Raw genomic sequence first — 57889 nt, 5'->3', positions numbered from 1 at the left:
TTTTATAAAAAAACTTATTTTATATAAAATTATAGTTATTATTAAATTTTAATATATGCGTGCCACCAACTTGATTTCTAGCGGCCCAAATTGCAAAAAGACTTATTTTTGAGACCCGGCCCAAGTACCCAAAATCTTCGCAAAACCCTAACAAAAGCGTCCTTTATAAATGAATACCCTCACATTTCCCACTCTCCATCTCTGCTGTTGAAACTTGATCTTCCTATCTATTGATAATGACAATATCATCTGCATCGAAGCTCGTGAATTTCCGTGTGCCAGCACTCCAGAACCTCATCCGCCGCCACTTGTTCCGCCCCTCCGCCGCCTCTACGAACCTTGTTACAGATGCGCATTTCGTCGATCCACCTCGTCTGGTGAAGGAGGACTTCTATCCTCGTTTCCGATCATCATTCGTGACGACGAACTTTGATATCGACGGATCGAATTCCCCGCTATGTTTCAATGCGTCATTTCGTTTCTCTGTAATGCAATCTGAGGCGGCCAGGAATTTGGGCGAGGATGCTGGGAGTGAAACTGGGGCTTTGGCTAATGGTGATGCCTGTTGTCACCCCAGAAGTAGGAGGGCCTCATATGACTCCGACTCCGACTCCAATGATAGTGATGAGGATGCCGACCACCGTGATTCGTATGATAGCGATGCACCCTGCGGCGACTCTTCCGACGACGGTGAATGCTTCAATGAGAACGAAGGTTACACCACCTATGACGAAGATTAGGAGGGTATGCCCCGCAACGGCGCCTACTCCTATGAGCCATATCCTCCTCGTCCTTTATTTTGGAGAGTGAGGCACCATATCTAAAGATGCCACATATATTATTTAATATCCACCTGGTAGCTTGAAATTTCTAGTGTTCCATCCTCCATTTTCGATTTTCCTGGTGTTCTTCTGCACCAATAATTATTGCGTAATTGATACGTAAATTTTTGTATCATTTTGTGAGACGAATCCATACTTAAATAGGAACTTGAATCGGACTGAAAATATTTTTCACAAAATTAATTTATGAGAGAATAGTTTTTTTTTTTGTCTATTGTCTAATATAAGATAGTTGCCATACCAAAAAAAAAAAATGTACGACGACAATCTTTCGAGAGACGTCCAGGATAAAGGTGCGCATATCAAATGGAAAATACTCTATGGATCAACGGGGGATACATATAGAAAAGCAAGGACGTGTCACTTGGTTATAGATTACATACATGCCGAGATGCGTCCACTTTCAATCCAAGTCCAATTATTCGAATCTTGTTTGAAATTCGAAGGGATCTTCGGTTGTATGAAATAATGATATTTTGCAATTATAAAACTGGGTTGCTAAATCTATAATACACTTTTTTTACAATTATAATTTCAGTTTTTGGAAAAAAGAACCACAGAAGAATATGTAGTTTAGGGATTTTTTTAATCTACTGACTTTTATATGATTTTAGCTTTTGATATGCTAAGTTTTAAAATTTGGTTTTGATAGACCTAACTTGTAATTTTGGCTATTATGGATCAACTATGGATGTGACGTCAAACAAGTCCATAATTTTCACATTAGTATTTTCGGAGATAAGTTTACATTCCAAGAATTAAAGTTTTAAAAAAAATTCAAAATTTGTATATTAAAACAAAATTTTGAAAAATTAATTAGCAAACAAATAAAATATTTTTCTCTTAATTTTTTATAAACATAAATCATGTAATTCACTAAACATTAATTATCGATGCAAGTATATTTCGATATTTTCATATTTAACCCAATCTATTTTTTGGACTATGATTGTGATTCCATTTTTTTAATTAGATTTAAAAAATAACATTCTAAATAATTATCAAACTCCAAAAAAAAGTAAAACACAGCAAATCTCACTGAAAATCATAATTAAAAAATGTAAATTATGGCTATAAAGCTCGTGAAAAAGTAACAAGAACCTATACCTGAGTATAGACTATAATGGTCTTCAAAATAAAAAAAAATAAAAAAATAAGAAAGTACTATAATGGGCCTGAAGCCCAAGGAAAACGTGGCTTTTAGCCCAGAGAAAAAATATAAGTGAGCGGCAGAAAGGGGAAATGGAAGATCAGACCTTGTCCTGTCGGTTTCCTGGCCGGCAACCGGCAAACTGCAATGGAAGGGCATAGCATCCTCTATGAAACCCTAAGCCCTCTTGTCGCCACTTCAACGGCGCCTATTCCTACGGAAGATTTAAAATCATACGTCGTATTCCGAAACCTGATTTCTCTCTCCTCTGCCCAATGTGCATCTCCAGAATCCTCCACGGTGGATTACTTCTCTCTCGAGGTTAACGAATTGGAGGAATCTAAAGAGAGTTCAGTTTTAACCGTTCCTCTCCCTCGGACGCCTGCGGAAGCTTCCACGTCGGCGCCAGGTAGGACTCTCGAAGGCAACTGGTTTAGCTCCAAATCTCACTTCAAAAGCCCCATGCTTCGTCTCCACCGAGGTTTTAGTTTTCTCCTCTTTTGCTACATAAACTATGCAATTTAGGTCTGCGGACACTTGAATAAAAGTTTGACTGCGTAATCTAGTAAACTTCACTGCTAATTATAAGATTGTATACGTGCAGAGATACTCGATTTTTGTAATTTTCTCTCGCCAACACCTGTGGAGCAAGGGCACCGAAATGCTGCTGTAGAATCTGTTTTTGATGTTATAAAATATATCTGGCCTAATGCTAAGGTATGTTAGATTTTTGTGCGAATGTGTATTTTGGTTAGCTGTGGACAAATTTTTTTTTTTTTTGGTTAGCTGTGGACAAATGTTTATATGTGTGAAGGTGCGTCTTACAGGCTGAAGTTTTTGGATCATTTAAAACGGGGCTTTATCTTCCATCTAGTGATATCGATGTAAGCTTGAAACTGTTTATTAGTCATTTCAATGATTTGTTTTTACCAATTATTTTCTGAATTAATGACAAATATTCTCAGCTCAACTTGCAAGTTAGAGGTATAATTGTCTGCAAATGTGATATAACTGGCCAAAGTTATCAATTATTTATGAGATGCCATTTTATTAGGGGGCACTAAATGTGAACCATTGAATTCCGTTTTGGAAGGTTTCGTTAAGAGAATGTATAAATGGCTTATTGAATGAACTTTTGCATGTTGAATGTAAATCATGAATCTGGACCTGCGCTATTATGACTTAAGTATTAGCATTTCTTCGCCAAAGGACACCAGGGAAATTATGGTTTGCTACAATCAAAAGCCAAAATTTATGTGGTTATGGATATGGATTGTTCACTAATCACCCTGAGAAGTTGAAAATAAATTTAACACCGAGAGAGATGTCAGAATGTGAGCCGAGGGCAATATTGATATTATTAGCTTTTGGCTGCCATCTTGTATTTCTTTCCAGCATCATGGAATCTTAAGTTTTTTCATCTGTTTGTCCCAAATTTTAAATATATCCCTCTTGGACTGGTTTCTGAAGCTAAGTTACGTAGATGCTAGATTGCCCTTCAACATATTGATACCTGAAAAGAAAGAAATACATATACACGCTGCGATACATCAGGGTCTTATGGCGTGTTATATAAGAAAAACAAGTCGGGAATTATCGTCCTAAGTGTGAGTGGATTTCCCGGTTATAGAAATAACTATTAAAATTTTGATTATTCCAATCCTAAAAGTTGTATCTTCCTGGTTTGATTGTTATCAAATTGATGAAGACCATGGCTGAGCTCTAAATTGATTCCGGCTGGATAGATGTTAAGGTAATTCACATTGATTTGATGGATTTTTTTACCGATTCCGTGGCAGCAGATATCTTGTGATGAGCTATTTTTTTTGTGGATGACCTTTGGAGTATGCAAATTAATATAAAATGTAAGCAATCTGACTTTGCTATGTGGTACTTGGGCAGGTTGTTATCTTGAGTTCATATGTAACTAGTCCCCAAACTGGTTTGTATGCTCTTTCCAGGGCTCTATCTCAAAGTGGGATTGCTAAGCAGATACAGGTATCATTTGTAGTTTGAATTTCACCATTGCTTGGTTTTCCATCGCTTATTCAAAATTTTTAATGTCTTCCTATATCAGGTTATTGCAAAGGCTCGGGTGCCTATTATTAAATTTGTGGAGAAGAAAAGTGGTGTAGCATTTGATATAAGGTTAGGCCACTGTTTAGTTAAGACTTGATAGGACTATTGAATGGTGATAAATTATAATATGTAGGCTGCCTTGGAGGAGAAAGTAGAATGGCATTTGGTATAAGATTTAACTACTAATTTACTGAACTTCAAGGAAATCTTAGATGGGTTGTGAAATATTTCTATATATTGGCTGTCTCACAACAGTTTGTTTGTCGTCATTTTCCTTTTTCCCACAGAAGAATAGCAGTTCATTGCTAAGTATTTGTAATGTGCCTGCGCCTATTTTGTTGATGCATCTACTTCATCGTGTCCGGCATACATGTTAGCACCTCTCTCATTGTCGATAATAAAGATCGTTATATTGCCGTTTGCTAGTTTTAGGTATCATCCTTCATTATGGTGCATTTGTTTCTGGTATTTTTTCAAGTGAAGAAAGAATTGCTCGATCCTGGGAATGTGTTATTTGTTAATACTTTTCTGATTTGTATACTTTCTGTGGTGCATACACATACTCGTTACTTCATTGTGTGACACCAAACAACATGTATTGTACTTGGAAGAATACTGCTTCTTGAAACTTCTTTGTTATGATCTTATTTCCTTGAGTGGGATTGACGTTGTATCTCTTGGTAACAGTTTTGATGCACATACTGGACCGAGAGCTGCTGAGTTTATAAAGGTTTTTGTCCTTTTGATTTATTTCATATTTATTTTCCTGTTGGAATTTTTTTTTTGGTTTGTCTTGATGAAATTATTCGCGGTTTTCTTATTATTCAGAATGCTGTATCTAAATGGCCTCCGCTACGACCATTATGCCTTATATTGAAAGTCTTCCTACAGCAAAGAGAGTTAAATGAGGTGAAATTTCTTACTTTTTATTCTTGTTGACCTGCAAATAAATCTTACATTTCCTTCAACTTGCCATTCTTTCTCTAGGTGTACACTGGTGGAATTGGCTCGTATGCACTCCTTTCCATGCTAATAGCAATGTTGCGGGTAACTACATTGTTTTTCCTCGGTTCAGGGCTATTAGGTCAATGTTGTTTTTTCCCCCCTTAGATGTTTCACTCTCCTTTTCAAAATGCTGAATGTGGAAATATTTTTATGCTGTTTTGTTAGAAATTACTGTAGGTAGGAGTTCATATGTGAAATATAAAAACATTCAATATATGTATTCGTTCTTGTCTTTTTGATGGAATTCCTATTTGTTGGATATTTTTTTTCACTAAAATAATTTTTTTTCCTACCAGAACCGGCATGATCAAGCTTCCCTCGATGATAACCTGGGAGTTTTACTGGTATTATGATGCTATGCTAAAACCTTTCCATTTATTTAAATATTGAGAATCATTTCCCTATAAATGGAATATTCTCAGGGGTACCAAATTATTTGCTGTTATCAAGCACTTAGCTTATCCTTAATTGTAAAGATGAAGCACTACCATATTGGATGATTTAAGTATTAGAATAATGCATCGATAATGTTTACTTCACAGGAGCAATATTGTTGTTTAGTGATATCTATTAATCCACAAACTTGTAATTTATTTACTTTTGACAGCATTCATGCCATTATCGTTGACTTCACCGGATACTGCTTTTTGTCTAGTACCTCATTCAATTTCTTCTTCATTAATTTGCCATTTTATCTTCAATTTTTGAGAAGTTTTTGGAATGCAAACATGTTAGATAAACTGCTGAAGAACATGGGGTCCATCCTTCCATCGATTTGATTTCGCCTTGGAAGTCGTAAATATCTTGATTTTGTTTGAGCTAGTGAAAGATAGCGAAGCAATTTCCAGTGTTTTATGTGGTTCCTCGTGCGTGTAATTTTATGAGCTTAAAGTATTGATTAAATTTAAGTGTTGTTAATAATTCATGTTTTTTATTAGCGGTATGGCAGCATGCTTAATTTAGTCTCTAAACTAAGGATGTGGTAGGTGCACGAGCTTCTGGTGTCATGTACAAAATTTCACGGACTTTCTGGTTTTTGGTGAAATCTAGGTGAACTTTTTTGACTTGTATGGCCGCAAATTGAACACGGTTGATGTTGGTATTTCTTGCAATGGTGTGAGCACAACCTTCTTTCCAAAAAGTAGCAAAGGGTTAGAAGTTTTGCATTATGTTAGGCGGTGTTAATTATTTATTTCTTATTTCTTATTTCTTATAGTGTTGCCTACTATTCAGATTTTCAGTTGAAGGCCGGCCTTCCCTTATCTCAATTGAAGACCCCCAGGTTATCTAATGAATTTTAGTCCGTCTTCCATATGACAACGTGTCTTTCAAACAAATCCCTGAAGTGAAAGGAAAACTGAAAGCTAGCCATTTTCCTGGAATAAGACGATACTCCATTTTATCACTTTTCCACGTATTTTTCTGTAACAGGTTCCAGATAATGATGTAGGGAAGAGCTCCTTTAACTATTATCAGGTAAGAATTTTGCAATAATTTTTAGGATCCTCCGTTCCTTGTCTTCCTTCATTTTGGTTCAAAAACTTAATGTTCCTTTATCACTTGCATTATGGTTCATTTGTAAGTGATTGCCAGAAGTGTGTCGCCATATGTTAGTTTTTGAAAAAACGACCTCTTGCCCATGTGAATAGAAAAACAAGTTACCCTGTCAGAATTTAGTGTTCACGGATGATCAATGCTTGTTACAATCTTTGAACATGCCAACGGGTGTCAGGCTTCTTTCTTGGATTTATGAATTGTGAAGACCGTTGCTTCCCTAGTTTATCGCTACTTCCTTTTTTCCTTTGTACTTTTATTGTCATTGTTGATCTCTAATCCTCTACAGGTCAGATCTGCTTTTTCCATGGCGTACTCTACTCTGACGAACGAGAAGGCCATATTGCGCCTTGGACCCAAGAAAAGCATCCTTGGTGCCCTCATACGACCAGATGCCGTACTATTGGAACGAAAAGGAGGGTTGACTGAGAATGCAACGCTTAATACCTTATTTCCTGGTGCTGGAGAGCCATTGGAACAACTCTTTGACATTCAGCAGGAAATTTATTGCAATTGGAGGTTAAATGATGAAGATGAAGAGCCACTTCCCCGTGGAAACAGAATTCCCGGCCAGCAGGAGATAAAATCTTCCAGGAAAAAAAGGAAGTCGTCGAAGAATAACAATTCTACCAATGAAGTTAATGGATCTGGTATCCAGGGTGTAGACAGATACGAAGAAAATGGTTCTATGACGGGGTCGAGGAAGAAGAAGAGGGAAAAAAATTGTGATTTGAAGAACTCGCGGACAAGAGAAACAAAAGTGGAAACACTATCAAAGTTACAATAGCAGTCGGATCAGTCACTGTGGATCTCGCACTTAAAAGTTGCGTTCAAGCATAGCGTAAAAATTGCGAAACTTTTCTCCTGGCATAGTATGTTGGACTCAGTGGTGTGTATTATTGACGTACTATTCTTTGGTTAAAAAAACACGCGCGCACGCTGTGCTCTCTGATTTTATGATTTACGTGACGTACTATTCTTTGCCACAAATTATTTTATTTGCTTAACGAAGTAATTTTTCGAACGTATTTGAAAATAAAATAGGGAATATTGTCCCATTTTAATTAAATTAAAACACTCCACGAAGATTTCACGTTGTAATCTCTTCTGTATATGCAAGCCTATATTAATTAATACACACACACACATATATAAGTAACACTCACGTACACTCTTGAACTAGAAAAAAATTTACAAACATTCTTGTACCATTTTTTTATAATATTATCTCGTGTAGAGTTTTTATTGAGATGAATTATGTTGTAGTTATAAAATTAGTTGAAATTTGATACACATGACAATCAAATATCTGTGTAATAGAAATGTGAAATTTGATACTTAGGATAATTAATTATTGACGTAATAGAGAATTCGCCCTTAAACTTGAGCTGATCCCAAACCAGCGGAACTATCAACAACTTCCATCTTCCCAGTGTAATGTATACACAATTTTTGAAAACCCCAGTACATAATATTGTTTAGCAACGAATATGATTAATCGGCGGACCTCTGTTATATAATTAATATTTAAATAATTTTTTTAAAGAGAATAAAATATAATTTTTTCCCGGAAAAAGAATACTACTGCATGTGCATCTTTGCACAATCGACGATTCGAAGGCATAAGTCGCTCATCTTTCCTAACAACAATTTCGAATGCCGATCTGCGACTCATCGCCAAGCTCCAGCTCCACTAAGTCTTGGGTTCACTATCTGGCGGGGGCGCTTGGTGCCCCCATGCACAGTATCGCCAATCGGTAACGTTCTGGAGCGGGGTCATCGGAATTATACCTGCTCGATATGTGTTCTCTGGCTTTCGAGGCAAACGCCTCGTTCAAACCCTCGACAAGCTTATGATCCAGGTACTTTTTGGAATGTGTTGCCAATTTCGGTTGCTTTTGTTTCCGGATCAATTTGGTTTACGATTATTTTGCCATTGCTCATTTGATTTCTTTTACTTTTTGCAGAGAACATGGGAAAGAGCAAAACTGGCTGCGACATTGGACCATGTGGGTAAGGATCGATGGGTTTGGCTCAATTCCGTCAGCTCAACCGTGAGAACTTCTAACTTAAGCATTTGGTTTTTGTGATGGGTGATTCGGAGCTTCGTCATTTGAGTAGTTGTGGCGAAGATAGATGATAAGATCGCTGATTGTTCTAGAGGATTTGGTGCTGATGTGGTAATGACCTCGGAATCGTGTCGAAATGGTACAAGATTTTGCATTTACTGTGCTCCCAATAACGCTAGCTCTGCTAAGAGATTTAATTTATGGAGTTCTATTTTGAATTTCATAGGCATCGAACGTTGTGACGAAGCGCTCCAAAAGATTGGAAAGAAGTATGATATTGTTGTCAATATTCAAGGAGACGAACCACTCATAGAACCTGAAATAATAGATGGCATTGTCAAGGCCTTGCAGGTAACGATGTTTTTTCGTCCATGATCTCTCCATAATGGTGAGATGCAAGTTTCCCTAGTAATTTTCAGAGTTAAATCTATTCATGAGAAAACATTTATTTGTAGCAGCTCGCAAGATCAAATTTTGGAGGAATTACTGAAGCGTTATGGAGTTTGGTATTTGTTTTATGGGTAAACTACGAACGTGTGGATTGAACTTAAGAATTTCCAAATGGAATAAGCTTATTGATTTTTTCCAAAAATTTAGATGATGACTTCATTGGTTAGATCTCTTACAAATCAAAATATTTATGTTATGTGCTACCGGTCCAATATCTTTGTGAGTATAGGGCCATGATTAGTTCACACTGTGACTTCTCACCGTCATCCTATCCTTTACTATTATTACTTTTGGAGCTTTCAACGGTTACGTTTTCAAGTTAATAAAGATTTTGTACTTCGAAAAACTATTACTCGGCCCATTTTCATGTGAGTGGTCAGGTCAATGAACGCAACTCAGATAAAATTTGTGGTTCATGAAGGCTGCTCCAGATGCGGTCTTCAGCACCGCAATCACATCTTTAGATCCTGAAGATGCATTTGATCTGAATCGTGTCAAATATGTCGTAGATAACCGTGGCTATGCAATTTATTTCTCACGAGGACTTGTACCATTTAACAAGTTGGTTTTCTAATCCTACATGCATTATCGTATCTCGCAGGCAACATGGCCAAAATGGATTTTGATTAACTCTAATGCACGCAGGTCTGGAAAAGTTACCCCTCAATTTCCATATTTGCTTCATCTGGGGATTCAGGTGTCAAACTGCCATCATTATGTTGCACATGTTTCGCTTGCTTCATGTATCCAATATAAGACTCAGATCATAGTATATGCTATGATATTGATGTTTGTGCAGAGCTTTGATTCTAAATTTCTCAAGATCTATGCCGAGCTGCCACCAACACCGCTCCAACTGGAAGAAGATCTTGAGCAGCTGAAGGTCCATGAAAATGGATACAAAATGAAGGTGCCAGCGAGAACTGTTACCCTTGTTGCTCTTCTATTTTCTTAATTTCCCTCACAACAATTTAATTATTCGGAGGATTATTAGTCACTTTCCGCGATCTGCGGGTGATAACTGATAAAAGTCGACCGTGAGTCCCATGGGATTGATGTACCAGAAGATGTGGAGAAAAATAGAGCATTAAATTCGCGAGAGAAACCTGTCTTAGTTGCATAAACGCCTACAAATTAAACAGCTTCTTTCTTATGTCACAGCCACCTTCTTGTAGCCTTCACATCCTCGTGTTTTTATATTTCTCAAGTGAATGGCTTGAGGATAAGGGTGTGTTAAGATTTCATTTCTGGTGTTTGAGGAGTGGCTTATTTGATAAATCTGAGTTTTTTTAAATAAAAAAATTTATAGTATTTTGTGATTAATGAAATTTAACGTAAAAAATGAATATTTATGTTGAAAGATCTGAAATATGAAAATGAGACGCAAAATGGGATGATGAAACAAACCCAACCAAATCAATAATGATTCATAGTCGTGGAAAACTTTGAATATTTCCAAGTGATGACTTCAGAATTAATTCGTGTGTGTATTTCATGCATCAAGAAAATATTTCATTTTGGGTCAGTAAATAAGGGGATCTAAAAGCGGGGCCCAAATAGGCCCAATCCAATAGCTGAAACGGACATGTGTGGCGCACGTGATCCATTCAACAACAAGGAACCAAAGCAGCAACTCCTCGTCCTCATCCATTCATAGCATCGAACAAACTCCACTCCATCACAAGCGCTCACTCACTTCCCATTTATCCACACCTCTCACGCACTAGCACATTAACTGCGTGAAACAATATTCTCTCCATGGCTGGTGTGCTGGAAACCCTAGCTGTCCCACGCGCCTCCGCTCTCCCCTCGGCTTCCTTGGCTCCAATTGCCGGATCCGCCGCATCTCGCCGCTCCGTGTTCCTATTCTCTGAATTCAGAGGTCTTAAGATACAGTCGACTCGCTCTTCCACGTCGCCGAATTTCATTTCGAAACCTACTGGCCGTGGTGGTCGAGTCGTCTGTGAGGCACAAGACACGGCTGTCGTAGGTTAGGATTCTTCTTCCTCGAGTGTTTCTGGCTGAATACAACGTTTTACTATTGTTGTGGATGATGTTTGATTTTTGGTGTGCGTCGGTTAATTGGATGTCGCTGAACCTCTGTTGCTGTTGTGTGTGATAACGTCAACTGATATGTTGCTTTGGCTGGTTTAACAGGGACACTGTGTTCAGGTCTAGGAGCAAAATTGATATGTAGTTGGCTGATCTTTTATGTCGTTATTTTTATCTGATGGAATAGTTTTAGTATGAAGTGTTTAGACTCGATGCTTGTAGATGTTGGAGCTTGTAGATTCCTATGGCTTGAAGCATGGTGATGAAATGTCGACGATGAGAACTTGATTCTTATATTCATGGCGTGTATTCATTATACCTTGAATTACATTTGATTCTTTCTATTCAATTACACCATTCAGTAATTTCGGTTGCCTTTTTTTTCCTCGCTTGAGTTGTGATGAATGTGTTTTCAGTCAAAGCAATTGTACTTGGTTGAGGATATTGCTCGGATAAGTGACATGCTTGATTTTGATATTTTTCATTATCAATCTCTGTCAGCTCTCATTTCCATTTCCCCTCGGACCGTTTTCATTTTTGCTTCTTTCATAATCATTCTGTGGTCTGCAAAGAACCTATAGTTTAGCCAGTTACAGGCCGATCCTTTTTAACAATAATTTTCTGCATTTCTTGTTAAAGGCGGCTGAATGATGAATTTTTTACCCTCTTATTGGCTCAAAATATCTTTACTGTTAAATAATATAGTACATTCAATTGTGAAAATTATTGTGAATCTTTTTATTGTGCTGTAATAGTTTCGCTTGCTCTAATGTTCATCATTATTTCCTTAAACTATAGTGCCTGCTGTTACTGATGCAACCTGGCAATCTCTGGTGATCGGGTCTGATTTACCTGTTTTGGTTGAATTTTGGGCTCCATGGTGTGGACCCTGCCGCATCATACACCCCGTCATCGACAAACTGGCCAAGGATTATTCCGGAAAACTCAAATGCTACAAGGTTAACACCGATGACAGCCCTTCGATAGCAACTCAATATGGGATCCGAAGCATCCCAACTGTCTTAATCTTCAAGGACGGGGAGAAGAAAGATGCGGTCATTGGTGCAGTTCCAGAGTCGACACTAACTACCTGCATAGAAAGATTCGTGTGAAATGGTAATTCTACAAGTCTGTCTTCAGGGAAGCTCTCTCTCTCACAATTGTCTCTTTCCTTTTACCCACTGCAACCATTGCTCTAATAAACTCGATAAATTTCGTGTATAGTTGATCCACTTTATGTCATGTTTTCTACAATATAATGTTAATTATTAAATTATTTGTATCCTCAGTGTTGCTTTGGCAGATTCTTCCAATCTGATTCTGATCTTGTATATTTTTCTCGAAGATCATCTTTTATTCTCACCAGGCACCATCAATGAAGTTGGATACAGCTTCACCTCATTTTCAAGATTACTTATTTGTAATCTCATTTTCTCCTGATAATAAATGACGGCCCCCGACTCGACTCTTGAGTTTTGGACTGTTTTCAGCTAATATGCAGTAGTAGTATAATGCCTATGCTATGTTCGATCACATGGACCCGCCCACCACTAAACGATCTTGAGTTGGAAGGGCCGAAGCCCAAGTTATTTATTAGCTGGAGGAATTGTTAAGAAAAGGCTTTGCTTTTGTCCGATGACCAGTAAATGAATTCGAGAAGAGGAAATTAAAATAACAAATGGATTTAATTTAATATTTCTGTGCCATGTACACCCCTAAGTTTGAGGTCAATCCCTGTCAGTAAGAAAATGTTTTCTGCACTATCTGATTCACAAGGAAATTTTTATTGCACTCTATGGGCCTATATGTCCTTTGCAATGTAAAAAAATATGCACAAATAATTTAATATATAGTATATGTTTATAAGTTTTTGTACCACTATTTCAAAACTTGTATAAAAACGTGTTCGGAATATAAAAATATTTGACATGTGCTTTACATGTCATTTCTCTAAAATTGAAAGTGTAAATCATCATTTTGTATCCAATTTGAGTTTAATGATACCACAAAATATGAATCAATACGTTGATTTAATATTTTTTATTTAAAATTTTCTTAAATTAGTATTCGAAGATGTACAGTAAGTGTTGATATTAATAAAAAATTTTAATTTATATTCAATGTTTTATTTTTCATACCAGATCCGAACAATTGGTATTAAAATATTATATATCAGTACTATAATTTTAATATCTTGTGTCGATTTTTATTCGTGAAAATACATGTAAGCCTAGAAAGTACTTAAGTTTTTTCGTATAAATTTGGTAGTGTATAAATATTTTTTCCATGTTAAAGACTAACTCCAAAAATAGGAGGATGTGTTAATTCTAGACTTTTAATGACATTTGTGGAGTTTAGAAGTTTACATGTATTGAAATAAAAAAATAAATAAAATTTATTAACTGTAGTTCAAATTTTTTTTTTTATAAAAAAATCATACTTATAAATTGCATATTTCACCGGGTTCAATTAAAAAATTTACAAATATCAATAAAATCTTTCAAAATAAATCTATCAACACAAAAGTCTATTTATTTAAAAAACATCAATAAATATCTACTACGAATATGTTTCATAATATATTTAAAGACCATTTACCCAAAGAAGAAAGTTGTATATATTTATGGCAAAAACTTGTGTGAGACGCTCTCACGCAGAGCCGTACCTGTGATTCACAGGGCCTGAGGCGATATATTTAAAAAAAATGTTGTTGTGATAAATAACCGTAAAGTTTAGTTTGTAAATTAAAAATAACCAAACAATAGATATAAGAAAAATATAATTTACGGGTTATATATTTATATTTTTGCGATTTTTTTCTTCGTGCGGTACAACATCAACATGGCTCTAACGTAATACAGTGTCATATGAACAATTATATTGGAAAAAAGATTGAAATTGGCAAAAATTGTAAAATATGTTGCTAAAATTGAAATTTATCAATATAATCTATCAAAATAACAAAATGATAAATATAATGGATCAATATTGTAAAAATATATGATTTGTTTTAAATAATAAATATAATATTTTATTCAAGAAAATATAAAATAAAGATATGTAAAATAGGTAAGTATCACAATTTTTTGTGTTTTATTTTTTGAAATGGGTTCAACTACATAAATTCAAGAAAAGAAGCCAAATAATCGACATGTAAAGTATAAAAGTTTAACACATGAATTGACACAAGATAAAATAATAAATATATACAAATATTACTATTTTATGCATAAAAAATTTTTAAAAAATTAATTAATGAGCCGTGTAGCTTTATTGTTTGGGTACTACATAATTTGATTAAATCCCAATGAACACAATCATCATATTTAATCATGTTTTCAATAGGTCGTCAATGTCTAATTTTTTTTAAATGTCCATGTACATATTATTTAGGTGTAGGCCTCAACAACATGAGACCAATTATTTTTTTTTGGGCCCCTGTGAGGGCTGGGCCCTGAGGCGATGGCCTCTCTCGCCTCACAAGAGTTATGGCCCTGCTCTCACGGGTCGTATCTTGTGAGACGAATCTCTTATTTGGGTCATCCATAAAAAATATTACTTTTATGCTAAGAGTATTATTTTTTAATGTAAATATCGATAGGGTTGACCCGTCTCGCAAATAAAGATTCGTGAGACCATAAAACAAAAAACCTACTATTTATTTATTTAGGAAAGCAACAAAATATAATATCTATGAACTGAGGGTTATACCTAGCAATCCATGTTTGATGACTAGTAAGCCAGATATTATTAATGTTTGGTATAGATATATTATAAAATGCAGATTATTTTATTCATTAAGCCATTTTACCGGTATATCAATTGATAAGTATTCGTCACGTTATTATCCTTTCCCAGCGATTTGTCGCCCAACTATGGCGAGAAGGTCTGGTTTACTTTTAGTGGATAATGATTATTGTTAAAAATATTAATTTTTATGAAATTTTTTTATTTTCATGATAAATTTCTTCTCGTAAATTCATTCCACATCAAGTAATTAAACTCTGTCAGCTGCTCGTCCACGGTTCCACCTATTGATTTTTATGATTAGGTATTATCGCTAACAGATATAAAATTTTATTATCAAACATTATCCAAAAACAATTTTGGAAAAAAAAAATGTAACTTGTATAAAAGTACAATGGTGACCACTCGAGTATTATCTTATTTTGAAAAATAATTTTTAATGTATTTATTAGAACATATTTTATTGTGCTCACAATTTTTTACAACTCTAGTTCAATGTTAGTTTTTGGAAAAATCTGTTTCCGAAACTTTCGTGTGTCGCTTTCCAAACAAAAATTCTTATAAAACAGTCCGAGTCGATTTTCAAACATATAAGATTTATGCCGATTAATTTAATCTCTCGATATTTCTTGATAAGAATTCCCTGTTTCATCCGTGGCGTGGCGGAACAATTTGATGGAGTGGCTTGAGAACAAACTAAATAAAGAGAAGCTACGTATAGATAAGATTTAAAGGGACCCAAATCCCAATGGGAGGCGTCAGCCCATTTCATCTTTATCCACTCCTTATGGCTTTGACCAAGTCATTTTGTCTTTCTTTTTTAAGAGTCAGTTAGTTGTGCAAAAAATAAAGTTTATTGGAAAATAATATTTAAAATGTGTGTATTGAAAATTTGAATGTTGAATGTTTGAATGTTGAAAATAGAGTTGTAAATATTGAAAATTAGTGTGTGATGATGTAAGTAATGATGTATTTTATTTTTGGATTATTTGTAAAGATTTCCTATAAATAGATCTCTCATTTGTGAAGAAAATCACAATTAAGTAGAGAGAAAAATATTATAAAGTGTGTAGTTTGGTAAATTTTGAGAGTGTGAGATTTTTACTTTTTACCATAAATTTTTACTTTTTCACAACACGTTATCAGCACGAAGCTCTAAAAGTCCTACATACTTTTCCAAGCTCCAAACAGAAGAAAAAGGTAACAAAAATAATTATATTTATTTTACTGTTATTTATTTATTGTGTATTTATTTAATATATAATATAATGTTATTATTCGAAATAATAAAAATAAATTTTTCAAAAACTTGTTATAAATCCTGGGAGGATGTTAAGACGACATCCCACACTCCCGGTAAGGGATACGACAAGTATAAAAGCCTATAAGGTTTTTAAACAAAATAACTTACGACACCTCATTATAATAATGTGATATGATATACATAATTATTTAAACATGATTAATATTATATTCACCATATTATTACTATAAAATTATACAAATACATACATTTATTTTTTGTACACCAACGGTCATAAACGGTAACAAAACGGCTAGTTTTTGCCCTATAAATATCATCTCACAAACACATTCAATCACTCCAACTTTCTCTTCTTCTCTAAAAATTATTCTTCATAAAATTTTTCGAAGAAAAAAGAAGATGACTTTCTCAAAGTTATTTTTAATTATTTTGGTTATCATACTCACGAGTCTTTTATTTATCGGAGAATATCCTCCTCGTGTGTTTTCTTTATTTTTACAAATACTTGTACTTGTTGTTTATTCATTACTTTGTATTGCAATATTCATTAACTAATAAAATGCATCGTAATTTTTTTAGTACCACCATGTCAAACTTGGCAAAACTCGAATTCATTGCTCTTGATATCACGAAAAAAAATTATATGCCATGGACTCTCGATGTATAAATGCATCTTGAGTCATTGGGTCTAAATGAGACCATAAAAGAAAATGGCATATCGACATCCCAAGAAAAGGCAAAAGCCATGATATTTTTGCGTTGGCATCCCATGGCTTTGTGGAAGGGATTAAAAGAAAGATTCGAACAAATGAATTTAGTGAGAAATCATCAGGCACGACCCACTGGTTCAACGACATTTCCTGAAGTAAATGTCGTAAGCAAAAATGAATTTAAATCTGGAAACCAAAATCAAAGTTATAAACAAGATTTTGGTCGAGGACGAAATCGAGGTCGTGGTCGTGGATGTGGACGTGGAAGTGGTCGTGGTCGTGGTCGTGGACGCGGCCGTGGTTTTGAAAATAATCGAGATAGTTACTTTTATAACTCATCTCAAAAGAACGTCCCAAACCATCCACAGAAAAGACATCATGAAAATATGAGTGTTAATGAGAATCACTCAAAAAGATATGAAAGTTCTTGTTTCAGATGTGGTACTCCAGGACATTGGTCCCATATTTGTCGAGCCCCTGAGCATCTTTGTAAACTTTATAAAGAATCATTAAAGGGGAAAGAAAAGGAGACCAACTTCACTGAACAAAGTGAACCTTTGAGTGATTCAACTCATTTTGATGCTGGAGATTTCCTGATTGATTTCTCAGACAATGATCAATTTGCTTATGTACCCATATGATAATGTTTTATTGTGTGCTATATTTTTGCATTTTATTGTCAGTAATTTTATTTCATTGCATATATTTTTTGAAGTTGAAATATGGAAAATACTATGAGCAAAGCTGAAGTTTGTATACCCGATAGTGGTACAACGCACACTATCCTCCGAGATAAAAGATATTTCTTGGAACTAAAACCAACAAAAACAAGGGTGAATACAATATCAGGTCCTGTAGACTTGATTAAAGAATGTGGTAAAGCACAATTTTTGTTACCTAATGGTACAAAATTTTTTATCATTGATGCTTTATATTCACCACAATCGAAAAGAAATTTGTTGAGTTTTAATTATATATATTCCCATGGGTATGATACTCAAACAATGAATGAAGGGAATGAGAAATATATGTGTCTTATCACATATAAATCAGGAAAGAAATATGTGATTGAAAAACTACCAATGCTCCCTACTGGATTGCATTATACACATATAAGTCCCATTGAATCAAATATGGTAGTTGATAATTCTTCGATATTAACTAATTGGCATGATCGATTGGGACATCCTGGTTCAACAATGATGCGAAGAATTATAGAAAATACACATGGTCATCCACTGAAAGATCAGAAGATCTTTCAGAATAATAAGTTTCAATGTAAAGCATGTTCTCTTGGAAAACTTATTATAAGACCATCACCAGTCAAAATCCAAACTGAATCACCAATGTTTCTTGAACGTATTCAGGGTGATATTTGTGGACCAATCCATCCACCATGTGGACCATTCAGATACTTTATGGTATTGATTGATGCCTCCAGCAGATGGTCACATGTATGTTTATTATCAACTCGAAATGTTGCATTTGCAAGATTACTTGCTCAAATAATAAAATTGAGGAATCAATTTCCCGATTATACAATCAAGAAAATTAGACTTGATAATGTTGGTGAATTTACTTCCCAAACTTTCAATGATTATTGTATGTCTATGGGAATCATTGTTGAGCATCCTGTTGCTCATGTACATACACAGAATGGATTGGCTGAATCATTGATTAAACGTCTGCAAATGATTGCTAGACCAATGATTATGAAAACAAAGCTCCCTATTTCTATATGGGGACATGCAATTTTACACGCTGCTTCATTAATTCGCATCAGACCAAGTGCATATCATAAATACTCCCCATTGCAGCTTGCATTTGGTAAAGAACCAGACATTTCTCATCTGAGAATTTTTGGATGTATGGTGTATGTGCCTATTGCACCACCACAACGAAAGAAAATGGGACCTCAAAGAAAGGTTGGAATTTATATCGGTTATGATAGTCCATCAATCATTCGATATCTTGAACCTCAGACAGGCGACGTGTTCACAGCACGTTTTGCTGATTGTCATTTTAATGAGGAAATCTTCCCAATGTTAGGGGGAGAACAGAAACATACCGAAAAGGAAATTACATGGTATGTATCATCATTGTTACATCTGGATCCAAGAACAAAACAATGTGAAAAAGATGTACAACAAATTGTACACTTGCAAAGAATAGCAAATCAAATACCAGATGCATTTGCAGACACAAAAGGGGTAACTAAATCATATATACATGCTGCAAATGCCCCTGCTCGAATTGAAATTCCAAAGAAACAAATGGAAGATACTCATGATGTCATTAAACGCCTGAAGCGTGGAAGGCCAGTCGGTTCCAAGGATAAAAATCATCGAAAAAGAAAATTCATAGAGAAACACGATGATCACAAAATAAAGAATGACGTTTCCGAAGAAACACATGATGATCACAAAATAGAGAATGGTGTTCCTGAAGAAACACATGATGATGAAAATATTCTGTCAGAACCACAAACTGACGAGAATCATGAAATCTCTATCAATTACATTAATACTGGAAAAATATGGAATCGAAAAGATATAGAAGAAATTGATGATATATTTTCTTATAATGTGGCAATCGACATCATAAATGATAATGAAGATCATGAACCAAAATCTTTTGGTGAATGTAAAAATCGGCATGATTGGATAAAATGGAAAGAAGTCATCCAGGTTGAATTGGATTCGCTAAATAAACGTAATGTTTTTGGACCTACAGTCCTTACACCTGAAGGTGTAAAACCTGTTGGATACAAATGGGTTTTTATTCGAAAGCGAAATGAGAAAAATGAAATAGTGAGATATAAAGCTCGACTTGTTGCACAAGGTTTTTCTCAAAGGCCTGGAATTGATTATGAAGAAATGTATTCTCCCGTGATGGATGCAATTACGTTTCGGTATTTGATTAGCTTGGCGGTATCTGAAAATTTAGAAATGCGTCTTATGGATGTTGTTACAGCTTACTTATATGGATCACTTGATAGTAATATATATATGAAAATCCCTGAAGGATTTAAGATGTCTGAAGCACAAAGTTCAAAACTCAGAGAATGTTATTCTGTGAAATTACAAAGATCATTATATGGGTTAAAGCAATCTGGTCGAATGTGGTATAATCGACTAAGTGATCACTTGATGAAAAAGGAATATGTAAATAATTCAATATGCCCTTGTGTTTTCATTAAGAAAACAACATCCGGAAGCGTAATTATTGCTGTATATGTTGATGATTTAAACATCATTGGAACGAATAAGGAAATTCAAGAAGTTGTGTCATACTTGAAGGAAGAATTTGAAATGAAGGATCTTGGAAAAACCAAGTATTGTCTGGGTTTACAAATTGAACAAAAAGAATGTGGAATGTTTGTTCACCAGACAAATTATACAGAAAAGATCCTTAAACGTTTTAATATGGATAAAGCAAATCCTTTAAGTACTCCAATGGTTGTTAGATCATTAAACATAGAAAAGGATCCATTCCGACCATGTGAAGAAGATGAAGATATTCTTGGTCCAGAAGTACCATATCTAAGTGCTATCGGTGCCCTTATGTATCTTACAAATTGTACAAGGCCTGATATATCTTTTGCCGTAAATTTGTTGGCAAGATTTAGCACATATCCAACAAAGAGACACTGGAACGGAATTAAACATATATTCCGTTATCTACGAGGAACGACAGACTTGGGACTTTTGTATTCAAAAGATGCTAATCCAAGTATAATTGGTTATGCTGATGCTGGATACTTATCTGATCCACACAAGGCACGTTCCTGAACTGGATATGTATTTACTCGTGGAGGCACTGCAATATCTTGGCGTTCTCAGAAACAAACGCTCGTAACAATTTCATCAAATCATGCCGAGATTATTGCACTACATGAAGCAAGTCGTGAATGTGTGTGGTTAAAATCAATGACCCAACATATCCAAATTTCATGCGGATTATCATCTGATGAGAAGCCTGTGATACTATATGAAGATAATGCTGCATGTGTTGCTCAAATGAAAGAAGGATACATAAAAAGCGACAAAACTAAACATATTCCTCCTAAGTTCTTCGCATTCACCAAGGAGCTTGAGAAGAATAGATGTATTGATGTTCGTCACATTCAATCAAGTGAAAACTCATCAGATCTCTTCACAAAGGCACTTCCTACGTCAATATTCAGAAAGCACATATATAATATTGGGATGCGCAATCTACGAAATTTGTGAAGAATTGTTCATGTCAACATCAGGGAGAGTTTACGTGACTGCACTCTTTTTCCCTTACTATGGTTTTTATCCCAATGGGTTTTTCCAAGTAAGGTTTTTAACGAGGCAGTACAAAAACACGTAATGAAGACATCATCGTATCATGATCATCATCACAAGGGGGAGTATTGGAAAATAATATTTAAAATGTGTGTATTGAATATTTGAATGTTGAATATTTGAATGTTGAAAATAGAGTTGTAAATATTGAAAATTAGTGTGTGATGATGTAAGTAATGATGTATTTTATTTTTGGATTATTTGTAAAGATTTCCTATAAATAGATCTCTCATTTGTGAAGAAAATCACAATTAAGTAGAGAGAAAAATATTATAAAGTGTGTAGTTTGATAAATTTTGAGAGTTTGAGATTTTTACTTTTTACCATAAATTTTTACTTTTTCACAACAAAGTTGAATTTTTAGGGAGTTTTCGATGTATCTATATATATATATATACACACACACACACAGAGCCTGGGATAATAATTAATTTATTAAAATGTCCATTTATCATAAGTATCAAGTTTGAGATGACTTATCGAGTTTGAGTTTAACTATAACAAATATTTCTATCAAGTTGAATAAAATCGTTATGATAAATAGTAGGTCTTGTAGGAGACGAAATAAAACTTTTTTATGGACGGACTCAGACAAAATTGAGATTTTTTTAAATCAAACTAGGAAGAAGACAAAAATGAAAAGTTCGACCCAATTGAGATTTTTTTTTTTAAATAAATCGGAGAGTGGCGTAACTCCGACTCCGAACCAAACAATAGGATGGGTCAATTTTAATTCCTTGAAAAATCACGACAATAGGCATACTTTGAGAAATTAGGCTAAACTAAATATAGAAAGATGGAAGAAGTAATTAGCGTTGTATGCGAAGCACAATACATTGAACAATATTTCATATAATAATTGGGAAATATACACAATCAATATTTGTCGTTTTATTAACAAATATAACTATTAATAGTAACTGTCGATTCAAAATTTAAAATTGTATGATTGATTTCAAATTAGGTAAATCAGAGAACACTTTAAGATCGTCTCACAAAATTTTTTGTGCTAAATAAATTTGTAACCACTGATAATAGAAGGATCCTTAATTTTTTGTGTTCGTTTTTTGGGTATGTCAACTATAATAGAAGATGTTAGCTTAATTTTGCATTTGTGAGAGGTATAATAATAATAATAATAATAATTTTATTTTAGTGAAATTTGATCTTACCAATAAAATATATAATAAGTCCATAAATTGAAAGATGAAGTATTTGTCATTTTATCTTACAATTGTAATTAGTGGTAAGAAGATTATCAACTACGGATTGGTTCGTTTGTAGTAAAATAAAATCGAATCAAACTAATTATGTCGGTTTTGCAAAATTTCAAATCAAAACCACTAATAATTAAAAACAAAACAAACCTATTTTTATTTTATTTGTTCGGTTTGTTTTAGACTATTGATTTTCAACTTTGATTTTTTTAAATATATTTTTTAATTAATTTTAAACATGATTTAAATTTCCAAACTAACTATTATAGATAGGCAAATGTCGATATCAATAAATTAACAATGTAATATATGACAGCGAAGTTACAGTTCTTGAATCGAAAAATATAAATTCTGAAAATACAGATTTTGTTTTATCAATTTAACACGTCTTACATGTAAAGATTTGTGAGATCGTTTAACATTAACATGAAGACCTCCTTAAAAATCTTTTACCTTTATTTTTTTGCAAATTGGAGTGGCAAAGATTGATTGGCTGAACTTCCAATGGCGCGTGTGGTATAGTCTCTGCAGCAAATTAATATCCTACAACGCGGTCTACCTAGGGAGCCATCGAACCAGCCGCTTTATACGGTGCGAATCTCTTTCTCCAACCCCATTACCCTCAACTGATAAATTATCCGCCATTGTTGTACCGTTTCCTTTTTCTCTATCTCTATTCCATTTACATTGCTGCAGCTGTACTCTCTCCCGCGATATTCTCCTTTTCCAATCGTTTATCCTGGTACGATTTCTTTCTTAATATTCTGGAATTCTGAATATCTTCATCTATGCATTTATTTACCTGTTTCATGTTTTCTTTGAGTTTTGGCGATTTATTTTTTTGATTTTGATCTCTTGGGGTTTTGTTGCCTTGTTATGGACTGCTGTCATTTCATGTTTTGATTTTTTTTTTTAATGAACGACGTTTATGGTTACGAATCTTTCAAATGTATTGAAACGAACGAAAAATGAGTTTTTTCTTAATAGATTTCTTCCCAAATTTTAGCTTATTACATTAGCATCGGTCGTTTTTCGGGATGGTGTTTGTGGAGAGGTGTATACTTCCTTGCTTCTTTTTCAAATCCCAATCAAAGTAAGGTTTGTATCTTAAGTAATTTATTTATTTTTCAACTGTATTTTTAAGCATGTTGCGTGGACATGAATATATATGACCATCTTTTGAGTTTTGGTTTGAAATCTTTTTTGTACAAATATATTTCACATGAAACTTTAAGTAAAAGTTTTACGCCCTTTATTTTCACAAATGAAGGTCTTCTCTTGTCAACAAAAGATGAGAAAAATATATTCTTTTGCATTTTTAATTGATTTATGAGTTTTTTTTTCTGCGATTTGGCTCTCCAAATATTATTTTAGAAGTCTCAAGGATAAAGATCCTGGATCTTACTTCTCAAAAAAATTTTATCCTGGATCTTTTTGAAGGTTGTTTTTCAAATCCAACCTCAGAGGTTTTTGCAGTTTCTCTGTATTTTCAAATAAGCTGACCCAATGTGATTTTCGTGTACAATCTATTACTGTTGGATGCTGGTGCAACTGTCCCTAATAAATGTATTGGAATTTGGAAATGTCTTTTTTGTAGAACATAGTTATAGAAATAATCGAGCATGGCATCAGTTGAATCCAATGTATGAATAAAATATTGTTTTTTCTTCCTGTTGGAGTATTATACTTGCGTGAGAGATGGGTAGTATTTTAAAAGCGTGAATTGTGATGATTTGATTGTTTTGGCAAGATACGATAAGATCAAGTATCATGGCTCTCCTCAAGTAGAAGATAAAGTCATCTCTTTCATTTCTTAATTTTTTTGCATCATTGAATTTTTTCGTAGTTTGTTTTCTAGCAGTAGGACGGCTGATTTGAGGTTTTACCAGTTGCTATAAAATCACCAGTTTGTTTGTATTTTATTTAATTTAAAATTAAAATGATTTTGCAATAGTGGAATCCAGAACAACTCAAGCACATGAGGGTTTTCATGAAGGTTTGCGTTTTTTGTAAGGATTTCATTTCAGATATCAATGAATCTCGACTATGGAACTTTTAAGGCTTGAACTTATCACCTACGATGTTTGTTGACCTTCATTCCTTCTTCTAAACTGATAGTAAACTTGAGTTTCTACTAAACAATAATTCACAGACTGACATATATAATTCTTCTACTCGAATGTATCTTGGGCCTCAGCTAATTGAGATCTTCAAGTTATGTTACTATATTGTTTCCATGTTTTGTTATCATCCATACATGATTGCATCTTACACTTTTTCTCGAGGTATTTTTTTGTAAAGAAGTAGTTCGACTATTATCTGTGTGCAAGCAAAGCTTGCATCAACATTCATACAATCTTTATTTATTTATTTATTTATTCGAAAGGACAGTCTATAGTTTGAGTGCTGTATGTTATATGCAGAATAATCTACTAGTGATTCTAACCTGTATTTCTCCCACTCTGTTCCAAACATTTACATATCTTGGTCTCTCTTTATGCAGTTTGATTCCCCTGCCATGAATTTTGGATCCGAGGGGAATGGTTTGCTCGTACAAAAAATGAATTCTGTATCAGCATCTGCAACAGCTTCAGAAAACGTAAATGAATGCTTTGATTGCAACATTTGTTTCGATTCATCTAACGAACCTGTAGTCACACTTTGCGGACATCTATACTGTTGGCCATGCATTTACAAATGGCTTCAGGTTCAAAACACGTCACCTGATTCAGATGGGCAACCTAAATGTCCAGTTTGTAAATCTTACATCTCTACCTCGTCAATGGTTCCCCTGTATGGTAGTGGTACATCCTCGGCATCCAACTTTGAAGCCAAGAAACGTTCACAACTGGACTTGGCCATACCCCAGAGACCATCGGCAATCGGGACAAATGCTGTGCTTGCCACTGCAACATCAGTGATTTCGGATCCAACTCAGCCGAACCATTCGAACCCATTTAGGCCACAGAACCGAACATTTCATCAACATCAGTATTTTACCCAACCGTTTGGTAATTATACCGCAACAAATATCTTCAGTCCAACCATTAACATGGTTAGTGAAATGGTGTTTGCCAGAATGTTTGGGAGCCCAGACTCGGGTTTGTTTGCTCATCCATATTCCAATTCTTACCACTTTTCAGGAAACGGTAGCCCGAGGATGAGGAGGCAAGAAATGCAGTTGGACAAGTCACTTAACAGAGTATCCATCTTCCTTTTCTGCTGCATTGTTCTGTGCCTTGTCCTTTTTTAGTTTCCATTTTCATGTCGTATAGGTTTGTATAGATGGACTGCTCATACATGCAGTATGCATTACGTAGTTCTTGTTAGACAGCTTCTACAATACTTGAACTCAACCGGGATCAGCTTTTCCAACTGCACCTGATATTCTTAAGTTGTACAAATATGATTCTGGATGATTGGAACACCTCTACATTTGTGGGTTATATTCACAATGGATAATGTCCGTCCAATTCCCTTTTGTATGTGTTTTTTTAAACCTTCAAATACCTTTTTTACAAAGAGATTATATGTTTTTTTGTTGCATCTGATCGTAAATTTTTTGTAAATATATTTTTCTGTATGATCAAATGTGAAGAATACATCATTCTCGCTAATAAGAATTCGACTTCGAAACGCTATGAATAAAAGATGACAAAAATTTGTGTGAGACGGTCTCAAGGATCGTATTTTGTGAAATAGATCTCTTATTTGGATCATCCATGAAAAATATTCGTGAAATCGTCTCACAAAAATACCTATTCATAAAGATTTGAATTGCACATCAACATACTCGTCTCCATCCATTATATTTATCCACATTCGTTGCGCTATATTTGATTTTCACGGCACTTTACGCTTGGGAAATCCTGCTAATAAAGCACTTTGTCTTCTACGCTTAAACCCTTACCACTTTGGGGAGAAAACAAAAAAGAAGAAAAAGCTTGCATCCATTCTCACAGACGATCACTATCACGTATTCAAGAATGTTCAACGCCGTAAAGGGACCGATTTTACTGTCTGCACGCTCCAGATATCTTGTTGCTTTTGGAAAAACCTTGTCTTTCCAAATCCACTGCTGCTCCATTGCTACAGCTTCTGCGGCCCATGAAAATGCTCCAAAATACTCGGCATCAAGATACAGAAATTTGTTTTCAAGAATTAGCCATGTCGGAGAGGGTCGCGAAATTGTTCAGGCTCTCGATCAATGGATAGCAGAGGGAGGAAAGGCACATAGCCGTGAGATATTTCGCACTATTAGAGATCTTCGAAGCCGCAAGCGTTTTTCTCACGCACTTCAGGTGTGGTTTTTGGTCTCTGTCATTTTTATTTTCGTTCCTTGGATTTTTTAATCTTGTTGATCGCATTTTTTTCCTCTGTTGGAAAGTATCGGTTTTACTCCTCAAAGTAATTGTGTACACTCTTATCAAGAATTTTGATTTGCTAAGAATCGGTTTTCTGGATTTCTGCTTGTCTTGATTGGTTGTAGATTTTACTTAGTGTAAAGAGTTCAGGAAGGATCTGACAATGACATTTTGGTCTTGTTATTTGTACTTAATGTATAAATAAATTCGATATATTTTAAACATAACAAAAATGAAAGGTAAATAACAAATACGAAAATGATAACTAGAAACAGAAGGTAACAAAAAAAAAACAAAAAAAAAAAAAACAAAAGAGTAACCAATCTACTGATCATGTGATTTGCATAAAGCCGCCAACAATATTAATGTTGGTTGTCAGTTCGATCTCAATTCTCAAACACGACTTGCTTGTTTATCCTGTTTCACTTTTGCAATTATGTGTAGCCTTGATAATTTCTCTGACAATGGATGCTATTGCTTCTTGTTGCAGATTTCTGAGTGGATTAGTTCTAATAAGGCATTTACCTTTTCTCCTGGCGGTCGTGCTGTGCATTTGGATTTGATTGGCGCAGTCCGTGGATCTCAAGCTGCAGAAAGATATTTTGATAACCTGAGTGAACGAGAGAGAGATGAAAAAACATATGGTGCGCTCTTGAATTCTTATGCCAGAGAAGGACTCTTGATGAAAACACTTCTCCACATGCAGAAAATGAAACATAAAGGATATGCTTCATCATCTCTTGCTTACAACAATCTCATGGCACTCTACAAAAAGGCGGGTGAGCTTGAAAAAATCCCCGAGGTTCTCTCAGAAATGAAAACAAATGGTGTTGCTCCTAACAATTTTAGTTACAGAATATGCATAAATTCATTTGGTGAGAGATCTGATCTTATTGGCATGGGGAAGCTACTAGATGAGATTGAATCTCAACCTGACATATCCATTGATTGGGCTACTTATTCAATAGTGGCCTATCAGTTCGTTAAAGCTAATGACAAGGAGAAAGCGCTAACTTACATGAAGAAGTTGGAAGAAAAGATTCATGGAGATGCGATGGGCTACAATCATTTGATTTCGCTTTATGCACATCTCGGGGACAAGGATGAAATGATGAGATTGTGGATTTCGCAAAAAATTGCTTGTAAAAAGCAAATTAACAGAGACTACATTACCATGATAAGTTCTCTAGTGAAACTTGGTGATTTCGAAACAGCGGAGGCATTGGTAGAACATTGGGATTCTTCTTGCCGCTACTATGACTTCAGAGTACCTAATATACTTCTTATTTGGTATTGTCAGAAGGGTCTTGTTATGAAGGCTGAAGCGATGCTTCGAAATATTGTGCAGAAGGGAAAGAAACCAACCCCAAACAGTTGGTCCATTGTTTCCGCTGGATATCTAAATTTTAACAATATGGCAAAGGCATTTGAATGCATGAAGGAAGCTTTGTCGGTAATAGAAAGAAACATGAAATGGATACCAAAACCTGTTGAAATCGCAACTATATTAGAATGGCTAGGTGATAATGGTGAATTTGAACAGGTAGAAGATTTTGTTCAGTCACTGAGGACTGTGATTCCTGTAAGTAAGCATATGTATGATGCCTTAATAAAGGCAAACACCAGGGTCGGCGGAGATTCAGGGTGGATTTTGGATAGAATGAAGACGGACGATATAGAGGTAGATGAAGAAACACGGAAAATGCTCAGCTCAACGGTAATGGTGACAAAGGCTGATTGAATTCCTTCTCTGATTAATCTAACAACTCCGTTATGTACACCTTTGGTTTTTATAAGTTGAATATGCTTTGGAGGAGATGCCCAGGCTATTGTAGATTATGGAAGTAAAATAATTTTCTAAAGTGGAAAATGAAGCCACTCCATCCAAGCACTACAACTGTGAAACCAAATCCAAGCAAAAATCATAGGCACAATCAAACTCCGAACCAGATGAAGCATGCTGAAAATTAAAAGCTTCATAAAAAGAAAGATGATCAAATAAGTGTAATATCAGACCATGAGTGCCAAGGAAAAATGTGCAGAGGCATAGTGTCATGATGTTACAATTTGGAGTGGTAAAAAAAGGTGAAGAACCGGAGGATAAGAAAAAGGAGTGACAAGTTGGGAGAAAGATGCCACCACTGCCAACTCTTCAACAGGTTAAATCATGTATGCCGAATTTGAAATGATGGCAGCTGTTCCATGTATAGCTGCAGAGACATTGTTGGCAAATGTACACTTGGAAAGATGACAACCTCAACTTCAGTTTAGCTCTCTTTTGTCTGCATAAGTTTTGTAGCTTCCTTTACTTTCAGAAAATCAAAAATTCCAACCATTTGTAAATCTTAATTTAATAGTTTAAAATAGTAATTTCCGCGAATGTTCAAAACTTTTATATGGAACTTCAGATTGTTCTCGGGCTCATAACTTTATTTTTTGGCAAATATATATGATAGGGATTGTTCATCTTCATGTACGCACCTACCATTGCTGTTTTTTTGTGTGCAGAATCTCTGTTTTTTTAAAAGAAAATGAAATTTCGAATTATTTCTACTGTGATACAATTTAAAGCTTCACAGTAAAAATCAAGAAATCGAGACGTACAAATATTATTAAGCATCATCAACATATATTATCTTCTTTCAACATATGACAAACAGATCACTGCCATGTAAACGAACTGTGATTACAAATGAATCAAGAAACTTTAATTAAGAGCTCTTCAAAGACCATTTTGAGTCAAAAAATGGAAGAATTTATGGAAAAGAACTCCCCTCCCAATGGAAATAAACATCCAGAGTCTCAAATCTCTCAATTAATGATGTAAACCAGAAAAACAAGAAATGAAATAGCTTATTTATTAGCAAAGCTTAACTTCTTTGGATCAATCTGGTCTATTCGGATTGAAAGTATCCAGCCATTCCCTTCTTCAGTCCATGGAATCCCCTCCTTCTCCAGAAGCTTGGTAATCTGTAGCAGAAACATGGAAGATAATTTATTTTTGCATCAGAAGGAGATGTTATTAATACTCTTATGTATCAGAAGCAGAAAAATATGTAATCACTAAACAATCAACCAGTATTCAATTATTAAACATAACATAAAAGATCATACCAGGCGTTTCCTCCGCCCTTCTTTGGTGTCTTCCCCATTGGTTCCAACTACAATTTTCAGGCAAGATAAAGCTGGCAAAAAGAAAAAAGAGAAAAATTATGATGTAAAACAATAGTCAAATAACCTTCAATATCGAAGACTCACATGGCAGGCCACTCCAAGAAGTCAATTGAATTCTAAGATGCTTCACAGCGTCCTTTGGGTCAAAATAATGCATGTTGAGCAATAATTCTTCTTGTCCATTACTGCTGGCGAAAGGGGATTTTAAATTACGATCTTCTATCAATAAGTTAAACAATACAAAAATGCAGTGAAGAAATCTCTTTAGTGCATTCCTCTAACCTGTTCCCAATAAGTTTTTGGGCAGATTTTTCATCTGATTCTCGAGCTTTTTTCATAAAAAAGTGACCCTGGAATCATCTCCACAAAAAATAAATAAACAAGAAGCATTTTAAAAAGGAGAGTAAGTAATATAACTGCATGTTGATAACTTGATTCCTGCCTCCTGGTAACAAGGTAACCTTAAATTTTAGCAGCAAGTTTTCCTCTACTTTTCTTTCTTAGAGCATATACAGCTGACACACCGTGAAAAAGTAAAAGCTCAAATCCGAAAGGACCGAAACCTTATCCTTCAAAGAGGCAAAGAATAATCAAAAGAGCAGCTACATAGATGTGTCAATGAGTTATTCCAAAAGGGGTGAAGTGGCGAGAGATTAAAGAATTCTATTACAGTAATTGAGAGGGTTTTCAGAGTTTGACAGTGGTCACTATCACTGATGTTAAAATCCTTGAAATTAGAGATGTGTGTAAAATGAATTAACAACAAATTTCATGAAAATTATTTTTTTCAAGGAAAAGATATCATGTTATAATCATAACACACAATGCAACCACTTAACTTAGTTGATCATTGATTTTTCAGAAATGAAAGAAGTATTATCACGGTAAAAACAGGTAAATAGAGGGAAAACAGGAGTTGACAGTCCGAGTATGCGGTAGCAAAATATGTTATGCACCCCCAGACAATGGAAATGAGGGACAGTTGTTTTAGGACTAGAAAAAAACCCAAATTTTAAGTTAAATTACCAGTAGCAGTTCAAAGGATGCAAACAACACACCTTTTCCAGAAATTTTTGTGCTTTTTCGTTATCCTTGTTTGTGAATGCATCAACAGCCTGTAGAAAAATGTTAACTTTAATCCAAAGAATCGTGAAGGCTAAATCTAAAAATACAATTTCATAGCCCTATGGTGCAGAAAAATAAGGGTAAAACATACTAGCCACTTTCTCAAGACGGGGTTTCAAAATGAGCAAAAGGAAGTTGGGAGAGAGAACTTACAGCTCTATAGTAATCTTTCATTGTCGTCCAATACTCTATAACAGCTTTGCGCAATTCTTCATATTCATCATTGTTTCCTTCATCATCTAAATAACCAACATATGTATGCCAAAGTCGGAAAAGAGAAATCAAAGCACTAATTAATCATTTGCAAAATGGCACAGCCACCTTATTCCTTTGAAACGCACAACTGACATACATGGCAGTGATCTAGGATTAATAGTGGCAGCATAATCTGGACTAAGAATGAGAGATATTGAGCATTTTTTTAACAAATGGTTTCACAGCACTCTGTCTCTTTTATATATGCTGGATACCAGGAGTATCAAGATTTTTTGTTTGCTGAGTGTGTATGACAGCGCCAGAAGTTATACAACAATAAAAAGACAGGGCGAGCTTCGATACTTTCGGTCCCTCATGACTGTGATGGCCAAAAAATATAGAACAAAATATGTTGGTCTTGTCTAGCATGTAGCATCTGAAACATATTATTCTTATATGACCATTCAATATAAATTATAAGGAAAAATAAACAATTTATTTTAAGATTACCTTGGCCAATAAAATATAGATAACTGTTTGGCATAAACACATGGTATAAGTAATCTTCGGTGCAAATGTAAAGGTAATTAGAGATACATAGAAAAAACTTGTCTTTGGTGAAAGAGGATGCATATAATGAAAATTAACATCAAAGACATCAAGTGCAAAGTTTCCTTCTTAAAGCTTTCAAAGGGAATTATTTCAGTAAGCTTGTGTATTAATAGTATTATAAACTCATGAGGCCACAATTTCACCAAAACTTCTGTTTTCCTTAATTTGAAAAGACAACCAAGGAGTAAATAGAGAATACTCCACGAGAATACTCCACGAGTAAATCAAGCAACTCATCAAGAATGAAATGAACGAAGACAAATCAACTACCATACAAATTTAGCGAGAAATATAAGAAAAAGTTATGTTGCAATGGCCACGACTAAACAAAATATTCTAAATGCAAAACCTAAAAGTCACACGAATTTTTTTTTTTTAAAATATTTTAAATCTCAGTCATGCTACAAAAGTACTTGCCTCTGTTATTGACAAGTTGTCTTGTGATAAAAGTAAAATCTCCAATAAGTGTTTCCTCCAATGGTTTGGTCACGACCTGACCATATGGTGATCGACGAGTTTGCAGTCTAACTGGTCGAGCAGACTCTGGTTTTTCTTCAATTTTGCCAGGCACCCTGAATAGTGAATTTAGAACTTCTCTTTGGACGTCATTATTTTTCATCCCTCCACGAGGTAGAGTCAATTCAGTTGTACTGCTTAAATTTAACAAGAACAGAGTAAAAAGAATTAGTTCCATTCACAACCTTCAGCGAGAACATAAATGTTATCTAGATCTTAGATGCTGTGGGAAAACAGAATTTCTCCAATAGCACCTTCAAGAATACATCCAAAACAACCCAAACACCATACCTCGCAGAACAACTATTAACCGATTTCCCATTAGATTGCATGGACTCCAGGTCTACGTCAATCTCCATCTTCTGAAAGGAGCAGTTATATGATGAAAAGAGAGAACTGAATTATTGATTTCAAGAACATTGCATGTGATATATCGCATATAGTAGCTTCCAATACACATGAATGACATATTAATTAAATACATCAATTGAACTGGTTAATGTATTACGTAATTAATGGAGGTAAAAGTGACTAAAATATGATTAGCGAACTCTGCACAAAGAGCATTACACATATTTAATGGAGGTAAACGCTACTAACAAACTTGCATTAAGAGAAGCCTTTGAAAAAAAAAAATTATCATTGTTAGTTCTAGTACTCCTGCAAAAAAGACACAAACTGCTCATAAGACAGCAATTAAAAGTAGATGCCGGCATTTGACAATGATATTCTCAGACAAAGGTTTTCTAAAGAAGTACTCCTCACATTTCCAGCAGCCATGCAAACAACATCGTCACTCTTCTCTAGGGTCGATGCAGAAAGATCGAGAAGTTTATCAACACTCTGCGCATGGAAGAATTGAATAAGAAGCATCACATAATAAGATAGAATATAAAAGCAAGCATTTAAAATGCACTCGATAATGTATGGAGCATCTTCCCACAATATAATTCTAGCACCGGTAAAATGATGTGGCTGAAAATCATGGAACGCCTCTATACTTAAATAAATTATGTTCTTGTATTGCTGGAATAGGTCGGTACGCTGTGCCACCTTAAACCAAGTAAAAGTACGTGAAATTGTCCACCCAATGGATAGAAAATATCACAGGAACAATAAAGCCATATACTCATAAAATAAAAATGGAGTGGCGCCTTAATTTGGATATATGCATAAACAGCGACCTTCATATTCTCAAATTTCAATCCAAAATACCTGAATTTACTTAGATCATAAAAAGGGTAGCATGTAATAAGTGTAAAACAAAAATGCACTCACTGTTTGCATGTCATATCCACATTGACCTGCAAATTAAAGCCATGGAACAATCAGATGCCACTGTCATCCGAGTTAAAAGCAGTTGAACATAGAGAACAAAAATAGTAATCCCTTCTCTTCACAAAGAATGTTTGGGTAAACTATAGAGAGACTCAATTAAAGCACTATTGTACACCAGATATTTCGCGTGAATATCTTTCAAGAAATGATCAGCTATACATCAGAGCCATCAAAATGAAAGAAACACTCAGAGCTCTGATTAAGGAATAGTCAACTATGGTTCAGAACCATTTAAATGATAGAAACATTCAGAGTTCTGATCTAGGTTGTGCAGACGAGTATTCTTAAATTTGAATTCTAAAAATTTTAAAAGTACAGATAACTGGACAATATGACAGATGACGAGGTGACCAAAAGTGGTAATCGAAGCATCATTTTACAAAAAGTACATAAAGTATGAACTGCCATAAAAAACTTGCTCATCCACAATCAGCATTGTGTCAACTATAAAATTTACAAAACAACTCCTCAATAATTAAAGGCTGCATGGACTCAGTTTTATTAACTTCACAATAGGCTAAGAGACAAGAATCATAATAAAACAGAAAGAGGCTTGTAAGAGAAAGCAGAAAGAAGGTGGGTAACATTTTAGATGGAGCCAAGAAGATCCATAGCCTGAAAGTTGATGAGATCACTGCTACTTTAAAAAGGAGACTGCATTAAGAGTAACAACACAATCTCCAAGGCATTGTTGAGTGGATGTAACAAAATAAGATGCCTTACAATGATACTTTGGAAAATCTTATAAGATAATGACACAAATTTGACCAATATACTGGTGACAAAACCCCAGGCAACCTTATTCTATGACCATCTAGATGGATTTAATCAAATAGTCTTACGCAAAGGATAAAATGGCTCTAGGAAAAAACTGAAAGAATTCATGCATATAAAGTTGATGAAATGCCATAAGAAAGCTCAGGTCAAGCCACCGCTGCAAAAGTAATTTCCTTAAAAGTGGAAGTGTATATTTGGTAGAGACGGAGTCCCATGGGGATTCTGAGAGTTGCCAACCACTCACTCAGTGATTTCAACGCATAACCATTGCAAAACAACACAAACAAATTGTTTGTGCCAATGCCATTATTTTCACAAGGTTCAAGCACTACTATCACGCCAGAACTGTAAGTTCCATAACAAAAGACAAGTTGCAATCATATCCAGGTTTTATTTTTTCCAAAAATGGTAGGACAGAAACATGAGTGCTTCAAAATACAGAGAAGCTAATAAGAGAATAAAGCAGAGTGCTTACCAACAACGTCATGGATTACACTCATGTCCATCTGGAATCCTTTTCCAAGCATTTTAAAGAGAAATTCTTCCATGTCATGGTTCATGGATTCACCTCTTGATGTCGTCTCTAACACCTCGTTCTCTTTCCAGATCTCAGACACCGGAAAATCATCTGAATTCAATTTAACTGGTTTATGATTCTCATGTGATTCATTAGGTTGAGGTTTAGGGGAAATATATTCCCTGCCAATCACACAAGACACAGTTCCCATTGATGCTGAACTCCTTTTTTGGCTTCAATCTAGCAACAATAGCTTTTTCTGAGGGGTTGTCTGATGAACATCCAGAATATACACTAGCCGCACTCTCTGTGGATTCCAGGTTCTTCGAAGTAGAAGAGCCAACAGTGTTGTCCGGCTTGCTAGAAAGTATATCAGTAGTAATGTCCATGTCTCTACCAGCTTGACAATAAGCAGAAGCAATGTCCTCGAGAGAAACCACAGAACCAAAAGCTTCAAGTAAATAGTTCAGATTGTTCTGGTCATCATCAGTGCACAAAGAACTGGAAGAAGGCACTTCTAGTTTCATCCCTCACGAATAGTATTGCATGGGTGAAGAGTTCATTTTAAAATAAAATTCATAATTAGAAATTCAACAGATATGAAAGCCACAATCTCAAATTTATTTATCTATACACTGAACCAAAAATCATGAAACGAGTAAAATGATATTGCCAATCAATATGAGACAACACTAGAAATAGTCAGTCATGAAACGTAGAAAGTGGTGGCAACAATATACACATACCACATGCATCCTAGGTCGCAGAATTTTAACTGGTGATAGAATCAGGAGACACCAGTTATGTTTTTTCTTTTGTTTTTTTCAAAGCATACTTATAAACTCGGCAAGGAAAGAACACTGTAATTTGATATCAACAGCTAAACATAATAAAAAAGGCATGAGATTAACTGGCTATATTATTTCATAAATAAGAGTTCTAGGTGAAAAAAGACATGCCGCAAGACCGAATGTGGCTTGAAATAAACTGCATTTGAACATGAAATTCAATTCTAATATCGGTTCATACCAACTCGAATCTAAATTTTGTAAACCATCATACTTCTTTATAACCACATTGTTCTAAAGCACAAATCTCGGATGCAATTATTACCGTGTGTGGGTGTCTGAAGCCATTAACTAAATCTACGATATTTCCAGAAATTTCAGTGACTACTCATAATTAAAACACATATTCAATCACCCTTCATTTTCATAGCAAATAATTTCTTACATTAGTCTCCACATTCCACATTTAAATGAAAATTTTAATTATCTTTAACTAAATTCAAGAAACGGAATTTATTTTCTTTCCTTCAACACACACCAAAACCATTTAATTATAAAATGCAATGCCAGTGATGGCTCATTCTGACAGAAGTTTTATCAAGAAAATCCAAAAAAGAAGGCATCAATGCCACACAGGAACAAAATTCAATACAGCCAATGACATCGAAAAGATTAACAAAATAGCAAAAATTAAATTCTTACTTCAAGACTCAGCGAAAGAATCCGTTCCTTTCCTTCAGTGGCTTTTGCCACGGTGCTCACTGAGTGCTGCTTCTTGTAGAAGGAAACCGAGAAGACCGGGTCAGAATGGGTCAACCGGGTACGGGTTTTGCACACTCCCTGCGTGTACGCTGGACCCCCCCGACATGCGAGTCTTTATTTTTATACTTATTTATTGTATAATATATAGCAACTGCAATTGCCAAGTGTTTGATTTTGGTTTTTTTTTTTCCATAATTTGTCCTTTGAATTTTCAAAGTAATTCTAATTATAATTTAAAAATTTTAACATAAAATATATGTATTTTTTTGTACATTAATCTTCCCTGTATTTGACACTTATATGATACCCATTACATATTAACTTTTGCCCTTGATAAATAAGAAAAATGTTAAATATATTAAATATAAGGTAGAAGTTTCTAAAAAAAAAAATACAAAAATCTCACAAATATACGCAATGAAAATGGAAAAAGTTAAATTGTTGCAAACTATGTAACGAAAAATGACTATGTCTTTGGATTATTAGTGTAGTGAGATGAGCTCACGAATCTTTATTTGTGAGACGGATCAACCCTACCGATATTCACAATAAAAAGTAATATTCTAAGTATAAAAAGTAATATTTTTTCATGGATTACCCAAATAAGATATTTGTCTCATAAAATATAACTCGTGAGACCGTCTCACACAATTTTTTGACGGATTATTAAATACATGCTCTCTCCGTTCTTGTTATATATACACATAACTAAGCACGCGCATTACATGCATAAGAATATTATCGTCTTTTTTAAAAATAAGCGAAAAAATAAGATTAAAATTTTTAGCATTAGCAAATTAGAAAAGAGGAATGAGAATAAAATAAATAGAGGTAATATGGATTGAAAGTCGAGGAATTTTGATGTAAGTGAGAAATTATAATTGTCACTGGAGCACAATTTGAAAGAAGACATATTTTTTTTGAACTTTTGTCAATAAATTGTTAGCAATAATTATTTTCAAGATTATATATAAAATTCGACGTTGATTTAACTATGTCGGACCAAATCAGTTTACGTAATATGTTAAAGTTTTGTAATATAATATAGATAAAAAAAATCAATTGCTCCAGTTTCTTACTTAGTCATCTTTTGTTGATTTTATCAATATACTTGTATTACGAAATCTTGAAAAACGTTCGGTAAATTTTCATTAAAAAATATTTTTAAACTGAAATTTCTTAATCCGCATTAATTAAAAAACAAAAAACAAGAACTTGACCCTTGGCGTATGGAAGAAAAAAGGCGCGTTGCTTCGAAAAAACGCGCTCAGTGAAGTCGGAATCGCATTGCGACTTTTGCTACTCTGCTCCAAGGAACGGGATGGCTCTTCCCTAAAACCCCATTTCAGATTTCTGCCTCCACCATCGCCGGTTCTCATCGTGTCCGCTAACAGCAACGTAAGATAATATTCCAATTTCATTTTTTTTGTGCTCACAAGGCGAACAATTTCGTATATGTTGCCTGGCAGAAGTCAAGTTTGAATTTAAGTAATTAACTTAAAGCTCGTCCCACGGTTAAGTTCAGCTTTACCATATTATAATATTTACAGAATAATATGGGATTCGGAGACCGAGGAGTCATTGGTGACAAATGGTCGTCCAAGATCCTTTGGCTTTGTGCAATTGGAAGTGCTATTGGTATGTTCCTCGGTCATGTATATTTTCTAGATTTTAGTTTGTTCAGCAAATATTCCACGAATCACGGTAGTTGGCATGATATTGTAGAACCCATATTCGAATCGTTTTGCTGCTTCAATCCGTACATTCTACCAAAGTTCAATTTATGTTTTTGCTGTATTTCATGTGAATTTTTTTTAGGGAATGTAAGATTTGCGGCCAATGCTTATTTTATAATCAAGCTTGGTTCTTTGACAACAATTATACATTTTGAGTTGATTATGTTTCTTAGCGTGCAGTGAGTTATTGTAAAGAAGCTGCTTTGATCAATCTTAATGATGACAATCATATTCTTTTGGCAGCAATTACTATTACTGTCTGATGATTGGCTTTTGATATGTGTACTCTACAAGAATATGTTGTATGTCTCTAACTGCTTAGTTGTTCTAACCGGTTTTTTTGGGTAATATATTGTTGGCATTGTCCTGACATGTTGAGTGATTTGAGAAATTTTCAACTTCAATGAGATCGCCTGCGACATGGTCACACGATAGGGTGACATTTTGGGGGAAAAAAATAAAATCATTGCTTAATACCATATGGGCATCCGTATTTGTTGGAGTGCAAAATCAACAAGTTAGAATTTTTGTGGTTCAAACTTCAAACAAACCAAGAAGTGTGTATAGAATTCCAGACTAGTTAGTTATGCTGTCAGAGAACTTATTTCGCATTCTAGTTACTGTAAAACAGAGTTGATGAAGTAAAATTATGAGTAGATTTTGATGTGTGGAACTGAACATGTTATAAGCTTCACTTTGTCGTACATTGTATTCTATCCACATCTATTTCCATCTTACCGACTTCCTCAATTCTTTTGGCCATCTACGTGTTCAGGTCTTTATATGGTAGCTGTTGAAAGACAACTTCAAAATAGGGAGAAAATGATGTCCCAATCCTTGAGGGATGCAGACGCTGGGAAATAAGGGTTGGCCGTTACTTTCATTCAATTCCCCTGATAAGACTGATTCACTCCTGATTTGATATCTGAGCTTTACTTATGAATGATTCTGTGTACTCGAATTGCTATGTCCAACTTCATCAAGTTAATAAAAAATTCGAGAGGCCCAGAGTTTCTCTCTGACATCGGTATTTGTTATCCTACTGCTTGATATTTTTCTTCCTGCTTCCCCAGTTCCCCCACCAAGAGATTAACTTCGCGGCTACTAGTTCATAGATTTTTCTGTTGGGTCAGATCTTCTTGAATTCATGGTTTTTTTCCTTTTCTTTTTTCACTACTTCTCTGCTTCAAATTGTTCGCACACCAGGTTTCATAGTGTGCAAAGAAATTTAAATAATTATATTGTCCTACACACACTATGGGTATGTGGGTACTGAGATAATTTTTATTTTGTAATAAATTGTTTACTTCAACTCGTGTAGACGTATAATTCTTCAACAATGACCTAACCAATAAATGCAATCATGCTTTAACGCATTTCCTTGTTCGTTTCATTTTGTGTATATCTCCGAATGAGATTGAGTAGTTTTCGTTTCCCTTGTAAATTGTTCACTCACGAGTCTTATATTTTAAATAACAAATGAAAGTTTAAATTCAAATCGTCTTTCGGTTTCACTTGCCAGTATTTCGAATCTATGAGTTGTCCAAAGCTATGTAGCGGAATGAGAATGAATTTTTCAAATCAATATGAATGTTGGTATTATTGTTGATTATTCAACAATGTTGTTTTTAAAATTTTACATTTGGTTAGTCCAAAAGTGATTATTTATTATACATGTCAATTTAATTAATAACTAGCGACCTATACGTGTATGGATTTTTTAACATAATTAATTCTTTTTTAAGATTTTTAACAAATTAATTAGTTATTTTAATGTAATAAAATAGGTTTTATAAACATTTTTATTGAATGAAAGAATGTGTAGCTTTGTCCGTCCATTACAATGAAAGTTACTATATTATAAAAGATTGATATATTATTATATAACTCGTTATATAGTATAGATGGGAAGTTCAGGTTCTTCTATCGCGTTAAATTAATTATTACATAATTTACACTGGTATATATCAGTTCAAACTTCAAAACAATTATATTCATTGACCTCTAATAAATAAATTTGGTGCAGAATTTCATTTCGTTGCGTTTAAACCGGAATGACATCGGAAAGATGGGGAAAACAACTAGAACTCTGCGATTAATTAATTATTATAGTAAATATTTATAGTTTCCGGTATCCATGCAACGATCACGAGTTTTAAATGCTTCAAGAAGTAGGAAGAGGATGAAGAGTGCTCACCCAAAAGACCGCTGAATTTTCTTACTGCTTGGTAACTAAATGGCTTGTTTTCTAATACTATATAAAGCTCGATAGTTGCATATGTTTTCACATCATCGATCAGAAAAATTAAGGATATTTCTCAAATGGCAACGGCTATGGGTTTCCAACAAGTGGGATTCTTGGTTTTGTTATGCTTGAGCTTCTGCTCTGCTCGTATGGTACTTACTGATTCTAAAGATGTTGAAAAGCCAAACCTTCCACGTTCTTTCCCGGCTACACAGAGCACCGGTGCTGGATTCAAAAGTAGTGAAGGTATTTCCAGCTTAGGTGACTCCAAGTGGCAATCTGGTGGCAAAGGTAGTCATTGTTCTGGAGGTGGAGGTGGAGGTCGAGGTGGGGGTGGTGGCAGTAGCAATTGTGGAGGCAATGAAGGTTGTGGGGGGTGTGGAAATTTTGGTGGCGGCGGCAGCGGCTATGAGGGGTGTGGGAATTTTGGTGGTGGTGGCTACTGTGGGGGCAACGGAGGCTGTGGTTGCGGCTACGCCTGTGGTAGTGGTGATAGTGGAAATTATCAGGGTGGCTGTTACCGCCCACCGCCTCCAACTTGTTGCCCCGTTTCTTGCCCACCAGTTTCAAATTGTTGCCCCGTCGAGTGCCCGCCTGGTTATGGACATCCGAAAGTGGCTGCGCAACTTTGGGCTAACTCTCAGGCTCCACCTAGCCCAAACTCCAAAGCCCAACATTGGACTAACTCGAAGGCCTCACCTAAGCCCAATTATTCCGACAAAGACAGAGAGCTCGAACAGAAAACCGAAATAGATAGTAAGAATGAGACTGGGTCAGAAGGCCAAATGCAAGAAGATGTTTCCAAGAATAAGTCAATGAACTAAACTGTAAACTCTGTATAGCAACAAGGTTATACGGAGAAGAAATACTGGATATAACAGACATTTTCATGTATGGTTCCGAAATAAATTGATATAATTATATGTTGGAATAAAAGAATATTGGTTTCTTGAAATCAATATATAAATATTTTTCAATCTATCTTGTCTATCTAAGTAAGCTTCTCTTACTGGTAGTATTTAACAATAGAGATGCAAAACCGTGAGCTATTCATCCATCTATGTGAATACTGCTATGTATTTGATTCTGAATTTTCCTATCCGTTACTTATCGTGGCATTGAAGAAAACCTTGGTATCATTTCTCGCAAATTTCTTAAAGAAGAAGGGGAAGAAACTGAAGCGAAGGGAAGGGCCGAAAGAAAGGAGTACCAATCTTATGGGAACTCTGGTCAGCAACTGGCAAATCTATGCTAATAACAGCATGAGGTTGCAGCTCGATTTCTGCAGCTTTTTCGGGAGCAAATATAGGACTATCGGGCAAGTTGTTATCATCTTCCTCGATGGATGCGACTATGCTCGTGTCCGTGTGCACAGTGGAATGATCAGCGAAATGGCCATGCCTTCCCCACTCTCCTAGCTTCTCTTCCCCGTCCATGGATTGTCTCTCTTATTCTTTTTGGAATCAAGGCTGCTTTGTAGTTTGTTCCCATCTAAGAAAATAAAATATGCAGTTACAAATACTCAACTTTCAATTTTACTAGGATTGTTTGATATGCCGAATACCTGAGTAACAAGAGCATAGAGTGGTAAAGGTGCTGTAGCTGCACAAACACTGTCCGGAAAATCTGATGACAGAAACTAAAGTCCGAGACTCGTGAAAGGTAATAACAGAAGGTTAAAAATGTTCAACAATTTAAAAATTTATGCATACCCCAAAAAGAGACGTATATAAACGAGCAAGTGGTTCTTTATGAAGCATGAATGGTATCCAAACTGCCACTGTGTTCATAGGTACAGATATATGAGAACTAACATTCATCTGTTGGCAAAAAAGAACAAAACGTTCCGCAGGCTTCTAGGTACAACTGTAACTTAGCTTTTTAAACGTACTGTTTCCAGGTTATCTTTTAATCGAATATGAAGGAAGCAAAGTAGCATAAAGGAAGAAAGAGTACCCAGAACCAAAAAAAGGAAGTCAGCTTGTTGCTAATGTTTTATCAAGGGTTGGATTTAAAAATTGGAAGCACAAACAGAATGGATTTTTTTCCTTTGCTTTTTTGCTTTATTATGGACACCTGTCATTACAAAGCTTCAGTTAGAATGTTTACAAAACTGCTCGATTCAGCTAGCATGATTAGATTTTCGATAACTATCTGGGCTTTAACGTTCATTTTAAATGAGAGAAATGTTTGAAAATTTTCGTGTTCAAGTTCGAACTTCATTCTCCTTCTATTTCTCATCTCCATCTTGAAACGGGATTGACCATTTACTAAGTCTGCTTTAACTTTCTGTAACTTTGTTTGTGTGATGCTAATTCAAAGTTCTATGCAGATGCAGATAAAGAGCGGAAGATATCACATTTTACTGATCAATGACTAACTTGGGGGTTCACTCTTGTGGTTGCCAACATGTAGTAAATGAGCATGCTTTTTAATGACAGCAGTGGTTCAAGTTGGTTGTGTGTGCTCACGTGAATGTGAATTCCCATTTTTCTTGTGGTCATATGAATGTATGTAAAATGTCATTTGTTCTATTTTTTAATTCGTAATATCCCATTCTTTAATTTAGCTTCAACGTCATGACATGTACCACGCTGTTGTAATCAGTAGCCAGGACGGGCTTTAGGATTTGGAGATAATGAAAGACCAGAGCTTGGGCATGACACCATCAGAGGTTGCCTTGAACCCACTGAAATCTTTACCGACGAAGCAAGAAACAGTACACATGAAGGAACTGGATGATGATTGTAGAGTTTGTTTTACAGATCTATATTTGTGTGTGTGGGCGTACATGTTTTCCCATCATGACACCGTGTAATTGTTGTTGTAAGTCTTTCTCTCGTTTCTGAACACATGCAAAATAGTTGTCGAGGCAAAGATATACCTTTCTCCACAAGCTGAAATTGCCCGTATGAAGTGCTATACGTTGCAGGCAATCGTCCCCAAGATACGACGACTCCAAATCGAGATATTGCAGCACTACAAACTCTCGAAAATAGCAAACAAAAATATACACTAGCTTTCAAATATGAAACGAAAATAAGTGCAGCAATATGACATGAAGAGCAGCGTAAATTGCAAGAAGATTTCGAAATATGCTGAGAGGAATTATTTATAAACGATCATCAGTGCGTAGAAGATATACGTTTTTACGGATCGGAGCGTAAAAGTCACAATTCTCTGCGAGTAGTCAATGGACACAATGGTATCTCTTGGATCCAAATATTTAGCAAAATGAACTGTAAGATGGGATGAATCTGTGAATTTGATCAATTGAGGTAGGGTTATTGTATTTTGGAGGACGCCTGCTCAATACTAATATACATAGAATTTGATAAATTTTATAAGACAAAAGGAATGTTAATAAAAATATTATTTGGTGTTGGTAATGAATAATTCTATTAACAAAAGCAGAGGATTTTTAGCAAACGAAAGCTAACATTTATTAATACCAAACACAAAGATGGTCAAATCTGTCGAAGCAATGATTTATTCCATCACCGCGACAAAAAGTTGTAAAAGGACCCACTGTTCATCTTAAAATATCAGGAAAGACAGATAAATACCTTCTCAACCTAATCCAGGTTCAGAATCTGTAGAACTAAGGTCCAACTCAACAAATCACACTTCACAAAACTGAAAATCATGGGCTCATATTCACAATATGCTCCCTCCCTATTTTTCATCTCCAATACCAATCAGCCTCAATCCCACATTTTACTTTCTTACCATAGTTTAGGGGTGGAAATAAAACTAAATTTAGATAATCTGATCATAGTGTAAAATCAAAATTATGGCGAAAGATGTTCAACATGTTGGCGAATGTCACGATCCCAACAACGCTGGAGTCATCTTCAATCACCCAAACGTAATTCACCCTATGTGCGATGGCCTGGATCATCACGGCGACCAAAGAACTTCCTGGATGGCACACGATGGCCTCAGCCCGTCTCACCATCCGGGCTGAATAGCTGCTAGACCTGCTATACCGGCCCGACCTTGACAATGTCGTGGTGGGGGATGGTAGATCCTCATCAGAGGAGGAAGAACTGAAGGCATTAACACTATCCGAATCAGTCATGAATTCTTCGAGCATGGCCTCGAGTTTTCTTTCCTTCAATCTCGCCTGCACAACCCTCAGAATTTCCTCCGGTTTGCCGCCACAGTCTATGTATGCCATGAGTTCACCGGCCGAGAGAGTTGTAATGGCTGCCGCCAGAGTTTCGTCACAACTGGTAAGGGTGAAGGGTGATAATTCACCGATCAAGATCCGATCATCGCCGAGTATTGCCACCGAGGTTTGTTCGAGCAAGGATTGGGAAATGGCCCCCTTTACCGATGAGGCAGGGGAATGGTAGTTTACTGCCAAGAATTCGTGGCTGATAATGCCGAGGGTATCGATGGAGAGGGTGGGAATGGGAGAAAGTAGGCCAATTGAACTAAGGATGAACCGGATCACATCTTCTTGTGTTAACCAGCAAAATTCTTGGCCGTTGTGACTTGTTGGACAGATTGATAACGATGATGATTTTTGGAGTTGTTTTCTCTTTGATGAATAGGTTGTGGTGTTGCTCTTTATGGGGACAACAAGATTCTGGGCACCTTGGAGGATCAGATCGATGGTTTCAAGTAAACTGCAAAAATAATAGCAAAAACATTTCCATTACCAAGATAGTATACTCGGATCGTCTATCAATTTTAATCAATTTGGAGAGTATCGTTATATGTGACAAAAACAGAGCAAATGAATCAAGACTGCTATTTTCTCCATTAAAACTTCAATCTTGGCCACCTACTGAGCCAAACCAGCAAAACCCATTAGGTGAAAGTGGATCTATTCACAAAAACACCCCCATGCTATCATTGTTCCGGTATATAAAACAAAGGGGTCAATTATGGTAACTCTCTCACACACATAGCCTTAGCCAAAAAGCCTCGGAATTAAAGAACGGAAATTGTGAAGAAACAAACATTCCACAAAGAAAGATGTCATCATTACACGAGAATAAATTACCTGGAAGAAGGTTCCACGTGTTTCACCGAGCCCTGATCTTTTGACAGCAAGAGAGAGACCGGAGATTTCAATGCCAAACCCGGCGAACACATATTATCTTCTTCACAAAGATAGCAAACTATATCCACCATGCACACTTTCCCCACACAAACGCACTCCAGATTTCTCTTATTCGAGCGGTGGTCGCAACTCCAGACGCTTATGAAGTTGTCCCCCGAGGTCTTTAAGACGGTGAGTGCGTCGGCGACGGTTGCGCCGGCGGAGAGGGATCGGAGCGGCGGCTTTCCAAGGCAGAGATCGGCCACCTCATAGCCCAGCAAACGAACTGCCATGCAAGACCAACAAATTCGGAGACCAGAGAATATCTTCGCAGGTTTTAATGCTTAACAGGACTCCAGACACGGCGTATTGATATCACAGGGAGAGTAGTTGGAAGCAGGCAGGGAAGGAAGATAGAGATGCGCTCGCAAGTTTTATACTACCGAAGTTTTGTTTGCATCCGCTTCCCTCCAATTTAGAAATTTACTAAACTCTGGACTTTAATGTACTTTGACCAGGACTCCATGTATTTATTATTTTACTACGTATAATCTCGATTTAGCTAATGTTCGCATGTAACAGGTTTTTTTAAAGGCGTTACCTCGAAAGTCGAAACCGAGAGACCAAGAAGATGTTTCTTTTATGTTTTTAAATTAAGATCAAGATCTTTCAATCTTATCAATTTGTATTTATGATATTAGTTGATTTAAAAATAATATATTTGATTTACTGAGATAATCTCATATGATTTTTATGTTGAATTAAATAGAAAATTTTGATGTTAACTTTAAGACATTACATTATCTTAATAGATATCCAATGGTATATATTTGTCCTTGCACAAAAGACATGTAGCAAAATTATGGATTTGACGTATAAAAACAAATATACACTCTCCAAACAATGTCGTTATGGTAGCTAGCCAAAGAAACACAATATGATATAGGGTGTATCGTGTGTGTTATTTTTCGTTTTAACTTTTTGTTTACAAATTATGGTGTACTTAGGTGATAACGACATAAATAAATAACACGAATAACATTAGAATTTTAACGTATGTCGATCGACAGACTTATGTCAAGAGGTCATACTTATATATCAAATAAATTCACGTAACCTCAAATGTTATGGTATATAAACAACATAAAATAAGTGTTATTTTCTTATTATGGTTTTATGATAACACATTCAGCAGAGCAAACACCACTCGACTTTGAATTTGTTTCAATCGAATTTCATTTGACATTGTGGATTGTTCTCTGCCGAGAACAACATCTTCTTTTTTCGATGAATGACTTCAAGAAATTTTGAATGTATATGTACCACCAATATTTGAAAATCTCGAAATCAAAATAAATATAATGATAATGACATAATTTTTTCTCATATGTTGTAATTTATACATTCACGACATAATATAGGCAAAAATTTGTGTGAGATAGCTCACGGGTCGTATTTTGTGAGACGGATCTCTTATTTTGGTAATCCATGAAAAAATATTACTTTATTTATGCTAAGGCATAGTTTGGTACACATGATAGGATAAACATTTGATATATAATATAAGGATAAGTTAATGATAAATAAGACATATGATATTATATTTAATATTTGATATTATTTTAATAAGAGTGGTTAAATTTATATATTAGATTGTAATGACAAAATTAACCTTATCATAATAAATTTTATACTTTCAAAGTTGTTGCTTGAGTTCATATTTTTTTTACCTAATTTTATATATTATATAATATGATAATTGAGCCCTTAATTTTGTGAGTCAAGTCAAATATAAATTTTTTATGTTAATCGAGTGATACTAATAATTTTATTGAGATTTATACAAATCATTTATATAATTATCTCGAGTTCATTTATATAATTATCATATTATATAATATATAAAAATAAATAAAAATATTTATTTGATTTTAATTTCTACCTACAAGTGAAATGTGAGAACAATAGATTTTATGATTTTTATATATTGAGGGCAATTAAGTCATTTGTGGTGTTTTTATATTTTATCCATATATAAAAGTATTTATCACGGACCCATGATATTATCATGAGCTTTCTAAAAAAGTACCGAACGTGAGATAAGGAGGATTATTTATCAATCCCTCTCTTATCCCATGTATCAAATTAAACTATACCTAAGAGTATTATTTTTTATTGTGAATATCGGTAAGGTTGATTTGCCTCACCAATCTCAAGGGATACCTATTACATAATATAAGCAGTATCTTGTAGTGTAATAATGTAATTATATAATTTTCTGTTGGGGCATGCTAGCGATTTTAAATGCACATTGGCTAGTCGGTTACGTATGCGCGTGTATTTATTATGAATGGCTGCATCTTGTCGTGAATAAAGTCAAATTGACACGCAAATGCTTTTGTTTAATTATATATGGTCGTAAACGACTAACAAAATCGAGTACGGAAAGAACGATAAACGCAAATTCAAAATTTTCACTAATTTTTTTTTTCAACGATAAACGCAAATTCAAAATTTTCACTAATTTTTTTTTTCAAAAAAAATAAGGATAATATATTGATTTAAAATTATAATTTGTATCATATCTGGTATCTCGCAAGTGGTATTATGAAATGTTAGTATATTTATATGAGTAGGTTTCTTGTGAGACGTTCTCACGAATCTTTATCTGTGAGACGGGTCAGTTCTATCGATATTCACAATAAAAAAGTAATACTCTTAGCATAAAAAGTAATACTTTTTTCATGGATGACTCAAATAAGATATATGTCTCACAAAATACGAAGACCGTCTTACACAAATTTGTGTCTTTTTATAGTTATCTCATGCTTAGCATTTTTTTAATGTGGTATAGTTGCAAACAACAAATAAATATTGTAATTTTGATATTTTTATGCTTTTATAAATATGATAATTAATACATCAGACTTAAATTTATCATATTTATATATTATTTTATCTATTTATTAGTTTGAGATAATTACAATTATACTAAAGATAAAAAACGCTTTTTCATTCTTAAGCATGTGCTAATCTCGCTTAAGCTTGAAAAGCTTGGAGTTCGACTTCCGCGCTTCGGGACGCTTCACGTTTTTTAGAACCTTGCCAGTAAGACGCTCTCACGAATCTTTATATGTGAGACGGGTCAGCTCTACCGATATTCATAATAAAAATAATACTCTTAGCATAAAAAATAATATTTTTTCAAGTTCTCCTCAAAGTTTTGAAATGGTAAATTATAATACAGATTATGTACTCTCATAAATGAATCTTGTCCTATTTTATATTTTATCTCATTCTTATTCTTCTTCCTTTTTTTTGTTGAACAAATAAGTCATAGTCATTCGTTATCAATACAGTAAAATATAAACAAGCAGATTCAGTTTAGACGATCAATAACGTAAATGGCCTAGACTTCAATTCTTCCATTTATCTTTAATTTGTAATTGGTAACACGTAACGTGTTCTTCCAATAGCCCGATTGAGAATGGATGAAATTTCTTTTTTCCGTTTTTTGCATCTAATAAAACAATATGTTTTTTTTTTCATAAGTATGGAATTGTTGATTTTGTATCATTCTCTTTTGTTTATTCCGGTTTCCAGCTTATTCGAAGCAATTTGTTGTCTCGATATAAATTTCTTTTAAAAAAGAAACATTTTTTCAATAAAATAACAATGATTCGATGAGCGTTGGACAGTCAATTTTGAAGCAAAAGTCAAATTATTAGTTTTATTAAGAGGTAATATTTTATTTTTGTTTGCGTTTCAATCAAAAAAATCATAAAACTGAACCTACAACATTATTAGAAACTAGATATTATATGTGTCTTATATTGTAAAATATTACTTTTTATGCTAAAAGTATTATTTTTTATTGTGAATATAAATATGATTGACCCGTTAAAGATTCATAAGATCGTTTCACAAGAGATCTACTCATTTAAAAAATACACGAACACATTTGATTAATCTCGATGAAAAACATATATAAAATAAAAATATATGCACAGCATGAAAGATCTGATGGAATAAATCAATCAAATCAAGCAAATTTGAATACATAAAACAATTATGGACAAAAAGATCCCAATCTTTCCAGTATGTATTTGTCCATACTGGATCAGGGAAAAACAGATAGACAGCAGATGTCGTGGGATATCGGAGCACCGCTGATTGAGTTGGTGGGATATTAATATGTATATATTCTGACCTTTCACATGTGACAGATAAGTGCTATCAAAATACAAAAAAAAATTAAAAAAATAAAATCTTAATGAGACGTGAGCTAGCTTATCCATTCCCCACTTCAAACAAAATATATCAGCTTTTTTAGAGGAATAAATTATTGTTTACACAATGAAATCAAGCCTTTGGGAAAAGCAAAAAACAATAAAATAAAATAAAATAAATATTAATGTTCGGATAGGTACATAAGCGGTGATCAGTACACGTACAGGATCATGGGAATGCGTACCTTTTGTTAATATCCATGTTGGCTTTTACTACATATAAAAAATAATAATTTTTCATGGATGATCAAATAAAAGATATGTCTCACAAAATACGAGTGAAACCGTCTCACATTAATTTTTGTCTTTGCTTTGGTTCAATTGGAATCTGAGACCTTTCCATCTACGTACGAATCGAGTTAAGTGATACGTGATAAAAAAAAAATGAATAATATATAAAAATAAATAATATATTTTTATTTATATGATTATTGTTTTTATTATTTTATCATATTTTAAATGTTTTTAGAAAATTTAAATTAATTATGATTGTCAAATGATATAATTATAAAATTGTATTCATTTTTATCATAATTAATTCGCTATTAAAAATGAAAATGAAATATAATTAGTATCATAACAATCACAAGAGTTTGAAAAAAATCCTCCACTATAAAAAAATGTGTCGCGAGGCACGAAAGTAGATCCTTAGCTATTTTATGCCATTAAGGCAAGAAAAGCCTAATTTGTAATGGTTATAATTTTCGTCAACTAAATTATTATATCAAATTATTTATAAAAATCGGATGCGATATGTGGGTTGAGTATTTTCTATTTTAATTAATATGAATGTATTTTATTACACAATTATGTCAAAAAAATTATACAATTAATTTGTTTTTAAATATCATATTTTGGATTTAAAAAAAAAAATATTTATGCTTTTTAGAATAATAATATATTTCAAAAGTATATATAAGTAATGAAAACAGATAAAGTTTCTTTTTATGATAATTAAATTTGCGAACTCATATCATATAAATATGTAAGAAAGCCCAGGTTTTTATTCGGATTTGAGATTTACATATTCCAGGAGGCCCAAAGAAAAATCCCAAGTCCTTTTGGTTTTGTGTTGTAGTTTGGGTCGACACCTTTCAGGTCCTCAACAGTCGAATACTAGGATACCGCTATCGGGCAAGCCCTGAACCGTTAAAATTGTTATATGGCAATGTTAGGTGAATCGAGTCGAACTTTTAAAATGTATATGAGTTTGATTTGTTTATAATTGAATCGAATTCGAGCTTTATTTAACGAATATGTTCATGACTCATGAGCTTATTTGAGCTTTTATCGAGTCTAAACGAATTTTTCATCTGAAAGTTGACTCATGAGTCTACTAATAAACTTGTTCATGAGCTAACAACCCGAATATTGTAAAATTTGAACTTGATTCTTTTATCTTGACGAGGTTCATTAAATGTGCTTGAACTAACTTTTATCGAATCAAGCTTCGAATAGCTTACAATTGGCTAGGTTCATGGACATCCCTACCTGGTTTCAATGTAAAAAAGTAAACTAAAAATGAGAACTAACACTTTAATTTTAATTCCTATAGAAAAGGGAAATCAAAATTATGGCCCCCGATTCATAATAACAATATTAGTATAATTAACATTAAAACGTTTGTACGATTTATTTAACTATAGTGTACAAACAAACATACTATTAAGACAATCCATAATTTCCATATAATAAGGTACAAATTTTGGACTAGATAGGATAACACACAACATCCAACTATAATATTTTTCATTTTCCTATTTTATTTGGTTCAAGCTCAGGTACTTCAATATTTGATATTTATAATAATAGAAAATATAATATACGTTAAGTTTTTAAGACTTAGTGAGAACTTAAATTTAATTTACTTAACATAACAAGTTAAAATATGATATAGTTGCGTAATATTTCAATATGATATATCCTCTTAAGAAAATGATAAAATGTTATAAATCAAAGTGAAGTCATTAGGAATATAATAATTATACAGGCTTTTAAAATGAATATCTTAGGCTAAAGAGATGATTTCGACCAAAATTTTGTGCAGTACTTTTCCTCACGTACTCACACAAATTCAGTATAATTATTCATTTTCGAGCTATAGTGAACTCATATATCCGGACTGAAATCAAGTTGTTCAAATGAAACATATACCTCAGTTGATAACTGTTGTTAATTGGACATACTTTCTGGACCCAGGCAGCGTGGTCTAGTGGACTCAATTTTTGTCTGATCCTATAATTAATAAATAGCTTAATGAGTTTATTTTAAATTTCCTTAATATTGCCACATTTTTTTAAGTAAAAATTCAACCGACAAATGAGATATATATCAATATCAAAACATCAAAATACCAACAAAATCTAGAAACCACATCAAAATTCTTAAAACTAAAATTACCATATGATAATTTACATATACTGCTACATTATTTTTTCCAAAATTACAGACTCATAAAATACAAAAGGCTCTATTTGGCTCCTTTTATTACAAGTTCACGCCATTTCTCGCCCCTACTTTTGAACCGTACTTGAAAAACAAATCCCATAAAAGAGTGAGTTAACGTCCAGTACATTCACAGTCATTCAAATGTTGTCAATTGTAAACAAACAACATTATTGAGAATATTTCACATTTTAGTCGATTAATAATCCTAAACAATCATTCATAGCCAAATCCAATAAATCTGGACAAGATACATCATCCACTGATCATATCCACAAACTAAAAGTCGGATACATCATCCATCGACCAACATTAAACCGGTAAAATATTCTTCGATTGGCTAGCCCATATAAATATGTTCTTCACTAACTAACAATAAAGTCAATATAGCTAGCTTTACCTAAATACATCTTTAATTCACTTTCGATCACAATATAATGAAATTCACATATTCCGAAATTATAAACTCAACCAATAGCACCATCAATTCATTCATTTCACAGTTTTCAATAAACATGTTTATCTGTGAGTAATTTTCTATATTTGCATAAAAAATGAACGTACTTTTAAAAAATGAATTTACTTTTACTAAACATGTTTGCCTGTGAGTATAATATATATACATAGTTTTGCTGGTAAACGTAAATCTTAAATCACTTGCTTATAATTTATAATACACGCAAAGATTTCAAGTTTGTGACAAAATCTTAGATCCATCGATTAAAAATCGATATAACTTTATTCAAAATCAAATCCAACAACACAAACGTATAATAGAATCAGGATAACAAACACATTTGACTATTCTTTAAACTTTTTTTTGTTGCGATAACTTAGATTTGTCTTTTTAAAAAATAAAAACAAAATTAGCGGTGACGTCGCTGCCCACAGAGAAGCACACCCACAGGTCACAGATCAAAGAAGAGACCAACAGAAAAGTATGCAAACGGATAAACATACCGAAGTACGATAAATCATATCCTTATCCAACACCTTCACTCGTACCCATCCCTACGCACTGAATGCATAAATATAATATAATATAACATCTTCCAGAAAAAAAGAAAAGAAAAGAAAAGATATTTAAGATGTACCCGTATCGGTTGTGAACTGAGAGCCAGAAAGCAGAGGAAGAAAGTTCAAGATGTTAGCCATATTTCACAAGGCCTTCTCGAATCCACCCGAAGAACTCAACAGTCCGGCATCCCACAAGTGCTCCAAAAAGCCCAAACTCCCGGAAGAAACCCTCCATGAATTCCTGTCAGCACACCCCACAAACGCTTTCTCTATGAATTTCGGGGATGCTGCTGTTCTTGCTTACGTTGGAACAGATAATTATTCTAGTATCGGCCACAACCAGAGGTATCTAGCTAATATCTGTTTCACGAGGTTTTTGGGTGTTTTGTGGAGAATTTTCTTTGAAGTTTGAGTTTTTTTCTTTGCAGGTTGTTTTGTGGGTACGATGATATGTACTGCGTTTTCATGGGGAGTTTGAACAATTTGTGCGCGCAAATAAAACAGTATGGATTATCAAGAAATGCAAACGAAGCCATGCTGGTGATTGAGGCATACAGAACACTTCGAGACCGTGGTCCGTATCCGGCGGATCAGGTTATCAAGGATCTGGACGGAAGCTTCGCTTTCGTTGTGTATGATAGCAAGATTGGAACTGTTTTCACTGCACTGGTAAGAACTTCATGCTAACGGCTCCCATTCGTGAATCATTTCTTTATTTTTCCCGAAGCTCAAGGGGAGATGTAGTAATAATATTAGTATTGTTTTAAAATTTCCAGGGTTCTGATGGTGGAGTGAAGCTGTACTGGGGCATTGCAGCAGATGGCTCTGTGGTGATCTCTGATGATTTAGAGGTGATCAAAGCAGGCTGTGCTAAGTCATTTGCTCCATTTCCAGCGGGTAATCACCATTACTAAGTCGGTATATTGATTGATTGGTGCGTATATAATATATAACTAGGAGTAAATTGCAGGTTGTATATTTCATAGCGAAGGAGGACTAATGAGCTTCGAACATCCGATGAACAAGCTACGGCCAGTGCCAAGGGTGGATAGCGAAGGAGTAATTTGTGGTGCTAATTTCAAGGTTGATTTGTACACCAGAGTTAACAGCATTCCCCGAGTTGGAAGTGAAAACAATTGGGTTGAATGGAATAGTCAAAGCTCGTGATTTAAATAAAGGGTGTGTTTTGCTGTTTTCCTCTTTTACATCGAATACTTGTTCAGCGAAAACCAGTGTACAAAATGTGCGAATAAGATCCACTCCAATGCATTCTCATCACGTACATCCTAAATTGATGCATATATGTTGGTAGGATTCATGGACAACTATTGCTTCGCCAATGATTTTATTCGATTGATTCGAATTTCTATTAAATTTAACTCACATAATATCTAAGCGTTTCACGCGATATTTAATATATTAAATTTATTCGACGTCTTAAGTATTGCTCAAGAAATCTCTGTACCAACCAGCAGATAGTTACGGGATTCTGTTTAATGTTGGATGATCGTTACATTTCGGGTTGTATCCATTTGCCCACTCAAAATCATCCGTCAAGGTCCATATAAAATATCCCGCACATCAGCCCCATTCCTGCCGATTAATTTATGATCAAGTCAAGAATACATGCAAACGCACCTGATTTTAGCACCCAAAATTAAAACCAGAAAAGGAGTGGTATACCAACAAACCATAGGGATGAGTTGAAAGGAAAAAAAAAACGTAATTAAATACATTATAGCTTTAGCAAGATAAGAAAAGAATGACTTGTGATAGTTTATTCGTTTCACGTCATGTTTGTAACTCAATTTCGTTGTCAGGGAAGAATAACCTGGAATTGAAGTAACTTTCAACCTCTTTAAGATACCCAAAGAGAAAATTAACTGAAAAATCAAGTGATTTCGCAGCGAAAATGAGGCTAAAATAAGGAGAGAAAGAAAGCTAAATGAACATACATACCATTCTCGGTTACAAACATGGCCTTGTTATGTGATCTCTCTTTAACCTTTTCGAACAACGAAAAATCTGATCATCCCTGTCTGAATGATAAATAAATCACATGTTTCTCGATTTTTTTCCAACAAAATATATTATAACAACGATTTATGTCAATGAATGAAAAAAAGTAAACCGGTCATTACCTTTAGTGCAGCTAAAATCGTTGCAGATGCAACTCGAATAGATACAATCCTTTGCATAGAATGTGCTATAATGGTTTATCCCAATAAAGTCATACTATCTCGTAAAAGCGCCCTATCAACTGAAGAAAAATTCGGTAACTCTCACATTGGTTCTATAATCAGTAAAATCCTTCCATTGCTAGTTTCTTTGGATTCTTCACTTGGGCGTATAACCCAATATCGGTGCGCTCGTCGAGCAAAAGCCTAGCAAAAGTGGTAAACTGAGAAGAGGCAACCGGCTCTCCACCAATATAATATGCCAGCCTTTTGGGTTTTGGCGCTGATCTTGCATTTATATCCATCCTGATATATGAACCATTTGTTCTTAACCTCAATTTTGTTGAGCTCAAATAATTTCGTGTTATAAGCAACCCGACATAGGCATCTAAAAACTTTGTTTATGCATAACATATATAGACTCATGTCTACAATAACTAAAGGTAAAATATTCAACTTTTGTGGAGCTTCATGGGTGTAACTGAACCTCACGGTTGTGTTTTTGGGCAACTTGAGATGATTGCAACACTTACCAGGCAACATTAAAGCCAAGGCCCTCTTTGCAGCTTCTTTGTATACGGTATCATCCGTCAATGATATGTACATAAAAACATTAACAATGATGCCCATCATACCACCAACTTCCAACTAAATCAAGACTTTGGGCAATTTAGAATGACATGAATTTATAGTTCAAAATCCAACATTATTTTCCAGGATTTTGATAATCATTATTTACGTTGAACTGCTGTGCACGGTAGTCAAAGACTCAACATCTGAATTTCCTTGGGCACAGTTGCCATATGACAGTGAACCACGAGCAGCGGGATATGTTGCCCTCACATAAGCCATTTCAACAAACAAGTTTGGCTCGTTAATTCTAGCCCAATATTTAACCGGTCGGCAAAATTCTTAAAACATGTTTTAGCAAAATAGACGAAGTCTTCCCATTTAAATCAAATACACAACGCAATATAAGCAGACCATATAAAATTCGAATATAAACTCATGATAGATGCTTAACATGGTACAGCTATGGAGTACATAAAAAGATGATTACACGGATAACTCCAGATTATACATGCATATGCTCGGTTGAAGAGTGTCACTTCATAAGAATAACTTAGCATTTTCTTATAACAAACTCGATTTGTACATACTGCACTAAAGGACTGAGCCGGCCCCCATATCTGTTTTCAAGTTCTTGAGGATAGTCAAAGTGGTGAATAGTCACAAGAGGCTGAAATTCATGCAGTGAACCATAACTTATATCGACTGAACCAAACAATTAGCTTGAATTACAGAGGTTAAAACAACGAAAATTGATGGAACTCATTTGCATACTACCTCTAAGTAGGATGTTATATATCTATGATTTTGTTATTGAAGATTATAGCTGCTTGGTTAACCTCCCCAAAGTTCCCTTCTACACATAAGCAGACGGAATGTCCAAATCAGAGCAAGAAAAAATTAATCATGTCAAAGACAGGAATTTCAAATCAAAGTCCAATATACATACTTGATACTAGGAACAACTCTGCTCCAAGAAATTGAGAATTGTTAAGATTTAACCCGAGAGAATGCATTGTCTCAGTGTCTTCCTGAGATTAATTAGTTGAACTCTGCTTCCCGCTTAAAAGCCTTATCAAACCCAAGAAAGAGGAGACTTAGCAAACCTTACCATGTACCGATGGTAATAATCGTCAGCTATAAAACCGTTGTCCCTTTTTTGGTAAATACCTGAAAACATAGTCAAACACTTGAACATTGCAAAAATAACAAAAAAAAAAAAACTGGAAATAGGATGCAAGAAAGTCCTGTGACAACTAAAAACTAAAGCTGATACTTCCAATACCGCAAAAACGATCCCAGTTACTTGGATCGCTACCATCTTATGCTGCTTCGATCTGAATAAAGCGTGAAAATCACTATTAACAGTCTTCTGAAGACTAGTTCTTGAATAGGGGAGGAACTGAATGAAGGAAATAGAATGAAAATGATGAGTTGATACGCAGAAGTGGCAGTTCCTAAGAGGAACCCATCAGGAAAATCTGATCTTTTGATGTCAAAGTTGCCGTCGATGGAGGATTCGACAGTCACAATTGCCGGTAGAAGCAGGATTAAGAAGCACCGTTGTCGCATTTTTCCTCGATTGGGAAAGTAATAGTTGTTTCTTTTGATCAATAAATCTAATCGAAATTGATGCAAACACAACTGAGATGTAATCTTGATTCTTGTCCACCTCCAAGCAGAAGTATCCCAAACCAAATGAATTGAGACACATGATCT

The 57889-nt window shown here is 34.6% G+C and overlaps 8 protein-coding genes, 1 long non-coding RNA gene and 1 pseudogene across 12 annotated transcripts; 7 read left to right on the top strand and 3 right to left on the bottom strand.

The window, feature by feature from the left end:
- The first annotated feature begins 2071 nt into the window (after nt 1-2071).
- On the top strand, nt 2072-7620 carry LOC142518050 (uncharacterized). Its single transcript, XM_075620649.1, has 13 exons — nt 2072-2473; nt 2597-2709; nt 2820-2876; nt 3895-3990; nt 4070-4140; nt 4759-4801; nt 4900-4980; nt 5059-5118; nt 5373-5420; nt 6127-6227; nt 6310-6358; nt 6508-6552; nt 6920-7620. The coding sequence occupies exons 1-13, from the start codon at nt 2140-2142 to the stop codon at nt 7415-7417; spliced, it is 1596 nt and encodes a 531-aa protein (XP_075476764.1). The 5' UTR covers nt 2072-2139; the 3' UTR covers nt 7418-7620.
- Nucleotides 7621-7985: 365 nt separating this feature from the next.
- LOC142517958 (3-deoxy-manno-octulosonate cytidylyltransferase, mitochondrial-like) lies at nt 7986-10393 on the top strand (annotated as a pseudogene).
- Nucleotides 10394-10779: 386 nt separating this feature from the next.
- Nucleotides 10780-12489, top strand: LOC142517957 (thioredoxin-like). Its single transcript, XM_075620494.1, has 2 exons — nt 10780-11139; nt 12000-12489. Exons 1-2 carry the CDS (start codon nt 10908-10910, stop codon nt 12311-12313), a joined length of 546 nt encoding a protein of 181 aa, XP_075476609.1. The 5' UTR covers nt 10780-10907; the 3' UTR covers nt 12314-12489.
- Nucleotides 12490-23050: 10561 nt separating this feature from the next.
- LOC142517923 (E3 ubiquitin-protein ligase RMA3-like) lies at nt 23051-25951 on the top strand. Of its 3 annotated transcripts, none has more exons than XM_075620440.1 (3): nt 23164-23212; nt 23477-23563; nt 24974-25951. In XM_075620440.1, the coding sequence occupies exon 3, from the start codon at nt 24989-24991 to the stop codon at nt 25721-25723; it is 735 nt and encodes a 244-aa protein (XP_075476555.1). In that variant the 5' UTR covers nt 23164-23212; nt 23477-23563; nt 24974-24988; the 3' UTR covers nt 25724-25951. The 3 variants fall into 3 exon arrangements, with proteins under 3 accessions (XP_075476554.1, XP_075476555.1, XP_075476556.1); XM_075620441.1 differs by having other exon boundaries at nt 23174-23212; nt 23477-23568; XM_075620439.1 differs by lacking the exon at nt 23477-23563 and having other exon boundaries at nt 23051-23212.
- A 267-nt stretch (nt 25952-26218) lies between these two features.
- LOC142517922 (pentatricopeptide repeat-containing protein At4g21705, mitochondrial-like) lies at nt 26219-29286 on the top strand. The gene is made up of 2 exons (XM_075620438.1): nt 26219-26771; nt 27325-29286. The coding sequence occupies exons 1-2, from the start codon at nt 26457-26459 to the stop codon at nt 28573-28575; spliced, it is 1566 nt and encodes a 521-aa protein (XP_075476553.1). The 5' UTR covers nt 26219-26456; the 3' UTR covers nt 28576-29286.
- A 133-nt stretch (nt 29287-29419) lies between these two features.
- On the bottom strand, nt 29420-36764 carry LOC142517903 (putative nuclear RNA export factor SDE5). Its single transcript, XM_075620403.1, is given in 12 exon segments — nt 29420-29804; nt 29949-30019; nt 30093-30196; nt 30291-30358; nt 31067-31123; nt 31287-31372; nt 32358-32590; nt 32748-32818; nt 33222-33299; nt 33735-33760; nt 35047-35317; nt 35319-36764. Coding segments are annotated over 12 exon segments (1479 nt in total). The 5' UTR covers nt 35616-36764; the 3' UTR covers nt 29420-29687.
- On the top strand, nt 36449-39404 carry LOC142518477 (uncharacterized). The gene is made up of 4 exons (XM_075621262.1): nt 36449-36748; nt 37851-38036; nt 38189-38276; nt 39150-39404. Exons 1-4 carry the CDS (start codon nt 36449-36451, stop codon nt 39236-39238), a joined length of 663 nt encoding a protein of 220 aa, XP_075477377.1. The 3' UTR covers nt 39239-39404.
- A 4880-nt stretch (nt 39405-44284) lies between these two features.
- Nucleotides 44285-46106, bottom strand: LOC142519387 (CBS domain-containing protein CBSX5-like). The gene is made up of 2 exons (XM_075622389.1): nt 45634-46106; nt 44285-45253 (listed from the first exon to the last, which is right to left on the bottom strand). The coding sequence occupies exons 1-2, from the start codon at nt 45963-45965 to the stop codon at nt 44392-44394; spliced, it is 1194 nt and encodes a 397-aa protein (XP_075478504.1). The 5' UTR covers nt 45966-46106; the 3' UTR covers nt 44285-44391.
- Nucleotides 46107-53418: 7312 nt separating this feature from the next.
- LOC142518584 (stem-specific protein TSJT1-like) lies at nt 53419-54701 on the top strand. Its single transcript, XM_075621378.1, has 4 exons — nt 53419-53768; nt 53852-54092; nt 54200-54320; nt 54394-54701. Exons 1-4 carry the CDS (start codon nt 53551-53553, stop codon nt 54588-54590), a joined length of 777 nt encoding a protein of 258 aa, XP_075477493.1. The 5' UTR covers nt 53419-53550; the 3' UTR covers nt 54591-54701.
- Nucleotides 54702-55330: 629 nt separating this feature from the next.
- LOC142518585 (uncharacterized) lies at nt 55331-57260 on the bottom strand. Of its 2 annotated transcripts, none has more exons than XR_012813589.1 (3): nt 57120-57260; nt 55565-57026; nt 55331-55462 (listed from the first exon to the last, which is right to left on the bottom strand). It is a non-coding gene; the product is annotated as an uncharacterized LOC142518585 (long non-coding RNA). The 2 variants fall into 2 exon arrangements; XR_012813588.1 differs by having other exon boundaries at nt 57127-57248.
- Nucleotides 57261-57889: the final 629 nt, after the last annotated feature.

Source organism: Primulina tabacum, chromosome 11 (assembly GCF_025594145.1).
Source record: "Primulina tabacum isolate GXHZ01 chromosome 11, ASM2559414v2, whole genome shotgun sequence".
NCBI classification, from domain to species: domain Eukaryota; kingdom Viridiplantae; phylum Streptophyta; class Magnoliopsida; order Lamiales; family Gesneriaceae; genus Primulina; species Primulina tabacum.
Note: the sequence above shows the minus strand (reverse complement) of the source record. Positions and strands in the feature narration are given on the sequence as shown.

Bases quoted from the DNA above. Each gene is read 5' to 3' on its own strand.
- LOC142518050 (XM_075620649.1), top strand. From the start codon at position 2,140: ATGGAAGGGCATAGCATCCTCTATGAAACCCTAAGCCCTCTTGTCGCC. The intron at 5,119-5,372 runs GTAACTACATTG...TTTTCCTACCAG, and splicing joins TGCTAATAGCAATGTTGCGG to AACCGGCATGATCAAGCTTC. The intron at 5,421-6,126 runs GTATTATGATGC...GGTGAAATCTAG, and splicing joins ATAACCTGGGAGTTTTACTG to GTGAACTTTTTTGACTTGTA.
- LOC142517957 (XM_075620494.1), top strand. From the start codon at position 10,908: ATGGCTGGTGTGCTGGAAACCCTAGCTGTCCCACGCGCCTCCGCTCTC. The intron at 11,140-11,999 runs GTTAGGATTCTT...CTTAAACTATAG, and splicing joins ACAAGACACGGCTGTCGTAG to TGCCTGCTGTTACTGATGCA.
- LOC142517923 (XM_075620439.1), top strand. From the start codon at position 24,989: ATGAATTTTGGATCCGAGGGGAATGGTTTGCTCGTACAAAAAATGAAT.
- LOC142517922 (XM_075620438.1), top strand. From the start codon at position 26,457: ATGTTCAACGCCGTAAAGGGACCGATTTTACTGTCTGCACGCTCCAGA. The intron at 26,772-27,324 runs GTGTGGTTTTTG...TTCTTGTTGCAG, and splicing joins GTTTTTCTCACGCACTTCAG to ATTTCTGAGTGGATTAGTTC.
- LOC142518477 (XM_075621262.1), top strand. From the start codon at position 36,449: ATGGCTCATTCTGACAGAAGTTTTATCAAGAAAATCCAAAAAAGAAGG. The intron at 36,749-37,850 runs GTCTTTATTTTT...ACAAAAAACAAG, and splicing joins TGGACCCCCCCGACATGCGA to AACTTGACCCTTGGCGTATG. The intron at 38,037-38,188 runs GTAAGATAATAT...TAATATTTACAG, and splicing joins TCGTGTCCGCTAACAGCAAC to AATAATATGGGATTCGGAGA.
- LOC142519387 (XM_075622389.1), bottom strand. From the start codon at position 45,965: ATGGCAGTTCGTTTGCTGGGCTATGAGGTGGCCGATCTCTGCCTTGGA. The intron at 45,254-45,633 runs GTAATTTATTCT...TTATTTTTGCAG, and splicing joins CACGTGGAACCTTCTTCCAG to TTTACTTGAAACCATCGATC.
- LOC142518584 (XM_075621378.1), top strand. From the start codon at position 53,551: ATGTTAGCCATATTTCACAAGGCCTTCTCGAATCCACCCGAAGAACTC. The intron at 53,769-53,851 runs GTATCTAGCTAA...TTTTCTTTGCAG, and splicing joins AGTATCGGCCACAACCAGAG to GTTGTTTTGTGGGTACGATG. The intron at 54,093-54,199 runs GTAAGAACTTCA...TAAAATTTCCAG, and splicing joins GAACTGTTTTCACTGCACTG to GGTTCTGATGGTGGAGTGAA.